This window comes from Equus caballus, chromosome 3 (genome assembly GCF_041296265.1).
Source record: "Equus caballus isolate H_3958 breed thoroughbred chromosome 3, TB-T2T, whole genome shotgun sequence".
NCBI classification, from domain to species: domain Eukaryota; kingdom Metazoa; phylum Chordata; class Mammalia; order Perissodactyla; family Equidae; genus Equus; species Equus caballus.
The window spans coordinates 45,633,185-45,705,273 of record NC_091686.1 but is presented as its reverse complement, the minus strand read 5'-3'; the positions used below and the strand labels follow the sequence as shown (position 1 = coordinate 45,705,273).

Here is a 72,089-nt window from a genome sequence, read left to right as displayed (position 1 = left end):
AGATTTCTTTCAAGGTTTCATGACTCCAGTGACGTGAACTCATTTATTCTGGACCATTTCTCTAACCAGGAAAAGAAGACATAATGGCCCATGTGGGGTAGGGTAGTTCTTAGCGCTATACTGACTTCTTAAACATTTCTCCAAAACAGGTTGATGTGGCTCTTTCCCAAAGAGGGGCCTGCAGGGAAGACTCTTTCTCATCCTGGCGACAGCAGGAAATAAGGTGGAGCGTGCGGAAGATATTGAAGGTCCAAGTAGCCATGTCTTTCTCACAAAACCACTGGGAAATGCTTAAGGAGTCAGTTTCTCTGTGAGTTCAGGGTACAGATCATCAAATAAAACACTCACCTTTTTCCAGCATGGTACAACTTGAAAGCTTTGTGGGGCTGGTCAAAAGGCAGCTGATGTGTTATTAATGGATCTATGTTAATTTTATTTTGCAGGTAATCAGTCACTAGTTGGGGAATACAGTCTCTGGTTTTATAACCTGCAAAACAAAAAGGCCATTGTAATGAGATTTGAGAAATACCAAATCAAAAAATAAATCAAATACGTCATGGAGATGCAGAAAGTATTCCTTTGAAAAATTGCCATTGAACGTGAAAGATAATTCATTCGTACATCAGAAGCCAACGACTGCTGTTGCTAAGTGTGGCTGCTACAGACAGTTCTGTTACCTGGAACTCCTTTGGAGAAAAATGGGGTCAATATTCACACATTACTGTGTTGCAACATGGCCCTTTAAACTAGGAGTCTCCCACCCATCTCCAGGGCTTACCATTGTAGAACTGTCTCTCTGTTCAAACACACAGAGATGGCCTGAGAAGTTACCATCAGAAGAGTGGGCAGAGATGGGAATGTTAATTTACTAAAGCTGTTGGTTGATATTTCTCAGACACAAGGGCTTCTCTGGGAAGACAAAAACCAGTGCTGACACACCAGGCTGGTGCATATCATCACCCAAAAGGTACTGCTGTTGAAATTGTACACTAAGCTTTGACCCACCAGTGCAGAACCGAAGCTGACTGAAATATTCCAAATGCTGGAACAAACCAAAAACTATTTTGCAGAAGGTAAAAATTTTATTTAAACTTAAAAAACCCATTTAATGAAATTAACTAATATTGCTTTATAAAATGTGCCCATTCGTCGGAGGAGCAGTCTTTGGAGGCTTCAACCATTGGAGCTGTTCCCCAAGGAGAGGAATACTGACCTGTATGTTTCCACAAATTGGCAAAAACTTTCACAAGAGAAGCCAACCGATCGCTTCTGTTCGCTGACCTACCTCCCAAACACACGCTCTTCAGTGTCTGCCCAGAGACAACCAGCAGTGCTCCAAGGGAAAGCTGTGAATTGGATGGAGCCAACCCAATGATCTGACAGACACCGTAGCTCAGGTGGCAGGATTCCAAGCAGCAATCTGAGAAGCAGAACATCAACCATGAGCACATTCACATGCATCCCAACAGCTCCCGCCACAGCTGGAGCGAGTCATGGAGCTCCTAGTTTCGAACCCCTCCCTGGGCTGAGGCTGCTTCAACCTCCGCTTCCACCCCACCAGTGACGGGATCTCATCAGAGAACCAGTAGAGTGTAGTGGTAGAGAGCACAGACTGTTAGCCATGTGACCTCAGGCAAGTTACTCAACTCCCTATGCCTCAGTTTCCTCATTCGTAAGAAGAGGAATGCTGCCTACTTCATAGAGTTGTTATGAGGATTAAGCGATTTATCATTCTTAAAACATTAGAAAACTATCTGGCACATGGCAAGTGCCACGTGTTTACTAAATAAAATTTCCTACTGTCTCGAAGGCCACACACTGTATTCTTCGCCTGACTCTCTCACTTTCCACGACTCTCTGTCCTGCTCATTTCTATTAAAACAAAACAAAACAAATATATATATGTGTGTGTGTGTCTTGCCCCTTGCCTCCATTGTGCCTTGTTTGTCTCTTTCCTGTTACCTGTCACTCCTTCTACTTTGTTCTTCAGCAGAGTCCATTAGGCACACCCTGAAATGTGGTGAATGCCTACCTTCTCTCTTCTAAACCGGAAAATCCACAAATACGGTGCCTATTTACTCATTCTTGCATCCCTAGAACTTAACACATTGGTGCATTGGAGCTCATTTCTCAAATGAATTGATGATTTTGATACAGGACACACGTACCTATCATATGTGAAGTAAACAATGTTCGTACTTAAATATAAAAGCACAGATGAAGAAAGAGCTAGGAATAAAGAAAAGGGAATACTGCTATTGTGGCCTTTAGCATGTTTAAACGTTGTTTACTATAATGACATATCTTTAAGTGTATACGGCGTTTCCTTTTAAAATGAATGCTGTCGAATGAATTTACATTCTCTTTTTAGATTTGGGGCCCTCAGTTCCAAAAGGTATATTCAGGAGAGTTTATACTTACCTACATGAGAATATTTAACGTGTGCCCACCCATTAAGCATCTACTCACCGCGCCCCAAGCCCACATACCATGGTCTCAACAAGTCTGATGGCCTCAAAAGCAAAGTTGACACCAAAGCCCGTCATTTCCACCACCACCTGCTGGACGGGCTCCTTGAGCTTCCGAGGGTTGAGACAGTCAGTGATGCCCAGCACTCTTGCCCGGGGAAATTTCCCCTCATTGATGTCAACCCCGATGATCCTAGAGGCACCAGAGGCTTTGCAGGCCATGACGATGGCCGAGCCGATTCCTCCAAGTTCAAAGACCACACAGGTGGAGCCGGGGTGACCTGCAAGTCCACAAGACATGTTTGTATTAGGAACCACACCTGGACAGGACACATGTGTAACTAGGAAAATAAACAAATCAACTGCACCATTGAGCCTTTTGAAACTATACACCGGTTGAAACATCTGGCCTGATCTGGCCTAGTTTGGATGTTTTGCAGGCAAATCTCTATGGCACACACCAACACACAGGCAGCTCTCTCACCTTGGCCGAGTGAACAGCAGCCCCATAGCCTGTAGGCATCCCACAGCTTAGGAGACAAACTTTATCCATAGGAGCAGCGTCATCGATTTTGGCCACTGCAATCTCAGGCACAACAGTGTATTCAGTGAACGTGCTTGTGCAGAAAGCTTGATAAATCTTTTGTCCTTTGCAGGTAAATCTGCTAGTCCCATCCAGCATCAATCCAGAAGAAGGTAGAATGCTATTCCGCGGTGACACAGACGCAGGCACAGGCAACGGCACAGATGCATGCAGTTGTAAAGAGAAAAGTGAGCACTCTTAGCTGCCGAGCGATGCTTGCCCGACATAAGCGATTTAATGAGAGTCAGGGGCAAATCTATTCACTCTTGCTTCTCACAGAAGTTTCCCTTGGGGGCCAAGCAGGAATTGCATTCTCTACACTGTGGAACAATGAGTGTGAGGACTTTGTCTCCTACATATGGAAAAAAATAATGTGCTCATTAGTTTAATATAACATTGGAACAGAAACACAATAGCATGTTTATGAAGAATTCATAGGACGGCTAGAAAACTTGCTGTGGACAGATTACGGCAGCCAGTATAATATTGCCCATGGTTGTTGTGAAGGAGAAGCCATATAACAAGGTTTCAGAAATTCCATTTTTCTTTGGGCGAAGGGTGAAAATGTGGCAAGATTCCCTGCTGGGTGGATCATTGGAGGTCTGCTTCCGCTGACTCTGAAAAGTGAATAATAAAACCAGGCATGAACCCTAGCGAGGTCTCTGGCTTGACCCTTTTGTTTGCCATTTGAAGGGTTTAAATTCCCACAGTGGCTGTCAGCCTCCTAAGGTGGCCCAGCTAGATAGCAGGATGGCTCTTTCACTGAGCTCCCACCCCGGGATGGCACGCTGACCCGCAGCAGGCCTCTGGCATGCTCTCTCCAGTGAGTCTAAGTTCTAAGACTGGCAGACTTCACAGAATAAAAGGAATCGCTCTCCCTGCAGAGTGAGGCTGCTTCTGGAACACCTACAACAGAGGGTGGGTTTAGGTGTCAGAGTTCTGGAGAGGATGTTGAGTATGTTTGTATCTGGTCATTAGCTGGCCCTCCTGGGCTCTAGGGTGAAGATAACTAATCGACACGGTCATCACAGACTTACAAAGACCTGGTGAGAGGCCTACAACGTTGTCTTTATCTCGATCCTTACAAATTTTTATAACACACAATCGACTTGCCTTTGGACTCTTGCAGGGCTTAGATGGCATTAGAAATCTCTCCTAAGTTTAGATAAGGCATATCCTAGCTCCAGTGGCCCTAAAAATTTCCAAAGGTACTGGATCTCAAGCTCAGGAGAAGTTCTGCTCTCTTGTCCTTTCCCTTCAAACGCTCAGCATTTTCCACAAAACGTCCACTGGGGTTTTTCTAGTCAAAGAGAGCGTAGAGGATCTGTCCTTCCTATTCGTATCACGTTCTCGGAGATGTGGAGACCGTGCCTTTTGACTTCGGTCCCTCCCACTATGCCTAATGTCCGCCGCACGGCAGGCGCTCCAGAGCCACTCACTGAATGAGCACCCTGCTGACGGCTTCGTGCATGTCCTGACCATGCACTTGCTTACAGCTCTTTGCGTGTGCCTGGCTCCAAACTGTGAGCTTCTGGGCTGTCTTGATCTGCGTGATTGCTCTTACCCACTCTGAGCATTTCAGACACGCTGACAACAGCTATGCCAAGATCCTTGTTGAAATGCCTGGGGAAGAGCATGTACTTGCTTCTTTGATTCTTTGAAATGTAGCTATCCTCCTGTCAATGAAAATTGAAGTCCTATGTTCTAGTTGATTAGAACCTGCATTCACTTGTCAAACATTCAGTGCCTTCTAACCGTGGGACAGGCACTGTGCTAAGCATGTGGGGGACACAAACATATATAAGCAGCAGTTCCTGCCCCTAAGGGGCTTTCAGTCTGTTAGAAGGACACTGGTCCTACCTCAGCTCTCCTTTGGCTATGGATAGACACTTGGCTCAGCCACTGCCCCTCTGGGTTGCTCCAGATGACAGCAGGGAAACTGTGCAACTCTTGGAATCCCTGGACACATTTAATACCATGATATGTGATGAGTTAGAAGAAGCTGGAGGCAAACCATTTTATTTCTCCTGTAAACATGTTCCTGCATTTTAAGTTCGTCCTCTGTGCAAGGGAAGCTCTTGGGCAGACTGTTTGGTTTTGTGGCCCCATTTCCTACCTGGTTTCACTGAGCTTACTCCTTCACCAATACTCTCCACAATTCCAGCTCCTTCATGGCCTGGGATTAAAGGAAAGTTCCCCGGGAGTGATCCTTTCAGTATGTGATTATCAGAACCACAGATCCCTGAAGATGTCATCTGCATAGGAATTAAGCGACCAAGGATCAATTGCTTTGGAAGTTTTCTTTGTCATTTATCTGATACTGAACATTAAAAATCTTTTTCTTTTTTTGCCTGAAGAAGATTCACCCTGAGCTAACATCTGTGCCAATCTTCCTCTATTTCACATGTGGGTCACCACCACAGCATGCCTACCAATGAGTCGTGTAGATCCGTGCCTGGGAACTGAACCCAGGCCTCTGATGCAGAGCACACTAAACTTAAACACCAGGCCGCAGGGCTGGCCCCTTAAAAAACTTTTTTTAACATGAATTATCTCACTGGATTCCTATTACAACACAGAGGAACACAGGGCAAATCTTATCACCCCCAACTTACAGATGACGAAAGGGAGAGTCCAAGATTAAGAATGACTTGCCCAAAGTCACAGGACGCACGCTCAGACCTGGAAATAAACTTAGCTCCTTTGACATCTACTCTGTGCAACCTATGTCACCAAGCAGTTTTGCAATGTGAGGGCCACTCATTTACAGCGAAGAACTTTTTGACCACATGTCAACAGACCACCATTGAGAAACACTGAATTTTAGGCCCAACATAGTGGAGCGTTTCTCCACTGCTCTAGGAAATAGATTTTTGAAATTTTAAACTTGCACATTGAAAACATTCCTTAAGTTAATAGTGGAATATGAGTTTAAATTAAGGAAACTATCCATTGCAAAGTTGAACTGATGTTGAGAAGCTTTAAAACTTCTTAGTTCATGGCTTCAGTTTTTGTGTCTGTGGATAGGCCCCACCGAATTCCACTGATCATAAAAAGGAAGCATTTCACGTCCCATAGGCCCTGCATCATTGCTCTGCCTGGAATATGGCCAGAAAAGCCTACGTTCGAACATACTGACCAGTTTCCCAGTATCTGCAGTGGGGGAGCCAGCATTTTACTGCTGGAACCCTGGGAAAACCCGTGGTGTGATTGTGGCAAGTGGGCGAGAAGATATGCTGGCGAGAAGTATGCTTTGCTTTTGGTTCCCACAGCCCTAAAAAGGCTTCAAGGCATTATTGAAGGCTGGAAAAGTTATTTTAGGTAGACAGCAGGCTAGAATCTCACTAGTTTTGTCCTACACACCAAACAAGAATGTGCAACTCTGTGAGAAGCCTCCATAGCGTAAGCTCGAGGGGGTCCGTCTGTCCTTGGGGGCAGACCCAGCCCTGAACCTCGATTGTCCAGGGCTCGGGGTGAGGTTGCTCAGGTCCTGGCTGCTGAGCTTCTCCCTTGGGGGCTGTTCTGCATTTGTTGTTTAGGGTGTAACCTTTATAGTTAAGAAACATATCAGAATCAGAACAGAGACTATTTTTTTGCTAATTAACTAGTAAGCATTTCATCAGATGGTGACCCCGTACACACAAGCACTAGTTAAATGCTGTTTGGATGGATGATAAATAGGAAAATACAGCTTCTGAATAGCACTCAGTTACTAGACTCCTTCCTTTGTGTACGATCTTGTCACTTTGCTCTTTCCCTTCTCTCCTTGGTGGAACAAAGTCCTTAGCGTGACACCAGACGTGGAGTTGATGTTTATCTAGTGTTAGTTCCCATATTCTCCTGCTTTGTCTTTCACTGGGCACCCATCTTTGTCTACTCCCCTCTTCCCCTCCATTGTCTTTTCCCTCTGGCATCTTTCCAACTGCGTTCATGCCTTTTCTCTGTTAATCTTCTAACCGTCTTCCTATGCCTGCTGCTTTGATTAGATACTTATAGACTAGAAGCATACAGCTTTCAGTATTCATTGCATTCACCAAATCAAGTGTTGAATGTCCTGGTCTTAAATTAGGAGATAGGGAAATTTAATGTTTAGTAAGATGCTAAGCAATATACTCTTAACCTTGCATATTTAGTGATTTTGTAAACTTCGAGAGACATTGATTGAGAGGTTGATTTGAAAATGGCAAGGGCCTTTGAGAGGTCAGTGTTTCCCCAGCGCTGGTCTGAGCTCTGTTTAAGAATTCATTGTTAACTCTTTCAAATCACCTTGAAGGCCATCCTGGATCCTAGTTGCTCACTCCTGGAAACCGAAATTTACCACATGGTCCACGTTTTCAAACAAATTCTGAGGTTATTTCAATGTACGAGCACAAAGTGATAGACACACATAATTAGTGTGTTGGTCACTGCGCATGCGTTTGTTAACACCAACTTTGTATCATTGAAGTATAGGGAAATGCTTCCCTTGTCCTCTTCCCCTCAAAAATGAAGAGACCTTAACACTTAAACCTCCTTTTAAGTCACATTGTGAAGTATATAGGCATATGATGTCATATAATTTGAGTAAAAATTTCAATAATTAAAAAATAATTATAGGGCTGGCCCCATGGCCTAGTGGTTAAGTGTGGTGGGCTCTGCTTCAGCGGCCCAGGTTCTGTTCCCGGGTGCCGACCTACACCACTCGTCAGTGGCCATGCTGGGGCGGTGACCCACAAACAAAATAGAGGAAGATTGGCACAGATGTTAGCTCAGGGCAAATCTTCCTCAGCAAAAGAAATAAAGATGATAGCAGGTAAGTGAACTATCAATATTTTACAATTGTTAAGACTATTGCAAACATTCATTAACTCTATTCATTTATCTCAGTTTTAAAAATTCTTCTTTTACTAAGAAAAGTAGATAGACCAAAAATGTAAATTATGTGTGTTTTATATACAAAGTGAAACAGGATTTCCTTTCATTTGCCTTCAATAGTAAAGGTGAAAAGAGTCCAATTTACCTTAATACGAACTTCCCCAGCCTTTGGTGGCTCAAGCTGCACTTCTTCAATGGAAAGAGGAGAATTTCTTTCCCAGGCAATGGCTGCCCGGCATGTGATTGTCTGTTGACACAGGGAAAATAAAATGCCATCATTTGGTGATAACGTTTAACTTTTATTCTGATCCTACAAATAATGCTTATTTGTTATAATTTGTAAAAACGCAACCATCATAAAGAAACAGAACAGGGATCATTGCACATTCAGACACAAGCTGCTTAAATTTTAGCATATTTTCTTCTAGTCTCTTAAAATTATTTTTGTATAATTAAGATCATGTCATATAAGCAATTTTGTATTAGCTTTTTTGCTAATAACTGCCACCATATGTTGAACATTTACCATTTACTTGCTCATAAGCACTTTCCCAGGACTTCAAAATGCTTTGTAATCATACTTTTATTCTATTTATTTATTTTTTTAAAGATTGGCACTTGAGCTAATATCACCCAAGAAATTTCTAGCCATTTATTTTCCCCGCAGTGGGACTCAGTGTCCATGAGTTTCCACAGGTGGGAAAACACTGGATATTGTCATCACATTCCATGAGAATCTGATTGGAGAAATGATGTCCTGACTTTCTTTCAATGTGCGCTTCTGGTGAAACTATTGAAGTCGATGTAGATATAATTTAAAGGCAGTACTTACTTTACCCAAAGTGTCCATGATGAATTTTCAGCTTCCCGTGGTGTCTTATAGGTATACCCAAGAGAACTTCACTTCGTCCACTCTGCTTCTGGGCAAACTAGATGGAATATTTATAGTTTTATACACCGAAAGTCATTAATAATTATTACACCATTGGAGATCAACATGCGGAAAACGTGCAGCTCTGAAACAGGGCCAAGGGTGCGGCTAGACAAACCTCTGCTGAAGAGGTCAGCCGTGTTTTTCACGGATCTAGTCAACTATCTGAGCAGAAGCCTGGAGTAGAAGTGAGGTTATCCAAGAAGGATCTGTGAAACTCCCTTCTATGTGACGTGTGGACCCTCTTGACAGACACAGAAAACGACGAGACTTTTGAGACTATTATCCCAGAGAAACACTGCCTATGTGGACCGAACGAGCCAGAGACAGGATGAAATGGAGAATGGCTGTCAGACTTCCAGGATTCCACTGCAAGACAAAGGGCGATAGAACTAGTCAGCTACAAACATGTGCTACCCTTCAAGACAAAGGAACAATGACTGAGGGTAGAGCTGTGGATGCAGAGGCCAGAGAGACAAGCCCAGAGGGTAGAGCCTCCCTGGAGCCAGAGGGCGAATCAAGCCCTAGAACATTATTCTCAGGCCTTGAAACCTAATGGACTTACCCTGCTGTGGTGAGACCTTTCTTTAGACCAGAGGTCCTTTATTCGTTCCATTTTCTCCCTTTCAGAATGGAAATGTCTATCCTATGCCCATCCTGCCATTGTGTCACTGACTAGTCACCCCAAGGAAGTCAAGGGTGGGTTTGGATATTTTGTCTTTCCAAATTGTTCCTTTTCCTTTTGTTATGTCAAGAGATGCAATCACCAACCACCCTGAACCAGACCAAGCCTCACAACGAGAGCTACGCCTATGGCCTTAGCCTTATTTTATTGCTAAGCTCTGTACAGGAGCTGAGGCCATATTACTGTAAGCTGCAGTCTATGTGGAAGCATGTCTTCCAGCTGAACCTGTGCAAGCGAATACCCACCTCTCCCTTTTGAATATTCATTCCCCATCCAAAATAAATGCCCCTGCTTCTCTTTGTTCAGGGAGCCAGGACTGTGGAAATGATTCCTCAGGGTCTCCTATTTGCCACAAATACACCTTACTTTGTGAGACAACGACTTCTGGTGGAGGGTCTGATTGAACTCACCAGGAGGGAACCCACTTTAGTTCAGTGACAATTGTACTTTGGAAGCCTGTAACCCATTGTCTGGTTTGACAGGTTCACAGATAGGGAGGAATTTTGCCCCAGGATGGATCATACCCAGAGTCTGGCCTATACCGAATTTACAGAGTAAGATTTGGAACTTTTGAGTTGAAGATATTTAGATGAGAGTTAGAATTTAGAGTTGATTCGAAAATAGGTTAAGACTTTGGGGGATACTGGAGTGAGGTAACTGAATTTTACACGTGGGATGGGGATTGATACAATTTTCGGGAGGCCAGAGGAAGGACTATACTGGGTTGAATAGTGTCCCTCCTAGATTCACGTCTTCCTGGAATTTCACAATGTGGCCTTATTTGGAAATAGAGCCGTTGCAGACATAATTAGTTACATTAGGATAAAATGAGGTCACACGGGATTAGCAAGGGCCCCAAATCCATTATACCTGTTGTTTGTATAAGAAGAGGAGAGGACACACAGAGACACACACAGGAGAGAAGGCCGTGTGATGAGTTCTATTTGTATAGGCAACATTTTGCACAGTGCCTGGAAAATACTCAGTGCTTCAGAGACGTGAACTGCGTAATTACTGCTTTATAGAAAGAGATTTTTTAAAGTGAAAAGCACTAATATATAAAAAGAGAGAAATTGAACTGAGCCATAATAAGATACTCAGATAAATTTGGATTTTGGGCTATTATAATTTACTTGTTTTCTTCCAAAGGTATTAATTCCTAGCATTTCCTAAGGCTGTTCCATAAGTGGTCATCTAGCCACAACTGTGGGTCAGTGCGTGAGGGTCTATCTCCCCAACGTTTGGCCAATAAAAAGATGTCGTGTGTGTTTGTGTAGTCCCTAAGGCCCCTTGTTCAATTTTTTGCTTCCGCCAGACCAGTCTGTTTGTCAGTCCGTGAATCTTCCCGTTTCCCTGCTTCTCTTTCTGTCTCCTGTCTGAGTGGGGGGCTTTCTCCTACACTCCTTGGATGTGGGCTCCACCCTTCTTTGTCTCTCTCTTCATGAAACTAATGAGGGGATTTTTGTTTGTATAGTTCATTTCGAACTTAGCATGCACACCCATTTTTGTCATCTGTTTTCTGTGTAGAGGCCGGTTTCTAGGTTGGATTTGAGTTAAGAAACACAGAAGTCAAAACTACAGAGTAAAACTTTGTCTTCTTCTTCCCCTTTTTCTCCTCTTCCACTTCGATATAGGAGAACTGGGGCTGAATCTCTACCCAGGGCTGTTTAATGATAGTTAATTGATTTTTTTATTTTTTAGTTATTTATTGTTTTGAGGAAGATTAGCCCTGAGGTAACATCTGCTGCCAATCCTCCTCTTTTTGCTGAGGAAGACTGGCCCTGAGCTAAGATCCGTGCCCATCTTCCTCTACCTTATATGTGGGAAGCCTGCCACAGGGTGGCTTCCCAAGCAGTGCCGTGTCCGAACCCAGGATCTGAAATGGCAAATCCTGGGTTGCCGAAACGGAATGTGTGAACGTAACACTTTGCCACCAGGCCGGCCCTAATGATAGTTAATTGAGGGATTACATTTGCCTAACTATTTTCAGTCCTGAACTTCAGTGTTGGGTTAAATTGACATTGATTCATATCAGTCCCTATTTTATTATGGTAGAGCTACTACCAGTCAAAACGTTTCAATAGAGAGATTGATATATGCTCCAGCACTCTCTGTTTCACAGCAGAGAAGTCAAACACCAGTCAGTCACAGCAAAGGTCCTCACTGTCCCTGGCATTTCTGCTCCATGAGATACAATACCAAGCAGCATTGACTGAGTGCCTCCCTGTTCCAGACGCTCAGCAGGGTAGAGTGAGGTGACAGTGATGGGTAAGAGACTGCCTCTATCCATTCCAAGAGGCAGTATGGGGCAATGATTATGACATGGCCTTGGGTTCAGGCAGACCCTATCCTTACTAGCTATGTGACCTTGGATTTATTATTTAACTGTCCTTGACCATAGTTTCCTTATCTATAAAATGAGGACAACTAATAGGACCACCTGAAAGGGTAGTTTGATGAACAAATGAGATAATCCTTCTAAACCATTTATCAGGGAACCTGACAGATAGGACAACCCTCAATAAATATGAGCTACATTGATTATCCATAAAAGCAAGCTCACAATCTATGGGGAAAAAAGACATACAGACAACCAAGTCTCGTACGTGTCAGCCTCTCTGGGAAGGGCCGTGTTATGGGTATAAATTAGTGCTTTTGGAACAGAGAAGGAGGCGCTGTTCTGAATGAAGGACTCAGAGGAAGCTTTGTAGAGGAGCAGGCATTTGAGGTAGACTGGAATAATCTTGAAGAATGTGGGTCATTTCTACTGTCCTTTGTTCAGTGTAACTAGTGTGAGCACGGTTTCCAGAGAATAGCAGTTTGAGTTGTCTTTTACCCATATTTGGAGGCCTCATAAAACCCATCGTACAGTCAGCTATTTAATTAGATGTAGTCTGTCAAGGTGGACAAATTAACATAAAGGACATATTTCTCTATGATTGTGAAAGGAACAATTTCATGACTAGTTCACTGAGCTTTAATTATATGGTCACTGAGAAACAACTGAGGCCTGAGAACAGTCAGCCACCAGAGAAGCAGGGTGGTCCCCTGATTTCAGATGGCTTCCAATTTGGAAAGGGCTGAAGAAAAGATGAAAGTCCCATGTCTCGTGTCTCTCATTCAAGGCCCTTCATAATTGGACGCTAACCTTCTCATCTACCTTACCCCTGCATATTCCCTAATACAGGGTCTAGGTTCTTTACAAGCTTGTGTCCACATTGTCCCCCGAGCAGAAATCCATTCCTCATTTAGCCCTCGATCATCGTGTCATCATGTTCCTTCTCCTCTTTTATGTCCTCTTGGTCCATTCAAATCCTAATGAAACCTTGAGACATAGGTCAAAGTGCCCCACTATGGAGATATGGAGCTCCATCTCATAGTCATTCTTTCAGCACTAGCATTCCTGACATTTGGGACCATTTGGGACTCTTCTGTTGCTCTTTATATTTAGTGCAGAGATCAATCTCTCAAATTTGACTGGAAATTTATGGTCCAAGGCCTTCTTAAATTTCTCTTATGTTCTCAACTGCATTTCCTACCATGTATGCAACAGGTGTTTAATAAATAGCTGTTGAGTTCTTGTGCTCCCTCACCTTAAGGAGGGCCTATGCTAACCATGAGGAATCCCATAATGAGCACCATCCAGTGCCTCCTCTTTGAGTGCTTGCAGATTAGCAGTGGGGTCGGGATTCACTAGGTCCTCAGGACAGAGAAGCCCCCATACCAGTTAGGAAGTGGTCAGTGCCAGGAGAGTTCCAACGTGGAATTCAGCAGAAGAAGACCCCACCCTGTGTTTTATTTGTGCATTCTCAGCAGTCACTCAATGCCAGGCAACATAGTGGGTGCTCAGATATTTGCTGACTAAATTGAAGGAGTGAATTATACTTTGAGAATCCAGGAAGCCTTGACAAACAATATTTTATTATGACTTATCTCAAAAGATGAATTGGAATTGAGAGATACAGATGGAATCAATAGCATGGACAACGAATCCTGAACTAATTATTTTCTCTTAATACCCTCTTTTATACATTTTCCTGTTATTCATCTCCCATACCTGGAGGCCTAGGGTTTGAAGGAATTATAGTCATTACCACCTTGCTTTTAAGGCCTGAATGATTTTGGAGCCCTGATGCCCAATCACGCCCTTCCATCACTCCACGAACACATGACTCCGTGACCTATGAAAACACATCAGGACAAACTCCACAGAGGCAGGCCATCTTTCTGATACCATCTGGCAAGTGCTCTGCTCTCATGTCTTGCCTTCAGGAATTTTAGATGGGCAGGAGGGACGAGCAAGGCACACACGATCGATGGTTGTCAGCATTCCAATATCAAGAAGGCTATAACAGTCCTGGAAGAACATCTGGAACGTCCTAAGGTAACCCTGTCAATCCCTAAAGGGTCACAGGGTATCACTCCCCTCTGCTTCTCTCTCTCCTTCATTCTCTTTCTCTCTATAACCCAGCCCACCTCTTTGGAACATTTCAACCCAAGCGCCATCTTCTAAGTTTAAATTCTCCAGTGAGAAGATATGATTGGTTCAGCGGGAGTCAGGGAGCCCCACTGTGGAAGGCAGAATAATGGCATCCAAAGCAGTCTACTCCTAATCCCTGGAACCTACGAATATGTTGCCTTACACGCCAAAGGGCTTCGCAGCTGTGATTAAATCAGAGATTTGGAGATGAGGAGATTATCCAGGATTATCCAGGTGGACCCAGTCTAATCACAGGGCTTCTTAAAATACAGGACCTTTGCAGGCTGTGGTCAGAGAGGGCGATGTGACCACCACAGTCCCCAGGTGGCCATGTTATAACAGGGTGTGTATTAGTTTTCTATTGCTGTTGTAACAAATTACCACAAACGCTCCCAGAAGATAGACAGGAAGGCCAGGACAGGCATCTCTGACAGCGGCACACAGCTAACAGTGAGCAGTGCTGGAATTTAATTCCAAAGCTGTGAGGGAAGAACCAGCATTTCTGCAAGAGACCCTGCTGTCTCCTTTTCCCTAGAGGCCTCGTAATTTATAAGCAATCAAGAAAGAATATTCCAACTGGAAGGAAACAACCCTCCGTTCAAATCCTTCATTTGGGCACTTAAATTACTTGGCAAAATAGTGAGATTAATATTACTGTAAAAATATCTAGAGAGAAAAAATGTAACATTTCACATATGTGCATCAATAGTCTGAAAACTTTAAAGCATGTTGAAAGGTGAGGTGCAAAACGAAGAGTCAGGGAGGGAATTTGGGAGCAGTTAATAGAACTCTGGATCAAGATTTTAAATTCCAAGAGCAATTTAGAAAAACACCCACATTCAAAACCATTACTGCTCACTTAGCACTCCACGTTGATTTGAACACTGAAGCCGAAGATGTCACGGAAGCTGAAATGTTAGCCAAGGCTGCCGTGGCCGTGGAGCCGGGGCCTGCCAGCAAGAGCAGCATGAGGGCCCTTTGTTTGTTTAGCTCTCAAGGGTCTTGAGAAATAATCTAAGAGAAGCCAAATCCAAAACCACAAAGGCACACACTCCAGACTTCTCTGTGAGAGCCAAACTACAAACAATCGGAACGTCCCACAAATGCTTTGGTGACTTATTTTATATCATTTTGATGGTGTGCTTGGCAGAAGCAAAATATAATTACTGAGATGATACAGAAACACCAAATGCTCATAATACTTTAAAATTATACAAAGTAACGCAAATGCCTTGGTTGTAGCAATATAAAAATATCTTAAAACTAAAAATCATTCTGCAGTGGAGAGTTTTCTCCTCAAAACTTAAAAATTTGGTTCTTTTCCGTGAGAAACACAAATTGTTACTATCAATCAATATCCAATATTCGTGGAGTGCGTAATTTGCTGGGTACTTGGCGTACAATGTCTCATCTAATTCAATCCTTAAAATTAACACACGAGGTAGGTATCATTGTCATGCACGTTTTACAGATGAGGCTTTTAAGGAGCTTATGAAAATGTCCTGAAGTAAAACACCCATGGCAGAGGTGGTGTTCCAGGAGGGCTAAGCAGAGTTTAATAAGCACCTAATAGCGGAGCAAAATGGCGGGGTGAGCTGACCCGGGACTCTCTCCCCTGCAAACTACAACAAAGGATTGGAAAAACTGAATTTCAGCCAATAATCCTAATGCAGACCTTCAGAGAACTACAGAAACAATACCACGGAGGATGGAGAGGCTGCAGCCGGCCTTGGAGGAGCTGGAACGGGGTAGGAGAGAACTTCGCTCCCTCCCCTAGAGGCTGGCATCACTGCTACGGGTGAGGGAAGGAGCGGGTGAGGGGCCACGAGCCTGGGGATCATCCAGGACTGCCAGTGCACTGGAAACCTGCTGATGGGGGAAAGTTTCCGTGTGTGGGGACCCCATTAAGCCAGGGCCCCAGGAGACCAGAGAACGAGAGCTGATCGGAATCCAGATTGGCGCATGAGAGAAAGTGCCCCTTCTCCCCAAACTGGGCTGGGCGCCACCATCTTGTCTGAAGGCAGAGAGCTCAGAATGCGTGGCTCTTGACCCCCATCTATTGGCAACAGGCTGTAACTGCAACCGAATACTACCATCTTGCACAAAAACTGCTCCTCTAACATCCAGCAATTTATAAAAGCTCCAGACGAGAAGGAAAACAATAAAAACACAGAATTAAGTCCTGTAACTTGGAAATAGGTAAACTAAGTGAAAATGAGTTCAGAGTAGCTATCATCAAAAAACTCAATGTGGTAGAGAGAAAGAGAGACAAACAAGTCAACGAGTTCTGGAGTTACTTCACAAAAGAGATTGAAACTATAAAGAAGAAGCAAACAGATATACTAGAGATGAAAAATACGACGGATCAGATAAAACAGAATACGGATTCACTGAATGCCTGAGTAGACACCATAGAGGAGCAAATTAGCATAATCAAAGATAGACAGGCTGAATGGCTCCAGACAGAGGAAGAAAGAGAACTAAGAATTAAAAAGAATGAGGAAAATATCAGAGAAATAGTGGATTCAAAGAGGAGAAAGAATTTAAGGATCATTGGAATACCTGAGAACGTGGAAAAGGACAATGGAGCAGAAAGTGTGCTTAAGGAAATTGTAGAAGAGAACTTCCCAAATCTAGGGATTGAGGGAGAAATGTGTGTAGAGGAAGCTTTCAGATCTCCTGGATTTGTCAATGTAAAAAGACCTACTGCAAGGCATATAGTAGTAAAAATGGCAAAAATGAAAGACAAAGAAAGAATACTCAGGGCAGCAAGACAGAAGAAAATAACCTACAAAGGGACTCCTATCAGACTTTCAGCAGATTTCTCTACAGAACCCTTACAAGCTAGGAGAGATTGGAGTGACATATTCAAAACTCTAAAAGATAAACATCTTCAGCCAAGAATACTCTATCCAGCAAAAATAGCCTTCAGATATGAGGGAGAAATTAAATCTTTTCCAGACAAACAAAAGTTTAGGGAATTTGTAACCAAAAGTCCTCCACTACAAGAAATCCTCAAGAAGGCTCTCATACCTGAAAAAGAAAAAAAGGGAGAAAGGGGTCACAAACCACACAGTATGGAGACAGGTAGATAGAACCAGAATAGGCGAGCAAATATTCAACTATAGCATTAGGATAAAGGTAAAGAAACCACCAAAGTAAAGATGATCTTATTACTCTCACTACAAACTCATAACACGAGTTGGAATAAGAGATGAAAATAATAATTTAGGAGGGGAAGAGCAAAGGGACTAAATCAGTCTAGGCCAAGTAAGTAAGAGACCACTGGAGAACAGACTATATTATACATGAGACTCTAAACACAAATTTCAGGGTAGCCACTAAACTAAAAAACAGAACAGAGCCACAAAACATAAATCAGGAAAAATCTAGGAAACCCAGCATAAGAAATTGCAGAAGTCAATGGGTAGGCCAAAACACACAGGACGAGAAACAAAGGTAACGCAGGAAAACCAGATAACGAGCAATAGAATCACAGCATTAAGCCCACATGTATCAATATACACCCTCAATGTAAATGGATTGAACTCTCCAATAAAAAGACACAGAGTGGCAAAATGGATTAAAGAACAAGATCCAACAATTTGTTGCCACTAGGAAACACACCTCAGCCCCAAGGACAAACACAGGCTCAGAGTGAAGGGGTGGAAGACAATACTTCAAGCTCATCGCAAGCAAAAGAAAGCAGGTGTTGCAGTACTTACATCAGACAAAACGGACTTCAAAATAAGGCAGATAAAGAGAGACACAGAGAGACAATATATAATGATCAAAGGGACACTGCATCAAGAAGAAATAATGCTTATAAATATCTATGCACCCAACACAGGAGCAACAATGTTCATAAACAACTATTAACAGACCTAAAGGAAGATGTTAAAAACAACACAATAATAGTAGGGGACCTCAACAACCAACTCACATCAATGGACAGATCATCCAGATAGAATATCAAGAAGGCAATAGTGGAGCTAAACAGAAAACTAAAACAATTGGACTTACTAGACATACATAGAACACTTCATCCAAAAGCAGCAGAATACACATTCTTCTCAAGTGCGCATGGAACATTCTCAAGGATAGACCATATGTTGGGAAACAAGGCAAGCCTCTATAAATTTTAAAAAATTGAAATAATAACAAGCATCTTCTCCGATCATAATGCTATAAGGCTAGAAATTAACTACAAGAAAAAAGCTGAGAAAGGCACAAGGATGTGGAGACTAAACAATATGCTACTGAACAAGTGATGGATCATTGAAGAAATTAAAGAAGAAATCAAAAATCACCTGGAGACAAATGAAAAGGATAACATGCCATACCAACTCATATGGGATACAGCAAAAGCTGTATTAAGAGGAAAATTCATTGCAATACAGATACATCCTAACAAACAAGAAAAATCCCAAATAAGCAATCTTAAACTACACCTAACCAAATTAGGGAAAGAAGAACAAACACAGCTCAAAGTCAGAAGAAGGAGAGAAATAATAAAAATCAGAGCAGAAATAAATGCTATTGAAACGAAAAAGGTGGTAGAAAGGATCAATGAAACAAAGAGCTCATTCTTTGAGAAGATAAATAAAATTGACAAACCCCTAGCCAGACTTACAAAGAAAAAAAGGGAGAAAGCTCAAATAAACAAAATCAGAAATGAAAGAGGAGAAATAACAACAGACTCCACAGAAATACAACGGATTATAAGAGAATACTACGAAAGATTATATGCCAACAAAATGGATAACCTAGAGGAAATGGATAAATTCTGGGACTCCTACAATCTCCCAAAGCTCACTCAAGAAGAAGCAAACAATTTGAACAGACCAATCACAAGGAAAGAGATTGAAACAGCAATCAAAATCATCCCAGAGAATAAAACTCCAGGACCAGATGGCTTTCCTGGGGAATTCTACCAAACTTTCAGAGAGGATTTAATACCTATCCTTTTCAAGCTATTCCAAAAATTTAGGGAGAATGGAACACTTCCGAACACATTCTACGAGGCCAACATCATGCTGATACCAAAGCCTGACAAGGACACCACGAAAAAAGAGAACTGCAGGCCAAAATTGCTGATGAACACCAATGCAAAAATTCTAAACAAACTTTTGGCAACCAGAATTCAGCAATTCATCAAAAGGATCATACATCATGATCAAGGGGGATTCATATCAGGGACACAGGGATGGTTCAACATCTGCAAATCAATCAACGTGATACACCAAATCAACAAACTGAGGAATAAAAACTACATGATCATCTCAATAGATGCAGAGAAAGTATTTGACAAGATTCAACAGTCATTTATGGTAAAAGCTCTGAACAAAATGGGCATAGAAAGGAACTACGTCAACATAATAAAGGTCATATATGACAAACCCACAGCCAACATTATACTCCATGGGCAAAAACTGAGCATCATCCCCCTGAAATCAGGAATGAGACAAGGATACCCTCTATCGCAACTCTTATTTAAGATAGTACTGGAGGTCCTGGCCAGAGCAATCAGGCAAGAAAAAGGAATAAGTGGAATCCAAATAGGGAGGTAAGAAGAGAAACTCTCGCTGTTTGCAGACGACATGATCTTATATATAGAAAACCCCAAAGAATCCATTGGAAAACTCTTAGAAGTAATCAATAACTGCAGCAAAGTTGCGGGGTATAAAATTAATTTGCATAAATCAGTAGCATTTCTATATTTTCATAATGAACTAACAGAAAAAGAACTCAAGAACACAATACCATTCACAATCACTACAAAAAGAATAAAATACCTAGGGGTGAATTTAACTAAGGAAGTGAAAGATCTATACAATGAAAATTACAAGGCCTTTCTGAGAGAATTGGAGGATGACATAAGGAGATGGAAAGACATTCCATGCACGTGGACTGGAAGAATAAACATAGTTAAAATGCCCATTCTACCTAAAGCAATTTACAGATTCAATGTTATCCCACTCAGAATCCCAATGCCATTCTTTACAGAATTAGAACAAAGAATCCTAAAATTCATATGGGGCAACAAAAGACCCCGAATTGCTAAAGCAATCCTGAGAAAAAAGAACAAAACGGGAGGCATCACAATCCCTGACTTCAAAACATACTACAAAGCTACAGTAATCAAAACAACATGGTACTGGTACAAAAACAGGTGCACAGATCAATGGAACAGAATTGAAAGCCCAGAAATAAAACCACACATCTATGGACAGCTTATCTTCGACAAAGGAGCTGAGGGCATACGATGGAGAAAAGAAAGTCTGTTCAAGAAACGGTGCTGGGAAAACTGGAAAGCCACATGTAAAAGAATGAAAATTGACCATTCTTTCTCACCATTCACCAAAATAAACTCAAAATGGATCACAGACCTATAGGTGAGACCTGAAACCATAAGGCTTTTAGAAGAAAACATAGGCAGTACACTCTTTGACATCAGCATTAAAAGGATCTTTTCTGACACCATGTCTTCTCAGAGAAGGGAAACAATAGAAAGAATAAACAAATGGGACTTCATCAGACTAAAGAGCTCCTTCAAGGCAAATGAAAACAGGATTGAAACAAAAAAACAACCCACTAACTGGGAAAAAATATTTGCAAGTCCTATATCTGACAAAGGCTTAATATCCAAAATATATAAAGAACTCACACAACTCAACAACAAAAAATCAAACAACCCAATCAAAAAATGGGCTGGAGACATGAACAGACATTTCTCCAAAGAAGATATATGGATGGCCAATAGGCACATGAAAAGATGTTCCTCATCGCTGATCATCAGGGAAATGCAAATCAAAACTACACTAAGATATCACCTTTTAGAATGACACCTTTTACAATATCACCCATTAGAATGACAAAAATATCTAAAACTAATAGTAACAAATGTTGGAGAGGTTGTGGAGAAAAAGGAACCCTCATACACTGCTGGTGGGAATGCAAACTGGTGCAGACACTATGGAAAACAGTATGTGGATTCCTCAAAAAATCAAAAATAGAACTACCATAAGACCCAGCTATCCCACTACTGGGTATCTACCCAAAGAGCTTGAAGTCAACAATTCCAAAAGTACCATGCACCCCAATGTTCATTTCAGCATTGTTTACAATAGCCAAGACATGGAAGCAACCAAAGTGCCCATCAACAGATGATTGGATAAAGAAGATGTGGTATACATATACAATGGAATACTACTCTGCCATAAAGCAGAACAAAATCGTCCCATTTGCAACAACATGGATGGACCTTGAGGGAACTATGTTAAGTGAAATAAGCCAGTTAGAGAAAGACAATCTCTGCATGACTCCACTCATATGAGGAATTTAAAAATGTAGACAAGAGAACAGATTAGTGGCTACCAGGGGAAAGGGGAGTGGGGGGTGGGCACAAAGGGAGAAGTGGTGCACCTACAACATGACTGACAAACAATAAGGTACTACTGAAATTTCACAAGATGGTAACCTATCATTAACTCAATAAAAAAATACTAATAATAAAAAAATAATCACCTAATGATAACAACAAGACTAACAGCTAATACCTTTGCTGCTTTCACTATGTTCCAGGTACTTCTAAACGCTTTGCATTTGTCAATCGTTGAAGTCTCAAAATACCTCTGTGGTAGGTTCACTATTATCCCCATTTTCAAGCTGCATACTTTTCATTAAAGACACTTTTTGGGTTTTGTAGTACAGTTTTCCAGAACACGTCAAATTTCCTTCCGTCACGTTACTTGAGAGAAGCGTGTTTTCCAGCCAGAGCTGAGGCAGTCCTGGACATCATACCCAGACGCACTTCCTCCTGGAGTCTTTGGCTTACTCCGTGTGGGCTGGCGCACTGCCCTCCAGGAGTTTCCCCACCCTTGCCCTGGGAATCCCTCAAGCTCTGCAGGGTGACAGCATCAGCTTCCTAGACCCTAAGTCTTCCTCTTGAATAATTTATCGCTTTGGGGGAACTTCATCAGGTAGCTTCCTGAGGAAAGGGAAACTTGGGGGGGTAAGTTTCTTGAGATCTTTTAAGTTTCTGTTGGATTTCCATTCCTGCTATGATAACTTAATTCTCAAGACCTCTTTTTTAATTACAAACTGTCCTTATTTCAGGCATACAATATCTTTTTCTCGCTTTTAGGATAATAACAACTTTTTTGAAGATGTTTAAATTTTTTGTTTGCATGGATCATTTCTTTCGATTTCTTCCCTCTCGGCTTGCTGTGTCCTTCCTTACTTTAGAAAGCTAGACTCACTTCCGATGCCTGGTGGTTCTGGGTTGTCTGCTTCTGTTGAGGAACGGGACTCGGCCATGCTGTGGGGAGCTCTGAACACATGGATGGTACTTTTGACTGTGGGATTTGCTGTGGAACTATCTGGTGGGTTTTATTCTTAGGGAATATGCTGTGTCAGTTTGTTGAGCTCTTTTCTCTTTGGGCTGGTCAGATTTTTCAGAGAAGGATTTTCTGATTTTCTGTGTGCAAGGTACATGCCCAGCAGCCACCATTCTGGAGTCCAAGAGGCAACTGAAGATCCAAATAGAAGCCCCTTGAGAGAGAAAGGGCAGAATCCAGGACCATGCAGGTACCTCCAGAAAGTTTGTTTACATTAATCTTGTATGACTAGAAGCCAAACATCTGTTAGACCTTATAATCTCATGTTTAATACCTCTAAATGGTTTCTTTTAAGGCCGGTGAAAATTTTCAAATATCTAATCTTATGTATCTGATAATCTCAGGTTCCTAAATGATCCAGTAAGAAAAACATGTCTATGACTCTATGAGTAATGTGCAAAACGGACAAAGAGTTTTGAAACCTTCTAAAGGTTTTAGAGACATCTCAGAATAATTCATAATATTTTGACAATTATTTGGCTAGAGCGTTTTTTCTTAAGTGAGAACAAAAATCACAGTAACCTCAAGTTATTTCAAAATTACACAGGACTGTGGGCAGCTGAAATCTTTATTTCATGTCTTTGCAGTTTCTTTGGGGGTCATACAGTCATAAACCTCATGTAACAAGTGAAACCAAATGGCGGCAGTGAGAAATTTGACCTAGTTCTCCAGCGACCTTCAGTCCCAGGTTTCTGAGGGAAACGGCCTGTTTTGGACATTTCCTCACCGTTCCCCAGGCTCATACCAACCTATACGCCAATAAATGCGAGTTGTTTTGCTTTGTTTGGTCTTTCACAAAAATGGGATCATACAACACACGTTACTCTGCTTTTTACATGTAAAGATATATCATATTCACCCCACTTCAAAGATATAATGTGTTCTTTTAAATATTCGCTTAACATTCAAAATAAAGATTTATCATTCTTTATTCTGTCTGTTCGATTGTTCAAAGATATTTTATTTATTTTTTCTTCTACAAGAAAGGCTGCACTAAATAACCTTTTCTTTATATCCGTGCTCCCAGACACTGTTATTTCCATGGCGTGGGTTTCCAAGTGTAGTACTCCTGGGGAGAGGACACTTATGTTTTAAAATTTTGATGAACAGTACCAATTGCTTTTCAGGAACCCACAGCAATTCACATTTTGTCAGTAGTGTAAACTAGTAGGTGAGTACGATGTCTTATTTGTTTAGTTTTCTCATTTGCTGACCATTATGAAGGTTCAGCACCATCTCATGTGCCTGTTGGCCATCTGTATTTCCTCTGCTATGAATTCCCATTATTGCCCACCTACCTATTGAGCTGTTTGTCTTCTTTTTAATATACTAACGCGCTTGGATAGTAGAGATATTAGTTCTTTGTCAATCATATGCATTGCAAATACTTTCCTTGTATATTATTGACTTTATTTCTTTATACCAAAATTTCAATTTTTCTCTATGCTCAGAATTTGATTTTCAACACTTTCATGAAATTATTGAAGTAGATCTCCCATTTTATTTGAATTTATATACCTCATGAGAAAGCAAAGATTCAAAGCAATATATTCTCACCTACCATGCACATTTCTCCTCCATCCTCTTTGCCCCATGCCTCTGTTACTCCTATAATCCTCTGTTTAATACGCATGACATCTGCCTACATTTGCTCCCTTTCTGTGGGAATACTCGATTATAGACCTAGCCAATAACTTTTGTGCTGGAATTCATATTTATATGTAAATATAATCTCTTGAACTATTTAATCAGTTAGCCCCATAGTAAAAACTGATTTATCCAATATTCTTGACAGTCTTGTAGAGAGGCATGGCAATCGAATTGCTGTCAATCACATTCTTTAAGAATTTTTAAGAACTTGATATTGAGGGTTTCTAGTTCTGAATTCTGTTGTGGTAGACAGAATTCTACGATGGCTCCCAAGAATCCTGGCCCCTAGCATGCACATTTTATATAATCCCCTACACTTAAGTGTAGATGGAAGCTTTGAGTACGATGAGCTAGCCACTTCCTTGGTTAGGTTATGACATATGGCAAACGGGGATGGGAATTTCACTCCAAAGATTATGTCACGTTACATAAGGCTGGAGGGGGATTGGAAATCAGGAGATTGGAAGCATGAAAGGACATACAGAAGGAGCCACACTAAGATTCTTCCAGGCCTACAGCCAGCAAGAGAGTGCAAGCCTTAGGGACTGAATTTGGCCAATAACCATGGAACTCAGAAGAGGACTCCCAGCTCTGGAAAGGAACGCAGCCCACCTGACACCTTGATTTCAACCTTGAGAGACCCTGAGAAGAGTAAACTGTCCCAGACTGATGACCTATAGAAATGGTGAGATAACAAAGGATGTTGGTGAAAGCCGCTAATTTTGTGCTAATTCAACACATAGCAATTTCATGTTTTCATGTTTCATGTGATTATGAATCACCTACAACTGTGTTTATTTTTTCAAGTACGTTTTCACAAATTTAGAGTACACTTTTATGTAGAATCAAGGGAGATCTTTAGAAAGGGAACACTTTCTGCTAACGAGGACAGGCTCAGGGAGGAGAGGCAATTCTTGGAACTTTTTGAATGATGTGAAGGAGGAAGGACACAGGGGAGCAGGGAAGGGAAAGTCACTGGGAAAGGTTGTGACCTGTGGGAAGGCATAGAAGAAACTAACAGTAGAATCCTACTTGCTAAAAAGTGGTTAAAAATGGGAACTTTAATTGAAAATAGAAAAGATTATGATACAAGAATAGAACCAAGGTCCAAGATAATTTAGAAAGTCCAATATACTGGCTAAATGTTAAAATTATTTATTTCTACTTCTGACATTTATATAAAGGCGTTTTAACTGGAGTATTTAAGCAACAATTTTTGGAAATGTAAAGAGACCCTAAGGACTCCATTAACAGTCAGGGCCAGAGGTCCCTCCCGCCAACGATTACTAATGGTTGGCCCTATAGCAACTGTTCCTCAATTCCCCCAGTGTATCTAGAAGACCAGGCAAGGGAAGGGGGAATGGTCAGAGGCACGAGTTTGGTCCCAGGGGAGGGTGCTGCCCTTTCCCCTCCCTTCCTCTTTCCCAGCCTGTGGAGGGAGCTGCGAGACACCTGCTCTCCCAGAGGGTTGCAGAGACTTCTTCTGCAAGCGGGGCACATCACATATTAGTGACCGCTAAGTATTGTAAAAGTGCTATAAATCCTCAGATGTTAGAAGTCTATTATACACATTTCCTCTCCCCCAAATATCAGAAATAATTGAATATATTAAGTGACTTCTTTCAGACTCAATGGTTGACTTCTCAGTTAATGTTTAATTTGGCACCAGCTGGAAGACTCTGTGTTTTGTGGGTCATTTTTCCTTGTGTCTCAATTTTCCAGTTGCCCAGGTGGTGGACTACTTCATACCAAAAAATAAAATCATTTTTTCTTCACTTAGCAAACTAGAAAGAAATGTAATTCCTTTTGATAACTGTTTTAGAGGAAATAAAAACTTTTGGTTACTTTGCAAAAATTCTCGTATCTTGAATGGTGTGTGGAGAACCACAGAATTGAGTGGAAATACACAACCTGGGCAGCAACAAGGCTCATTCCTGGGCTTAAACTTTAGTCTCAGTATAATGGGCTTAAACTTTAGTCTCAGTGGAATGGACATGATGAAATTTGACTACTCCACATTTATGTGATTTATTGCTGATTGCAGTGTCTACGTTGGCAAAAGATCATGATGCAAATCGACATTTACTGCTCCCCACTATGTGTATTGCAGTGTGGTAGGTACCGGGGGAATTAACAAAACAAGGTCTTGACACAATAAGACACAGCCCTTGAAAAGTTATCTAGTAGTAAGAGATTTAAGTAAAAATTAGACATAATTCAGCATAATATTAAACATAATAAACATTATATTAAACTTAAACATAATATTAAAGGTTCTACGTAAAGCACCATGTGAACACTTGACATATAAGCTGTGGAACTATCTGCTGAGGAGTCAGAGGAGGAGAAATGTCTTGCTGCCACATCTTGTGATGTCCATGTTCTCATTGTTGGGCAGCCCTTGTCACAATAAAGGGGCTCTGGTGTCTCTTACAGAAACATTTTAGTAGCTCAGTTTGTGTTCTCACTTTTCTGTTTCTCTCGTCGAACATTGTTGATGGTAATAATAACAGCAATGATTTAACAGTAGCTTCCTATGTGCAGGCAGTGTGCTGTGGCAGGGCCTTGGATGGCACTTCGTGTCTGGCAGGCTTACATGAGGGAGGAGGAGTAGGCTAGGTAGTGGAGCTCAAGCTCCAGTTTTGGTGTGAGGGTTAGGAAGTCTAACGCACCCCTAAGAAGTGTATTGGCTGGAAATGGATCAAAGGCCAATAACCAAAAACCTGGCTCAGTGTGGATTAACCATCTAGGGGTTATTTTCTTCTCAGTAATCAGAATTTGGAGGCAGGCATTGTCCTGAATGTGTTCAGCAGCACGATGACATCAAGGCCAGTGTTTCTGATATTACCGTAGCCTTTCCCCTGATTATTATCATTGGTTCCAAGATGGCTGCCTCAGCTCCAGTTTGACAACTACGTTTAAGGCAGGCAAAAGGGGGAAGGAGGAAAAAAGGGATAGTGCTAATCTCACTTGTTTCCTTCAGCCAAAAATGGCCAACTTCATCCCAGAAGACTCCATCAGAATCTTGCTGTGTCTCTATTGGCAAGAAGTATGTGATAGGGCCACTCCGAGCTGCAAGAAAGGCTGGGAAAGCGAGTATATAGCTCTCCTAAGCCCTCTGGAGGAGATGGCAAAGTGGAAGTGGTTTGAAAATGCGTGCTGGTTTAGCAATGGATATTATGCGTCATGGGACAAAGAACTGCTGGGGCGAGAACATGTGATTTCCATGAACCATCTCATTTAATCATAGCAACAATGCTGTAGATAGGGACTTTTACTATCCCCATTTTACAGATGAGAAAACGGAGGTTAGCTAATATGTACTAGCTATGTGCTAGTTTTTAAATTAGAGAGTTGCTGGAACCCAACCTACTTGTTGAGATTCAAACTTTTTCTGTTTTTTTACTGCAGAGTCCACACTCTTATTCATTTGCACTATTACTGAGAACTTTAAAACTCAGATGTCACAGACTCTTATCACAATGCTTAAAAAGAATTCCTAACATATTTTGAGCAATGGTAACATGACTGGCATAAATACATAATCTTCTAAAGATGATAAAAAAGCACCTTGTTTTTAATATGGTCACTTTTCGCACTTGGGAGAGAATCAATGCTGATCTGCAGCACGCTCAGGGCAGTGGCTACAGGGAGATCTGGCAGGATGGTGAGAACTGACCACTGGATCCTGCGGCCCCATAATCCTAGGAGAAAGCACTGCCTGAATCTTTCTATAAGGAAACCGGATGGATGGCACCCGTTGCCGATGGTCTCGAAAGGCTTGTAACATTCGTCGGATAGGAAAGAGTGTAGGGTGTCATGAAGTTGGGAACAATTCGCTTTTCAATTTTTTGGGTAAGGTAAACATACATAATCTGACTCCACTGCATTCCAGTAATTTGAGTTGTGACTGTTTTCCTTACTTGCCTTTGAATCATGGTCATTTCCTGATGGATTTAGTTTAAATGCCAACAGTATGGGAGAAAGAAGGCTATCTATGGTCCTTTTGAATTTACTTACTTTCTGATGGACCTCACAGAAAGAGCATCACCAAGATGGTAGGTCCAGTGGGCACACTGTTTAAGCCGTGTGTCTTTAAACCCCGAACTCTCATTGATTTAATGTATATACAAATCAGAATTAGAAAGAGTCGTTCCTTGGGAGTTGGTCTATTTCGTGTGAAATATCTCACTCCCTTTTTTATAAAAATTGGCAGTATTCAGGAATTCATAAAGATGGATGCTCAGCTGGCAAATAAAAATTGTGAGTCTTCTCCTAGGGTCTCCATGAGCCATTTGTTGGGCAACTAATCAGTGGGTTGCATTGAAATGTTATAACTGGGTTCCGCAAATGGATAGGTAAGCTCTTTTTCCCACATCCAAAATCTGCATCCAGACTCTCAGAATCCCCTTGTCCACTTGGTTGTCTATTCACGTACCATCCTGGACTCATGTTTGATATGTGTACCACCCTCAGGAAGGCTTACAACAAAGGTGCTGTGTCCAGGGCAGCAGAAAGTGATCCTCACTGACATCAAAAGGATCCACATCTAGTGCTCTTACCCTAGGATGTAGTATTGTTTGATGTATAACTGTAACATGTTGTTGCAGGTGCGGTAGGTTGGTGACTACTGTGATAAGCAATCATCTTAGTTATTACTTTTTAATTTAGGTGTGTTAATAGCTCACAGTCCAAAATTTCCACCTACACTTATTAAGATCCAGTGGCTCCATGAGGGGGCAGGATAAATTTAATAAGACAGCTGCTACAGGTAATGTCCAGTCCACACATCATATTTTGGAAGTTCCCTTCTAGGATGTTTGGAATTTGGAAAGCTTTTCTCCATATGTGTAAATTATGGGGAAGATTAATCCCATATAAGAGATTTGCTTCATTATCTCAAAAATCTCCTTGTTCACATTCCTGGCTTTTATGTCTCTTGTGTGCTATATCCATCTCCCGTGTCTTCTGGGGCAATGTAATCTGTTATTCTTCAAAGTCTTTCATTCATTTCTTCTCTACTGCACTGCCATGTTCATTTAGCCCTAAAAGGAACGTCCTCTCGGGCCTGTTGCTACTGCTGTTTTAGTCTGTTTGTCTCCCTTTTTCCCACACTTTTTCCCAACATTTCCCACACTTGCCTGTTTCTTCGGACAGCTCAACCCTTGCACTTCAGTGTTTACGCCGCTTGCTCCTCCTGGTCTCCTGTCTTCTCCAGAACTGCCACTTTCAGAGGTCAAAGGGAGGTCTTCCTCAGTTCTTGGCCCTCTGTAACCCAGGGTCTCCTGGTCATCTTCCTGTCTCCTCTGGCTGCTCCTTCTCTCTCCTCCCCCAGAACTTCCTTATTTCACTTCAAAGATGGGAATGTATCCCAACAGTGGTCCTCTGCTCTCATTTTTATTTTCATGATTTTTACTATGACCTTTACCTGGAAAAACTGCCTCATCTCTCGTGCCATTTGGGACCTCAAGTCTCACATCTCCTTACTGTACATCTTTAAAAGCCTCCTATCACCTCAAAAACTCATTTTTTTCTAATAGATGGCCCAATTTTTTAATCTATACCCCCATCTTTTTTGTTGCTCTCTATATGTCAAGATTATCCTTCTTCACCACCCCTCCCCTGATGTCTAGACTTATGGTCATCTTTGGTTTTTGTCTCTCCGAACAGACACCAGTCTCAACGATCCTTCCTTTACGGTGTTTCGCATCCATCTCTTGTGATTTCCCCCTCATCTACCACACTCAATGAAATTCTCTCCTAGTTGGTCTCCTTATCCAGCCTCAATCTCTTCTACTTACTACAGTTACCTTAATTTTCCAGCTTGGCTCATTTGCTAAACCTGACACTGAGGGTCTCTCCACAGTCTGTCTTCTCTCTTCAGGGCAGTCATATCTCTGAGTTCTCAATCAACTGATTTACTCATGGTGCCGCAGATATTAGTGCAAACACTTCTGGCCCTTGGCTGATACTTTCACCCTGACTGAAATGCTCCTTCCATTTCTCCTTCTATTTATTCCCCTAATGTCTTACACTCTTTCCCTGGGCAATATTATCTATGCCCATGGATTCAGCTAACACCCCATTCTTGTCAAAGTGTTCATTGTTATAGACAACAGAGTCCACTTAAGCTCGTTTACCCACAAGGGATTCTTGAAGGAGGTATGTAGCTCACAGAATCACTGAGATGGTAGAGCAAGCAGACTCTCGACTGAGCTTCCAAAAATGTTGTCAGAACCTGGCTTTCCAAGGAAGCTGTGCCCTTGTATTGATCAGGGAGCTGCCAGGACAGCTCCTGACTCCCTCTCCAGGACCTTTCCGCCCTTGCTGTAATCAGCACCAGCAGAATGGATGCTCCATACCCTGCCTCTGTTCACCAAATGCAGTTCTCCAGCATGGGCTCTGAAGAGTGTATTTGATCGGCAGAGCTTAAATCACACTTTTGCGTCTTGTAATTCTTTTGGGAGGGGGCTGTGGGAGAATTCAATGCTAGGGAAGGAGGACTTTTATGGCGAGGAATTATTAAAATGGGAATCAACCCCAAATCTGTACATGTATCTCAGAACTTGATTCTCAGCTGCAGACGTTGTATAGACAACTCCATCTGAAGACCTCAGAAGCGCTCCACATTTGTCAAATCCAATATTAAACTTAACGATCTTCACCACAGATACCTGATCAGTTCATTGATCCCAAACTGGTGAAGGGGTCAAAAGTCCCCACCCAGGTGTCATAACAGACACTTTGGAATCAGCCTCAATTCTGTCTCTTTCTCCCTTGCACCTGTAGGGGAGGAAGACAGTTGCTTTACCCACTCTGGGTCCTTCTGGCTGGGCTGCAAATTAAAGTGACATGAGACAGAAAAGCAGGAGGAAAATCCAACAAGTTTAATCACGTGATACATGGGAGAAACCCAGGAAGACTGAGCAACTCGGCAATGTGGCCGTCTTAATATTTAAGATGCCACCTTAAATATTATCTTCAGTTGAAGGCAAAGGAAGATGTTGGGGGTAGTGTTCTGGGATTTCAGAGGGGAGGAAGACAATTTACATGGAGACAGGAATGCAAAGGTTTCTTAAACGAGTTTTGCTGGGCCAAGAATGGGCCTGTTGGTGTCTTTCTCTCACACCTATTTTACATTATCCTACAACTATCTTAGGGTATTAGCTCCTTCCTGGAACACGCCTTCCAGGTTAAATTCTTTTAGGCAGTTTGGGGGAAGATAAAATGCTCTCCCTGAGTCTTCTGAGCCTTTGTTGTCCTCAGCTTGAAATAATCCACATACCAGAGTGGCACATGTTGGGGCGGCCTGCCCCAAACCCCATCACCCCCTGGACTCCCTCAGTCTTGGGACCAAGTCACCTATACTTCCTACGAATAGGTCATTTATATGAGCTGCTCCTTCCCCTTTGGCAGTGTCCTGAAACAGGCTCTGTTCTCTCTCTCTCTTTTTTTTTTTTTGAGGAAGATTAGCCCTGAGCTAACATCTGCTGGCAATCCTCCTCTTTTTGCTAAGGAAGACTAGTCCTGAGCTAACATGGTGCCCATCTTCCTCTACTTTATATGTGGGATGCTACCACAGCATGGCATGCCAAGCAGTGCCATGTCCGTACCTGGGATCTGAACCACCGAACGCCAGGCCGCTGAAGCGGAATGTGGACACTTAACTGCAATACTAAATGTTGATAATTCCCTAAACACATTCTGCTTTTTCATGCTGATCCCTTTGTCTGGGAAGCCGTACCCTAAATCTGCTTCTATCAAACTCCTCTTTATCCTTCATTAAGGCATAAATATTTAGCTCCAGGTAACAATCAACATAATCATAGAATGCAAGGTTCAGGTTAAGCTTTGACAACTTCTCCTTTAGGTATCACTTTCGGCTGTAAGTGCTATGGTCTCCCCTTTCTTCTTCACTCCCTTCTTTCTCCTCAGGACCACTGGAGAGAGGAAGAATGAATAGCTCAGAGAGCCTCAAATCTCTCTCACACTCAAAAGCCAAACAATATATTCTGCATTGTCTGTCTTTGAATGTCCCTGAAGGAGGGGAAGGATCCAAATGTAAAATAAATGGCCGCTGACAACTCTAAATCTTTTCTGCTGTTCATTATAGTTTGAAGAGTTTGGAAAGATAAAACCAAATGCCTTAGTATTTCCTTCCATTAGTGATGGAATTTACTTCACTCTAGCTTTTCTTTCACTTCTAATTTTCTAAGGCTTGAGTTAGGGTTCAAAATGAAATAGAGACTAAAAAGAAAATAGGAAAGATCAATGAAACCAACAGCTAGTTCTTTAAAAAGATAAACACAGTTGACAAGCCTTTAGCTAGACTCACCAAGAAAAAAAGAGAGGACTAAAATAAATAAAATCATAAATGAAAGAGGAGATGTTACAACTGATAGCACAGAAATTAAAAGGATCCTAAGAGACTACTCCAAACTATTATATGCCAAAAAATTGGACAATCTAGAAGAAATGGATAAATTCCTAGAAACATACGACCTTCCAAGACTGCATCAGGAAGAACTAGAAAATCTGAAAGACTATTACCAGTAAGGAGATTGAATTAGTAATTAAAAACCTTCCCACAAACAAAAGTCCAGGACCAGACGGTTTCTCTGATGAATTCTACAAAACACTCAAAGAAGAACTGATACCTATCCTTCTCCAACTTTTTCAAAAAATGTGACAAATTGAAATGGCAAGCAATAGGAGATATTGGAGTATATGAGGAAGCTATTTGGTGTAAATCTAATTCGGCCTGACTTTGTTTTTTCCAAAAGGGCCTGACATGGCCATCGAGCATGCATTGTATATCTGCTTAAAACATTTACTATGGCAAGAACAAATGGCCTTAAGATAAAGGTGCAACTTCCCCCCACATTGGCATTTCCTTAAGGATAAGCTTCGTTCCTTAGGCTAGGAACTAATTGCTGTGCTCACCTTTGACCACCCAGCTCATCACCAAGACATCAGATCTACCTGCTGTGTCCATCAATCACTGTGCTGACAGAGCACTCTCGTGACTATTGTAATAGGGACATTTCAATCCTATGTGAAATGTCCGCTTTGTGGGTATATAACCACTCTGTACACCCCACTTCTTTGGTGCCCTTTCTTCCTTCAGGAAGAAAGGCCCTGGGCCATGGTCCTCACATTTTAGCTCAGAATAAACTCTCCCAAATTTTCATTTATAGATTGGTTATGGATTATTTTCGTTGACAAATGGAAGAGGAGGGAACACTTCCAAACTCATGTTTTGAGGCCAACATTTCCCTGATACCAAAACCAGACAAGGACACTACAAGAAAAGAAAATTGCAGGCCAACATTCCTCATGAACATAGATGCAAAAATCTTTAACAAAATATTAGCAAACTGAATTCAACAATACGTTACAAGGATCACACAACCGGATCAAGTGAAATTTATTCCTGGATGCAAGGATGATTCAACATCTGCAAATCAATCAGTGTGATACACCACATTAACAACATAAAGAATAAAAAAAATCGCACGATCATCTCAATAAATGCAGAAAAAGCATTTGACAAAATTCAACATCTATTTATGATGAAAACTCTCAAGAAAATGGGTATAGAGGGAATGTACCTCAACATAATAAAGGCCATATATGACAAGCTCACAGCTACACTCAATGGTAAAAACCTGAAAGCTTTCCTGCTAAGATCAGGAATAAGACAAGGAGGCCCACTCTTACCACTTTCATTTGACGTAGTGTTGGAAGTCCTAGCCAGAGCAATTAGGCAAGAAAAAGAAATAAAAGGCATCCAAATTGGAAAGAAAGAAATAAAACTGTTACTATTTGCAGATGACAGGATAGTATATATAGAAAAACCAAAAGACTCCACCAAAAAACTGTTAGAACTAATAAATGAATTCAGTAAAGCTGCAGGATACAAAATCAATGTAAGAAATTTGTTGCATTTCTATGCAGTAATAATGAACTATCAGAAAGAGAAATTAAGAAAACAACTCCATTTACAATTGCATCAGAAAATATAAAATACCTAGGAATAAATTTAACCAAATAAGTGAAAGACCTAAACACTGAAAAGTATAAGTCATCAATGAAAGAAATTGAAGGCACAAATAAATGGTATGATATTCCACGTTCATAGATTGGAAGAATTAATATTGTTAAAATGTCCATACTACCCAAAGCAATCTAGAAATGCAATTTTTATCAAAGTTCCAATGAAATTTGTCACAGAAATAGAACAGCCAATTCTAAAATTTGTATGGAATCACAAAAGACCCCAAATAGCCAAAGAAATCTTGAGAAAGAAGAACGAAGTTGGAGGCCTCACACTCCCTGATTTCAAACTATATTAGAAAGCTACAGTAACTAAAACAGGATGGTATTAGTATAAAAACAGACGCAGACAACAACGGAACAGAATAGAGAGCCCAGAAATAAACCCATGCATATACAGTCAATTAATTTATGACAAAGAAGCCTAGAATATGCAATGCAGGAGGAACAGTCCCTTCAATAAATGGTGTTGGGAAAACTGGACAGGTACTTGCAAAAGAATGAAACTGGATCACTGTCTTCCCCAAACACAAAACCTAACTCCAAGTCCGCATTCCTGACCGTCAGTCGCATCGAAAGAGCGTGTGGTCCCCAGTATAGTGCTCCCATTCTGCTTTTATTCTGGCCCCACTGATTTTGACTGCTCTTCTTATGCAATGGCCCATTTCCTGAATATTGCTAGGTATTTGACAAATAGTGTTTAATGTACTTCAGTAAAATTGTTGCTTTAACATTTTCAGACAATACTTAACAGCAGTTATTTGTGCAATGATCATTTGCTAAGAGAATTAGGTAGTCAGTTTCTAAGAATGAAACTGTCAAATACAGGTTTGCGCTCACTCTACTTCAACTTCTGAGTCATTTCCTAATGATTCTGTCAAAATGGCTTTCTTCCTAATCCGAGGGCTGCTTGTGAGATCTGTAAAGCAGCAAAGGGTGAATTCAGAGTTCACTTACATCACTTCTTGTTGTTCGTGTCCTATTTCCGGAGGGGCTAAGCTGTTGTATCAAAGCTATCACTTAAACCACCAACGTGAAATTCCCTTCAAACTTTGAAAATGTTCCTTGTTTCGACTAAGCTTCTCAGAGCTGGCTAAAAGTGAGTGCGAGCTGCAAACATTCACAGCTACATTTTTTTAAGGACACCAGCAAATATGGAAATTCTTGTTCTAGAGTCAAAATTTTCATTGCTGCAGGCCAGCAGGACGCCCTGGCCACATGCGCCATTACAGGGCTAACAAAATACCAGCCACTCTGTGGTTCCGTTTTTCTTCTTTGATTTCAACCTGCCTCCTTCTCCGTCAGTGTCAATGTAAACAGAGAGCCAGTACTGGGTCAGAGGCATCCTCCCCACCTCCCCACACAGCCCTGGAGGACCGTGCCCCTCTGTGAGGGGACCGACAAGCCCACCTCCAACCTGCTGTCCGCCTACTCCCCACAACCTGAGAGGAAGGAGGGTTGGAACTGGATGCAGGCCTCTGCACAATCTGCAGGATTATATGCCCGCTAATGTGATGTGGGCATTTAGGATCATCTCTTTTTCCTCTGGATCTCATACCATCGGCACCAATATAAAAACATCGGAGCACCCAGCAAAGTGGGACCCAGAGAGTCCCATGATGTTATCTCAGGGGCATTCTGAAAGCTGCTTTGATCCTAAATATCTCCTTCAGCACTTTTGAAAAAACAATCAAACTATTCCCTACATTTACAGGGCACTTCACAGTTGACAGCGCCCTTTCAGTAGCATCATCTCATCTAATCTCTGTGAACCTGTAATGGGTTGGTAGAGCAATCTTTAAGACAAAGGATGGCGTCAGCTCAGAGAGGTTGAGTAACTTACTGAAGGTCACAAGGAAGTGGTAGCTCACTTGTTCTAAGTCTGCACTCCTTCCCACAGCATCCAACAAATCGTAGACATAGAAGGAACCCTTTTAGAGAGAGCTAAAACTTCCTAAAGCAGCAAGCTTTTCGTTACATATTTAGAGACAAAGCTCAAAATGCAAATCTTCCCCTGAGAATGGGAGAGCACTAACAAATGGGTGCCATAGGCTCTCACACACCAAGAAATAAACTAATTCCAGAGTTATCCACTTGATTTAAGGCACGGTAGCTCATAGAAAAGTTCTAGATTGAAGATAATTTTTGAAAAAGTGTACATCTTTAAATGCACATGCCTCTACTTGGAAAGTATATTGCTTTGGACATTTGTGCCATTTCTTGGTTACCCATTTTACAGGCTGTGACCATAGCTGCTTCATTCCCATCCCTACATTTAAGGCCACCACATTGCTTTTTAATTACCTTAAGACTCACTTTCAGTTAATTGTAATAATTAAGATTGTTTAACCAACAAAACACTTCCATGAATAAAAATTACGGAGTTTTTAATATGGCCCTTTTCAAATTTAATACGACGTCTCATGAAACTGCTTTTATTTAAAAGAACGATCATATATCCACTGCCAACAGTATAAAAGCGATAAAGACATTTCCCTCCACCTTATAAAGATGTATGACATTTTCCTAAGAAATTCCCTGCATTTAGAAGTTCTAGACCTTCTCCACTTATAAATCCGAGAGTATCTTTTCACAGACTGTATTTTACTGTGCGACCTTGTTACCTTCATCAAAAGGCAAATACAGACAGTGGAAATGCATGTAGAAGGAGAAGGCTTAGAGCACAATAGCCCATCACGTGTATGCTGAGGGGCAAGTATCATGAGGACCCCCCACCCCCGGCTTCAATACTAAGGGTGCCCAAGATACAAATCATGCAAGAAGTCAAAACACATGCCTTCCCTCAATGGGAAAGGTGACAGGATTCAACGTGAGGAGAATGATTAAGAAGGAAAGTTTAGTGGGCTCAGTTACCCAGCTGATGGTTCCTCTAGCTCTCACTTGGATTTTAAACGTTTGCTTGAAAAGTGACTTCACATCAATTTTTGTTTCTTTTAGAAAGCTCCCAGCGGTAACTATTAATAGCATCTTTGAGGAACAGAATTATTGATGTCGTTTGGCTGATGATCCAGAGGATAGAGGAGCCAGAAGACGGCTACAAGTGCAGACATTTGTATGGTCTCAAAACGTCAGGATGGTACGGATACTGAAACAGGAAATAAAAGATGTCAATGGCTTTAGCGTGTAGATCATTCAGTCTTCTGTGTGAGAGTCCGAGAGCACTTGACATGTCTCAGTGAAAAAGTGTCTGTTCCCGCCACTCCTTTCCCATGCCTTTGCACCCAAGTTGAGTCAAGTAAAAGGGCAGTTCATCTTGTCCTGGCTCTTGCTTGTGTTTTCCCCAACCCTAAGCTCAAGAAAAACATCGTGAATTTGACAGCCATTTAGGCTTCTTTATATAGTAGCATCCTCAAAAATCATTATTGAGCACCTACACGCCTGACATAATATTGAATACAAAACTACAATGGGTGATGGTATGGAAGCAGTTCTTGCTGTCTTTCACACACTCTGCAGCTGCTTACATGCGTTACGTCTTTTAAACCTCAAACAGCAATACTATGAGGCAGGTTCTAATATGATTTCCACTTTTAAGATTACAAATACTGAGACCTAGAGAGCTTTGTAACTCGCTGTAGGTCACACGTCTAGTGTGGGATGCTGGGGTTTAAACCAAACACAAAGTTGTACAAACTACAAGATGAGAGGTCATTTGCTTGAAGGAACCGATAACGTAACAGAGTTAAACTATGTTGAAGGTTTAATAGAGCTTTGACGAAGAAATGTTTCAGATTCTTAGAAGTAGATGATAAAGTTGATTTGTATTCAGAGAGGCTTCATTCTTGGGCAGATCAGACATGTAACATTTACACTAGAACCAATCTCCTTTCCAAAAACCATCTTCTGATGGAAAAATACTTTTATAAAATGAAGGTCTTTGTGTCTTTAAGAAATTATATGTCTGTATATACAGACATATGACAAGAGAAATATATGTAGATAACTTAGAAACTCCAGGACAGTGTAAAGAAGAAAGTAACAGTAACCTGTAATCCCAGAACATGGAGATAATCAGTGTTAATATTTTCTTGAATTTTGGTCAACTTTTTTCTAGACACATGTAAATTTTTAGTGCTATTGTTGAAAACTTCGTAGCATACTGTACATATGTTTATTTTCTCTATTCTATAACCTAAACTTACATGATGAGACTTTCCCACTTTTATGAAAGCATTTCTTTTTGATGACTTCATTGAGTCCTAGTACAAGGCTGGAACTTATTTAAGCATCTCCTTCATGTTACGCTTTCAGGATGTTTCCAATTTTTGATATTATAGATGATAGAGGAACATACTTAAATCACTGCGTGTTTGTATTTCTAACTACTTTGGTAGAATAGAGTCCCATAAATGGAACGCTGGGACAAAGGATCTAAGTTTTTTTAAGGTTTCTAATACAAATTACCAAATTGCTTTCCAGAAAGGATGGAATCTGGTGCTCTTTGGATCCTAGTTTCTTTCCTTCCTCAATCATATTCATCACACTAAGCGTCTAGTGTAATGTGTTATGTGTGTGGCTGCTTAAGAAATGCTGTTTAAAGTTGAAAATCTCACGAGAAGAAGTGTGAGGCAGCAGAAAAGCAGGGACTCTGAAACAAGAAGGTGGAGTTAGATAGAACTGCCTTTTGCTAGTTCTGCCTTGTATGTTAACACAGGTGACACAATCCTTCCTTTTAAGTGGCTGTAAAAGTTAAATGTCACAGGTAGGAATTGGAATCAGCTTAATTTCCGAAGCTTTGAAGAAAAGACTTAAACATTTAAAATAGCATTTTGTACCCTTCCTCTTTAGAGAAATATTTTTGGTTTTTTTTGGTGAGGAAGATTGTCCCTGAGCTTGCATCTGTGCCAATCTTCCTCTCTTTCGTATGTGGGACGCTGCCACAGAATGGATGATGACCAGTGTGTAGGTCCGTGCCCAGGATCCAAAGATGCGAACCACAGGCTACTGAAGTGGAGCGTACTACACTACACCACCGGGCCGGCACCCAATATAATAATTTTTATTTGCAAAAAATTCTCTGTAAATGGAAAGAAGAATTAACAACAGACTGTGATTTTTTCTGAAAAAACTTGTAATATCTGTATAAAAAGCAATCCCATTGTAGCTCCACTTACTCCCACAGTGAATTTTTGGGATGTCCTGAATAGAATTTGAATTTATAGCCATTAATGGTCAACCTTTCTGGTGGCCAGGCAGAGGCTGCCATCACTCCTGGTTATAATTATGACCATGAGTCTCTGATTCTTTTTCCTTGCCCAGGGTGAGTGTTTTCTTGTGAAGAAGGCTGAGTGGCTCTGATCGTTTAGATTTGCTGTAACCAACATAATTTGGCTTCAGCAGAACAGGAAATGCAAAGCAACTGTTCTTGGCTTCTCACCATGTAATCCTAAATGTTCTACATGCAAAGATTGAACTGGTAATGGAAAACCAAGGCACTCTGTTTTTCTCATCCTTCCATCTTTTTTTCTCTCTTGGCCAAAACACACCATAAAAAGAAACTTAAAACCTACCTCTCTCCAGAGCGAAGCAGGTCAAATCCTTCATTTATTTTTTCAAAAGGTAAAACATGGGTGATTAAAGGATCCAGTGCAAACTTTTTAGCCATAAAATCGGCCACAAGTTTGGGGACAGAATCTTTACTCTTAAAACCTGAAAATAAAGCGACATAGTTGTTGGCTTCAGCCAGGGGTAAGAGGAGAATTGGAGAGGAGACTTTCCAAAAAGAATGTAAATGAAAGTTTATGAAAAGTGCTGCATTCCACAAACCACTCTCCTGAGCGTCATAAGAGAGTGTGCGTCAATATCCTTTTGCAGTGGTCTGGCCTTTATTTAAATCGGGTCCTGGTTGTCAATTCTCTCAGAGAGAAATTATGGTACAGACAGGCACTCCCACAGTCAAGGAGCAAATTTAGCAGTTGTCTAAATGTGGGCGATGAATGCAGACATGAATTATTGCTATGGGTTCCTGGGTCTACTAGGTATTCCGGTGCCCTGTGCAGTCTCGAGTATAGAAAGACGTGCTCAAAGCGCCTACTTAGTTCATGGGGACACCAGAAAAGTCTATGTCGGGACCTTCTGTGTGCATTAGTTCCACATCTAGTTGATTTGGAGCCTAGAGATACAAAGGAATTTAAATTTACTTTTAACCATGATACTTTTTAAAAACTGGCCTTGTCACTTGTAAAAGGGAAGAAATCCTGAGGTTAATAAGAATTTGGCCCTCTAACTTAACAACGTACCGCCAAAAATAGCTCCTTTCCAGGTACGTCCACTCAGTAGCAACATAGGATTCATAGAGAGATTTTGGGAATCAGGAGGTACTCCCACAATGACGCTCACACCATATGCTTCTTGACAGCATGACAAGGCAGTCACCTGGAGTAAAATCAATCCATCACACCATCAAATTGGATTCTCTGGTAACCCCCATCATGATGCACAGTATCACGCAATATTGATTTCGCTAGATCATGAGTGTGTGGAGGGAAGAGATTGCATCTGTTGTTTTTTGATTTCTCATGATTTCTCAAAGCCACTAGCTCTGGCTTTAGAAAACGCACAGAGACTATTTCTTGAATAGGACAGTGGATGAATGAATTTGTGTTTCCTTAATTCTTTCTTATAAAGTAATAAAGAGGCAAATATCATTACAAACATACACATAAAATCTGATTCCTCAAATAAAGCTAACGTTTATCATCACATGACCCTCAAGCAATCTGAGTGGGTTAACTCACTTTTCATTTATTTATTAAGTAGATATTTTGGACTCAGTACTTTGAAGCAGGTTTTTTTGGGAGTAGGGGTGGAAGATTAGACCTGAGCTAACATCTGTTGACACTCTTCTCTTTTCGCTGAGGAAGATTGGCCCTGAACTAACATCCAGGCCCACCTTACCCTATTTTATGAGTGGGATGCCTGCCACTGCATGGCTTGATAAGTGTGTGTAGGTACGCACCCAGGATCCGAATCCAACAAACCTGGGCTGCCGAAGTGGAGTGTGAACTTATCTACTACACCACCGGGCAGGCCCCTGAAGCAGGTATTTTGATGGTGAACAACATATAAGGTCAATTACATCATCAAAATTTGTTTCTTGTCCATTTGATGGTCTCCTTTTTTAATGCATCCCCTTTCTACCATCCATTGCTAAAATGTACATTTTTTTCGGATTTACATATTTTTTTCCAACTTTATTGAGGTATGGTTGAGAAATAGCAATTGTATATATTCCGGTTGTACAATGTAATTGTTTTAGGTTGTACAACGTGACAATTTCATATACATATGGAGGGTGAAATGATTACCACAGTCACGTTAATTAACACACCATCACCTCACATAGTTACCATTTGTGCCTGTGTGTGTGGTGAAAACACAAGATCTCTTCTCTTAGCAAATTTCAAGTGTACAATACAGTATTAGTAACTGTACTCACCACGCTCTACGTTAGATACCCAGAACTTGCTCATCTTATAACTGAAAGTTTGTTCCTTTTGACCAACATCCACCCATTACCCCTGCTCCTCAGCCCCTGGCAACCACTATACTACACAATGGTTCTAAGAGTTTGACTGTTTTAGATTCCACATATAAGTGATGTCGCACAGTGCTTGTGTTTCTGCATTGGGATTATTTCGCTTCACATATGTCCTCCAGATTCACCCATGTTGTTGCAAATGGCAGGATTTTCTTCTTTTTTATGGCTGAATAAATTGTTTATCTATCTACCTATCTATCTATCTACACCACGATTCCTTATCCATTCATCTGCCAGTGCACATTTATTGACTCCATGTCTTGGCCCTTGTGAATAATGCGGCAATGAATGTGCGGTGCAGATATCACTCTGAGAAAGTGATTTTATGTTCATTGCTTATCTACCCAGAGGCGGGGTGGCTGGATCATCTGGTGGCTGCATTTTATATTTTTTGAGGAACTTCTATGCTGCTTTTCATAATCACTGTACTGATTTACATTCCCTTCAAGAGTGCACAAAAATTCCCTTTTCTCCACCGCCTCCCCAACACTTATTATCTCTTGCCTTTTTGAGAACAGCCATTCTAAAAGATGTAAGGTGGTGTCTTGTGATTTTGACTTTCATTTCCCTAACGACGAGCCATGTCGATCACCTTTTCCATATAGTTGTTGGCCTAAAATGGACAGGTTTTAAATGTGCTTTTACCTCCCCAAAATGTTCATTGGTTTTACTTTAAACCATACCTCTTACTCTGGAATGTTGAAAGAAAGCCCTCCTCCTCCAGTCAGGTTTTTACACCTGTCCATCGTAAGAAAATTGTTTAGGATGCCCCAGCAAGATATAGTGATCTGTCCTTTGATTTTGAAGTATGAGATGTGGAAGACCAGATCACCTCAGGACATGTGGCGTTGGACACTGGCGTCTTCAAATAAAGTAACAATCCAATTCCACGTCAGAAAATGGAGGGGAAACCACAGCAAAAGGGCATAAGGAGGAAAGATACAGCCTGGGAAAAGTTGGGTTCTCTTGGAACCTCAGCTGCCCACGGCATATCGTCCCAGCTCAAGACCGCAAAGAGCTTCACTCTTCCTGTTTCTCACCGACACAGCTGGGATTTGCTGGAGAACCGCAAAAGGGGGACTTGCTGGTCTCTGGGGACTTTGTTCAGTAGGATTCTAGAGACTTCTGATTAAGTGGAATACAGTTGGAAATGTGTTCCCTCTTGCAATTGATGATATTTGTAATTATTTGAAAGTAATATCATGTACATTCCAAAGCTGCTGTAAGCACTGCAAGACTGGGAACAGTGTTTCATATTGATAACACCCGCTGACATTTGTTAAGCGCTGACCACTTGACAGGTGGCACTGTGCTAAGAATGTTCCATGTATTATCCATGGAATTTGGAATCAATGCTAGGAGATAGCTATCTCAAAGATTTTCAGTGCAAAACCCTGCTGACTTTTTAAAGCATTCAGTCCAACACCCAGGTTTGGGTGCTCGCTAGGAACCACTGCGCAGTCTGCTGTGGTAAAATAACACATATTTTCTGTTCATAAAATGATTCAAAGCGTGAAATTGCTCACTATTTCCAGTGGCCAAAGTACGATATGTGGGAAAAATCAGAATTCATTAAAACAGAAAAATTGTTAAACAATTATTGTTCAGAAAATGGGGAAAAATCAAACGTGCCAACTTGAGAACAGAATTTATATTGTATATATTGGAGTTTGAATTTTTTGACTAAAGATTAACAAGGTAAATTTGTAACGGCTCAATAAACAAACCTCCTCCCTCTACTAAGGGAAAATATTAGTTATAACAGTTTTGCTTAACTGATGGAATGAAAGATTTCTCATGATGATAAATTAAGCAATCAGATAACAAACAGGAGCTGGAAAATCACCACTCATAGCTTTAAAAATGTTCCTTGTATAGAATGTTTCTCTTCTGCAGCCTGAAAGCATCCTCCAGAACACAGAAGCCGAACTCAGGGCATTCTGCAGTACATACCATAGTGTCGAGCCGACCAATGACTTCAAAGGAAAAATCCACACCTCCATTGCTCATTTCTGTCAGCACCTCCTGGATGGGTTTCTTGTAGTCCTGAGGGTTGACACACTCAGTGGCACCCACTTCTTTGGCCTTTGCAAACTTGTCTTTGTTGATGTCCACCCCAATGATCCTGGCCGCTCCGGCTGCTTTACAGCCCATGATAACAGACAGGCCCACTCCTCCAAGGCCAAACACGGCACAGGTGGAGCCCTGGGTGACCTGTGTTTTCAGAAAATGCAAAAATGGATCAAGTAATGATTGTTGGAGAGCTCCTAAGCTGTGGAAAGTGCTATGCCTTGTCCGTTTTCAGGAGCTGCTCAGACTATGTCCAACCTGCTGTCAAAGCCTCTTTTGGCTTCAATTGTTTCAGTGTTCAAGCTGAGGGGTTTGAACTAGATCTTTGCTGGACATTAGACATTAGACCCGGGGAACTTAAAAAAATCTCAATGGTCACAGCCCATAACCAATTAAATCAGAATCTGGGCAGGTGGGACCCAGCCCCCAGGTGACTCCAATGGGAAGCCCAGGCTGGGAGCTGGGAGCCTGGATGATCTTTGAGCTCTAAATGCTGGTGACTTCCCTCTTAAAGAGAGTCTAGAGGCTCAAATCTCTTGACAGCCAGCTTCAGCACATCACACATACATAAACACAATTTTTGGGAAATGAGATAATAAGTGTAAAATGTTATTCCAGGAGACTGAAAAAAATAGTCCAATTGAACCCTCAATAATTAACTCCTTGGTTGATTAACTTTCAGTAGTCATAACCAGTATAATGAGAGCAGAAATTAGCTCTGAAACATGGAAGAATTATCCTGAGGTTAACACAAAACCTAAGGCCAGGGGAAACTCACAGGTAACTTTAAGATAATACAGCTTGAGGCCAATGTGATCTTAGTGGGTCTTTCTCCCTGCTTTTTAACATACACTAAGGGATGATAATGCAGTGAAAAGTTGGTCTATGTTAATAACGGATGAAATCCATTATTATGAGTGCCCTTGGCTGCTGCTCAATTAGAACACCTGCTCAAACAGATAATGCCATTGCACAAGGGCCTTCATGCAAGCACAGAAATTTGGAAAACACGTGCTCTCAATTGATTAAGGTGGCTAGGGACAGTTTACTAACCCTCGTCTGCTGGAGTCAGCCTTCAGTGAGGGTAAAATTCTCCTCCCGTACCGCGTAATCATTCCCTGGGGTATGGCTCCACTCTTTGCCTTACTCAGGAAAATATGAGGCTTGTGGCCATGACTTAAAAGTGCTGGTAATTATGTGTTATGCTTTATGAATCAGCAGGAGTCTTGAGAGAGAGGTTCATTGCAGCTCTCCTACGAAGCAGCTGTGAGATTTTGGACAAACAGCTTTATGTCTCTGGGCCTCAGTTTCATAAAACGAAAAGATGCTGGATTTCCAACCGTTTGTGGAAAGGAGCCTTTAGAGAACCTCTCCTTAGAATCTACCACTTCAGCAGTGTGTGTGTGTGTGTGTGTGTGTGTGTGTTCATGGCAGAGGATGAGACATAGCAGTGGAATGAACGCATCACTGAAGCTTCCTCGCTTTCCTCATCGGGATCCACAGAGTGGGTGTGTTGATGGCCCTCGGTTTGGAGGGGTAGCAGGTAAGGCTTTGGAGTCTATTGTTAATCCTAATCCTGGGCGTGGAGGATCCCTGGACTAGATACTCCCCAAAGGCAACCCCTTCATTTCATTTACTTTTGCTGCCTCAGAACCCGGCAGACCCTACCGTGCCTGGTGCGTGTTGGTGCTGTCTCACTGTAGAATGAATGACTGAACGAGCGGCCAGCTCTAGAGTTTAGACATCCCAAAGAACAAATAAACAAGCATAATTATTGAAAACGACACCTTTACTGTTTCGTGACTAATTACCAACTACTTTTGCATCAGTGATAAACAGATCAACGTTCTAGGATATGCTCTCCATTCCTTCTGAGGGCACTTTCCTACTCATCCTCGATACCCTCAATTCTGTGGAGTACGTCAATGTTCTTATGGGAGCAGAGGGAAAGCTACTAGTAAATGTACGAAGAATGATCTCTGATTCCTGTGAGAATCTGCTTTCCTTTTGGTTCCTGACAGTCTGAGTGTAACCGGTTTTATCACCCGTTGTCATTCGTACCTTGGCAACCTTGACTGCAGACCCATAACCAGTAGAAAATCCACAGCCAATGAGACAGACTTTCTCCAGCGGTGAGGCCGCATCGATCTTGGCCACTGAGATCTCGTCCACCACGGTGTACTGGGAGAAGGTGCTGGTGCCAAGGAAGTGGTGGATGGGCTTCCCTCTGCAGGTGAACCTGCTGGTACCATCCTGCATGGTTCCCCGAGGCATGCTCAGACTAATCAGTGCAACACACAGACACACAAGGGCATGAGACGGGCATAACCTATGTGCAAATCTATGGCTGCATAAGGAGAGTAGCAGAAACTTACTCATTTTTCAAGCAGAAGTTGCCTTCAGGGTGCTTACAAACCCTGCATTTTCCACACTGGGGAGTAAAGAGTGGGATGACTTTATCACCTGGAGGAGGATAAAAGAAATTCTTCTTAAACTTCTATCCAGGAATTAATAGAGCAAGAAGTTAAAGCTTACGCGTGTGTATTAGAGACATGTCTTTCAAAAGTGTCCAAGAAATAGGATGCGGTCAGCAGCGTGCCATCGGCCATTGCCTGCTGGCATTGTTGATTTGGGTTTATATGTGCCGGAGGGTTGTCAAAAAGGAAGTGCAAATGTGGGAAAACCATGGATGTTTAAAAGCAGTTCCACTGTATTAGTTGTTATCCTTTATTGTGTGCCCTTTCTCCTGGTGGTGTTATACATATCATCTCATTTAATCTTCATTAAACCTTCAATATTGTCACTGTAAGTATAAACATAAATTTTAGTTGTGAGTAGGCTGCCATATTTCTGCCAGATGTTGGGGAATCTAGTATTTTGTGATAGTTTGGGGTACAGTAAAAGTGAGAATTTTGACAACCATTTCTTGGCTTTTCAAAGTGACTATGCTTATCTTTACTATGAAATGAGTGCTTAGCTTTGAAATTTTATTCATTTTTTAAGGAAACTAACAAAAATGGGACAAAGAAGAATTCGAGAAATTCCTTTGAAAGCCTCAGTCCTCAACAATGAGTTCGATGCTTTCTTTAGAGTAGGAACCGCCTGTCAAATGTTTATGGCTGATCATTTGTGAATCATCTATTTCTCCTGCTACTGTGGAGGGGGCAGGGGTGGAAAGTAAGGGCGTCATTCATTATTAATTGATTTCTAACTGAAGCAGATACTGAGAGCTAAAATGCAAGGCAGATAATTTATTTTATTCTTTTCTGTCCACATGTCCATTAAGTATTTGGTTAAGGGGGGAGGTCAAATATACTGGCTAAAGTCATTTTTTAGAATTAAACACAATTTTTATTGTTAATCATCTATGCTCTCTATCCACAAGACCCAGGAAAATGGTTGGCCATAACATTTAATAGGTTAACTTTACATGGAGAAGATGACACAGAAATTTTCTATTTATTCACCCTTTACCTCTAGAAATATTTGCCTATACTATTATACAATAAAATTAGGATAAAATAAATGTTAAAGATGAAATAGTACTTTGTAACCAGTCACATTGAACCCTGGTTAAAGGTAATAAAACTGCCAGGTCTGCTAGGTCCCTTTCCTTTCCTTCCAAGTGGTCTGTTTCATTCCTTCTGGGTTCAAGAAGGGAGGCCAGGGCCGGCCCAGATGGCCTAGTGCTTAAAGTTTGGGGAGCTCCACTTCCCCACCCGGCTTGGGTTCGGAGCAGGAACCCCACCACTCGTCTTTCAGTAGCCTCCCACAGAGGAACTGGAAGGACTTACAACTAGAATATACAGCTACTTACTGGGGCTTTGGGGAGGGAAAGATAAAGAGGAGATGGGCTACAGATGTTAGCTCAGGGTGAGTCTTTACCAGCAAAATAATATTAAAAACTTAAACAAACAAGAAGGGAGGCCATATTGGAAGAGGAAGCCAGTGGAGGGACTTCACTTCCAGCTCAGCAGAGATCGCACTATGATTCAGGCTTAGCCTCGTGGCCCCATTCTGTGAGCTGCTGGCGGCACAGAGCAGTTTCCACACACTGATCCAGAGGCTCAGGATGTGCACTGATGTCTTTCCCTGGTCTCGTTTGTGGTTCTCTTGGGCCATGACTGGCCGTGCTCAGCAACACTCAAATGGCAGTTGTTTGATTATGAACTTCGTTCTGGCAGGCACTGCGTGTCTTTTGGTCCTCACGCAGCCCAGGATCCAACCTGGCACCTGACATCTAGAAAGCACTCAGTAAACGCCTGCCAAGGAGAGACCACAGGAGAGTGTGCCCGCACTCGCGCTGGAGCAAGGCAGGCAGGGAGGGGGAGGGGAAGGGAGCGGGGAGGGGGAGGGGAGGGGGAGGGGAGGGGGAGGGGGATGGGAGGGGGTGGGGGAGGGGGACAGCCTCGGTTCAAGTCCCGGCTCCTCTGAGACCATCCACAGGGCCTTCTCCTCTCATGGCTTCAATTTCCTCCTTCAGCCTGGATGATCTTGGGGGCCTGAACCAAGGCACACCCCCAAGCATGAAATCTGTACCTGGTCTTACTGTAGTGACGCCTTCTCCAATGCTCTCCACAATGCCCGCTGCCTCATGGCCTGCGATCACAGGAAGAGGTGTGACAAGGGTTCCACTAACCACGTGGTCATCTGAGCGACAAATTCCTGTGGCCACCATCTACGGGGAAAGGGAGGAGGACTGGATTCAGTGAAACTGTGGCCCTCACGTGGACTTATATGCACTTTCCTGAAATTGGGCTTCTGAAGAGTTTTCATGGATTTTGCCGATAATCCCTTCTCTTCCCAGATACAAAACTTGTGGTTTATCCCCAAGATTATTTAGTCTAAAACCCTCCTCCACGATCCTTTCCTTTGTTAAACAATTTGGAATAATCTGTGAAATGATTGTTTCTGAAATATTTGTCTTATAAATATACAAGAGTGCATCCTTTTTATAGAAGTAAAAATAATTCAGATTAGCATCAAGAAAATAGTCACTTAAATTCCACCATCTAATACCAATTGATTTTGAAATCTTGATATAAATCCCTTTGTACTTTTCTTCTGTACAAATAAGTACATTAATTTTTTTATGTCATTAGGATTATACTGTATATATTCTTTTGTTTCTTTTTTAAAATGTAGCTATTTATATCTTTCCTTGACAATAAATGTAATTCCACTCTCTGGATGACCATATAAAAACTGCCTCTTGGGGCTGGCCCAGTGGCCTAGTGGTTAAGTTCAGGTTAAGTTCACATGCCCCGCTTCAGCAGCTGGTTCCGATCCTGGGTGTGGACCTATGCACTGCTCATCAAGCCATGCTGTGGTGGGTGTTCCACATAAAATAGAGGAAGATGGGCATGGATGTTAGCTCAGGGCCACTCTTCCTCAACAACAAGAGGAAGATTGGCAGCTGCTGTCAGCTCAGGGCTAATCTTCCTCACCAAAAAACCCGAATACTGCCCCTTAATGGATTTTGGTTCTTTCCAGTTTTCCTGTTTTATTAATTTTCTAAACCTAAAATTCAGTACAAGTGGAAAAATGTTTCACCTTTATACGGACTTCATGGGCCTTCGGGGGTGCAACCTCCACCTCCTCGATGGAAAATGGTTTCTTTTCCTCCCACAGCACAGCCGCTTTGCATTTTATTACCTGGAAATCGAACACAAAGATGACACCAGCTGTTCCCCACTCTTGAAGTCAAGGATTGAGTCTTTCATCTTTTTATGTGTGACATCTAGAGTCATGTCTGGAACCTAAGTGTTCCGTACAAATGAACAACCTCTGGTTTGCAAAGAGAGTAAAAATACCTTTATTTAAAAATGTGGAAAGCAAGAACATAGGAACAGAGAAACAGAATTAACTCTAATGACACATTGAAATAAAATGGAATATCTTCTTTTAGGCCACGCTTATGCTGTTTTTCTCTTCAGGTTGTTTATTGCTGATATTTCCTAAGGCGGTGCTGAAATTAGTTGCTTACCCACAACTGTTGGCTGGCACTTTAAGTTCTGAATCACCGTTATTTTGCTGACAGATTCTGTTCATGTGAAATCTATTGCCCTCTTGCTCAATTCTCTGCTTGAGCACAAGCCATCGGACACATGATTCCGGTTCTGTACTTGCCTGCCTGCCTAGCAGACTTCTTCTCAATTTGCCTGCTCCCCTCCTTTGATTTTCTCTCCTGCTACTCTGTGTGCTGCTTGTTTGCACCACTCATTTGAAAGTTCACTTTGGCAGCTCTGTTTCATTATCATCTTATGTGTAAGGATTCCTTCCAGATTAGATGTGAGCCAAAAATTTTGAAATTAAAGCCACACACACACACACACACACACACGTATTTTGAAATGAGAGAGCTGTGTGTTTGCCTTTCCAGCTAACATGGCTTACCCATAGACATTCTTAAAAATAAAAGTTGAACACATATTTTCAGTGCCTGGGAATGTAATATAAAACCTGTCTTGATTGCTGTAAATGTATGTAGTTGAGAATGTTTTTCTAGAGAGAATTGACATCACTGCAAATATGATAAAAAATTCAACTGAAATTTATCTAACAATTCATTTTCATTATTTATATGTCAAATCGCCCCACTTTGCAATGTGCTTGTCGTGGTCGATGCCACATGAATGTGAGCGTCCTTGGAAGTAATACACCAGTGGTAGAGAGGTGTGGCTTATCAGGCGCTGTGATGCAGCAGGCGCATTGTGGCCTGTGCTGGGTGAGTTACATGCTCCATCTGTAAACATCACCGGGCAGTATTTTTGAATTATTGGTCTTATTTTACAGATGAAAAGATCGAGGCTCAAATGATGCAGAAATTGACTGAGCAATTTTCCTAAAGTAACGAAGCTGGCTGTCTGGAGAATTGATATCAATCTACCTTTATCTTTTCACTACCTCATGCTGGTGAAAGATTAACAAAAGGTAACACAATAATAACAACAGTGATAGCGGTCACTAACATTTATTGAATTGTTTCTCTGTAACCCGCACTATTCTTACTGCTTGCCGGTATTAATTCATTACATTCTCACAACACCTCGTAAAGGAGTATTATTGCTGTTGCCATTGAGCATGTGAAGACGATGTAGCAAGGACAGGGAGACATCAAGGAAGCGTTGTGATGGAGCTGGAAGTTAGGATGTGGCAGCTGAGGGGAGGATTGAGTGCCTGTTACTTGTTGTTTTCATTACTACATTGGCTTTACCGTTTGGCTTTCTGAATTCATTGTTTCTCTTAAGCTGAGTTTTGGCAATTTTAATTTTTCTTCCCCCTAGTTAATCTTCATTTGCAATGTAAATGCCATTGTAAATGCTAATCAGTAACGAATGAAAATAAGACAGTTGGAACGAGAAAACTGGAAATTGGTTCCCCATGTGGTTTCCATCCAATCTTCCTGATACAGGCCTGTTGTGTCACACAGTGTGTGTAGAAATCTCAGAATGTTAAACTGAGTTATCAGAGCAAGATGTTATAATGTGTGATTCGCTCCTAACACAACAAATGTCCTGGGAAGAGTTGACAGGCTGCTGTAATTGAGCAGGCAGACGGGAGGAATTGACGACGCTGAATGACCGCCTGCCTCTCTGGGCCTGGAAGCACTGAACACACACGCTGACTCTGCAGAAGACCCAGGGCCCAGTCTCTGTGTTCCCAGCGCTCCTAAGTGATTCAAACTGCACTAGTATTAATGATTGTGTGAAATCACGTTGACTTTTGTACATAGAAGATAGTGTTCTGGAGGATTTCTCTGGGAGGGTGCTGAACTGTGCCGTAACAGGACTCTTAGGTCGGAATTTGCATGTTGAACTTGGCTGGCTTACCCAGGATCATTCTGATGCTTTAGATGGATCAAACTTCTGTCAGACTCAACTTTACGTATTCATAAAAGATACGATTATAAAGCATAACATTTAAATCATGGTTTCTTAATATAAAGATAACTTTCTTAACATACAGATGACTTCTTGACTAAAAACGTTTCCAACTTTTAGATTTGCGGATTACTCATGATCGGCTGTAACCACAGCACATTTATTTAACAGAGCACATAGAGACTTTGTAGGTACAAATGCTGCACATTCTGGCTGAAGATATTTAGGAATAGCCTTTTCCAATCGTAGTTCAATGTGTATTGTGTAATGAAGCATACACTCTATGCTGTATTTCAGTATATATTGCTTCTAATTTAGACATGTATTTTAAATTGTTCATTAAACATTATCTGTCTGTGTATTATATTAATGAGAATAAAATTCTAAAAGTAAAACATTTTTCACTTACTTTTCCTGCTGTGCTCATGATGCCGTTTTCCCTGCAGGCCAGGAGTCTGACGAATCCTTGCGGAATCCCCTTTTGAGGACGTAAGCAGATGGACTGCACGGATGTTTTGTTTGCTTCAGTAACGCCCAGTTCCACACATGTCATCTGGGGTCTTTAAGCCACGCCCATGAACGTTTTCTCATCCCAGGTGCGATCAGAATCAAAAGGTCACTGAACCAGCGCTCAAACATTGACTTTGTTTGCAATACGCTGATTTTAGATAACATTGTGATTTCATTAGGTTAAATATTTCCTTACACATCTCCCTTTTTCCTGGATTCCATATTTCTCCTCTCTCAACTGCACCCAGGGTGTTCAGAGTTTTGTTTTCTCTTCGTGTGAACTAAGCCCCAACATTTTTTTATTGAGGTATAAGTGACATATAACATTATATTAGTTTCAGGTGTTCAACATAATGATTCCATGTTTGGATACACTGTGAAATGATGACCACAGCTAATCTAGTCACCATCTGTCACCACACAAATTTACAAGAATTTTTTTTCTTGTGATAACAACTTTTAAGATTTAGTCTCTTAGCAACTTTCAAATGTGCAATACAATAAAGACTTGAATGTGAGACCTGAGGCCATAAAACCCCTAGAACGAAACATAGGCGGTGAGCTCCTTGACGTTGGTCTTGGCAATGATTTTTTGGATCTGAGTTTAAAAGCAAAGGCAACAAAAGAAAAAATAAACAAGGCAGCCTACATCAAACTAAAAAGCTTCTTCACAGCAAAGAAAACCATCAACTTACACAACTAGAAGGACATGCAACTAAAATATACAACTATATGCCAGGGGGATTTGGGGAGATAAAGCAGAAAAAAAAAAAGAAAGCCATCAACAAAATGAAAATGCAACCTACTGAGTGGGGGAAAATATTTGCAAATCATATATCTGATAGGAGATTAATATCCAACGCATGTAAAGAATTCATATAACTCAATGGCAAAAAGACAAACAATCCAACTTCTAACCCACATGATGAAGTTAGACCTGAGGAGGAGTGAAAAAGGAGCAAAAATGGACAAGATCAGAGAGAGCTACAAGCCAGAGGAATGTGTTTGCTCCAGCACTTTCCTCCTCTTCATAGCAGAGAAGTCAGACAGCAATCAGTCATAGGAAAGACGCTCACCATTCCTGGCATTTCTGCTCCACTCAGTACCGATCAGCACTGACTAAGCATCTCCCTGTTCCAGGCAGTCACCTGGGCAGGGTAGGGTAGCAATGATGGGTAAGAGATGGCCTCTTCCCCTTCCTAGAGGCAGTATGGGGCAGTGGTTATGCCATGGCCTTGGATTCAGGCAGACCCTATTCTTACTAGTTGTGTGAACTTGGATTTATTATTTAACTGTCTTTGGCCTTAGTTTCCTTATCTGTGAAGGGAGGGTGAGTAATAATACCTCCTGAAAGGGTTATTTGATGAGCAAATGAGATAATCCTTTTAAAGCATTTATCAGGGAGCCTGAAATAGGACAGCCTTCAATAAATATTAGCTGCAATGATTATCCATAAAAGTAAGCTCACAGTCTATGGTGGGGGGAGAGGGGGAGAGGCAGGTGACCCAGTCAGACCACCTGGGATTTCTCCATCACAGTGAGAGCATTCTGACTGAAGGACTCAGAGGAGGTTTTGTAGAGAGAAGGCATTTAAGGTAGAAAGTAAACAACAATCATTTTGGCAAATAGTGAAAAAAACCCACTTGTGCATTCCTGTTGTTCCTCGTTCAGTGCCATGAGTGTGAGGAAAAGTGTGAGTTTGATTTTCAATAAGTCTCCAGTCTTTTACCAACCTTTTACCACTCAACGACTTAAGTAGATATGGTCTGTCAACATGTGTATGTTAACATAAAGAGTAGGTTTCTCTAGAACAATCAATGGAACAAAACCGTTGTCTGTTTCCAACTTTACTAATGCAGGTGTAGAGAGCCATCCTGGGCCTCAGAACATCCACCCAGCAGAGAGGCAAGAAAGGTCTTCCATCTCCTCACGGTGGTCTTACGACCACCCAGTGGGCACCACTTCTTGACAAGGGCCACCGCCCTACTCTCCCCACCCACCCACCTTAACCTGTGGACAGCAGTGCAAAGAAAGGGAGTCTGGCACTTTTCAGAGACTGGTGGTATCAGGGGGCTCGTATGTCCCAGTCAATTTGAAGGACTCATTGGATTGGTGTGTTTATAGAGTGACGGAGGGATAGGGTACCAGGAATGACTTGAATTCTTAATAAATTGGTGGTTTATTTGGGAGACAGAAATTTACAGGAAGCTAATGGCTGTGATTTATTAAGCACATACTATGTTTCCAGAACTCTACTGGCGGTTTTTCATACATTATTACGTATCATCCTCAGAGCAATCCTACAAGGAAGGTACTATTATTATTCCCATTTTGCAGATGAGGTAAGAGAAGCTCAGCAATTATAGATCCCTAAATTCCTTTCCGAGTCAGAAGATTTGGCTTCAAGAACAGCAAGGTTTCAACAGATATGTGAAAAGACGTGGAGGAAACAGTCATCAAATAGTTCTTGACCACACTCCTAGTGTTTTCACTATTTGCCGTATGAATAGGCTGAGAATTCTTCAAATCTTTAAATTGTGCATTCAGCCGTCTCTCCTGTCTGGCATCTTACTATAAGCCATGAGGAGGAGCCAAGCTGCACTTTTACATTTTGCTTATCTGCTTTGCTTGGAAATTTCTTCAGCTGACTATCCAATTTCAGTGCTGGCAAATTCTACCTCCCACAAGACACTAGAGCACAAACACAATTCAGCCAAGAGCTTTGCCACTTCATAACAGCACTGCTTTTCTTCCAGCGTCCAAAACATGTTTCTCATGTCTGTGTGAGACCTCAATCAGACCTTCCTGTCCATGTCGACAAGCATTCCGCTCATGATTCCTCAGATATTCTTGAAGAAGATTGAGGCTTCCTTTTCAGCTCTCCTCTTTTCGTTCTGAGCTCTCATCAGAATTGCCTGTAAAGGTCTATTCATGGCAACCTAGGCTTTTTCTGGCATATACCTCAAAACTCTTCCAGCCTCTGCCTATTCCCCAGTTCTAACGCCACTTCCATACCTTTAGGCATTTGTTACAGCAGCATCCCTGCTTCTTGGTACCAATTTCTGTCATTGCTCCTTTGGGCTGCTACAACAAAAACAGCATAGTCTGGTTTAAACAACAAACATTTATTTCTTACATATGCGGGTAGCTTCGGTGCCTGGTGAGAGACGACTTCCTTGTTTATGGACAGCCATCTTCTTGCTGTGTTCTTACATAGTGGAAGGGGCAAGAGAGCTCTCTGGGCGCTCTTCTTAGAAGAGGATTAATCCAACTCATGAGGGCTCCACCCTCATGACCAAAACATCTCCCTAAGGCCCCACCTCCAAATACCATCACTTTGAGGATCAGGTTCAAACATATAGCGGGTGCCCAGCCTGGGTTAGGTGTCCAGCCATGAAACAATCTGTTAAAAACCGAAGGTTGAGGGACTGGCCCAGTGGCATTGCTATTAAGTTTGTACTCCACTTGGGTGGCCCAGGGTTTGCCGGTTTGGATCTGGGGCATGGACCTATGCACAGCTCTTCAAGCCATGCTGTGGTAGACATCCCACATATAAAGTAGAGGAAAATGGGCACAGATATTAGCTTAGGGCAAATCTTCCTCAGCAAAAAGAGGACGCTTGGTGGCGGATGTTAGCTCACGGCTAATCTTCCTCAAAAAAAACACAAAGGAACCCCCTAGATGCTTGAGGTTATGTAGCTGTAGAGAGCTACACCATCTTCAATGGTGTCATGAAGCTGGAAAGTGTCAGTGGCAGAATCCTAAGACACATCTGTCCACTTCAGAAGCTCATATTTTTTCCACTACTCTACAAAAGGGGAGGAGGGCAAACAGGATTTGAGTAAGACATTCAGCTATCTACCCACAAGGGTAGCCCCCGCATTTTATAAGACCTAAAGAAGAACACTGTAACCAGCAGGGAACTCAGAAATCATCCAGTCCAAATTCCTCATTTCATAAGCCAAATGACTTGGCAAAGCAATTAATATTTATTTATAAGATGTTTGGAAAGGAAAAAAGTGTACCTGTTCTCATGAGTGCATGAGTAATCCAGTGGTTTATAAATATTGTGGGTTTTGGAAGGGTAAGGAGGGAGGTTAGTAATAGCTAAACACTTAAGTTGCTAGGGTGATATGTTTAATCTGCCCAAATCCAACATCACAAATCAAGTATTGACTTACGTTTTACTTTGACATTGAAGCCAAAGTTAGTGAGGAAATTAAAGTTATCTCCTTTTCTCCAAAGTTAGAAAATATTTTGGCAGCCTTCTCCGCTGATCCGGACATAAAGGGCATGTGTAGTATGCTTGAAATGTCTGTTCATAGGTCTCCTGTGAAAGGCCTTGGGAAAGAGTGTCAGGGGAGCCCAAAGCGAAAGCCGTGCAGTATCCTTGGCAGTCTTCTCTGAGCACCAAATTCAAGTAATCTGAATGATAGCAAACACTGGATTAAATGTTACGGATCTGTACAATGAACTGCTATGCAAATCCCACAATTTCAATAATATAAAAAGATGTGCCAGGGAAGGGTGCAATCTATAAATTGAAAATAGTTCTTTAATGATGAAAAATCTATAGTGCTTCTCCATAGGATGGTGTTATTTTCATTCATCTTTGCATTATATCACTAAGAATAGTCAAATATTATTAAGTGATTACTTTATTAAGTGCTTGCTTATCTCATTTAACTTAATTCTGTTAGGAAGATATTATCGTAAGTCACTTTTTATAGATAAGAAACTGAGGATAAGAGGTAAAAAAACTGCCTGAAGTAAGATTCTAAGAGGTTTTATCCAGCATTAACGTTTTTAATAAGGACTGATAATGATAATAATAATGGTTAACAATTATGTGGATTAAGTATGTGCCAGGCACTGTTCAAAGTGCTTTACATTTACCAAAAAATTCTCAATTCAACCCTATGAGGTACAATTACATTCCTTTTTATAGAGGAGAAAATCAAGGCCCAGAACGAGGTCCCCCAGCCAGTATGTGGCAGAATCAGGATCAGAAATCAAACAGTCCAGAAACAAAGTCCTCACTCTTGTCTGTTTATGGCTCTTGTCCAAGGGCTTAATGAAAATAGCAAAAAAGAATGAAAAGAGAAAAATGAAAGTACATATGATAAATCAAAACCAACTTAATTTTGCAGCCTGGATGAGTGAGAGAAAAGTGGTTTTATTGACTAACAGGGAAGGTTGATTTCAACATGTTAAATTTTAGGTAACCTTGGAACATTGAGTGGAAAGTCCAGTTGGGAAACATGAGGATGTTACAGGCCAAATAAAATGACTCAATGTGTAGATTGGAGACTAGAAAAAGAGAGGTAAGAGAATTTCTCGGTTCTGGCAGGGAAGAATCTTGGAAGGTCCCACTCTATTCTAACAAGCAAAATCCTGAACAAACTGAGAAATCAACAACTCAGCTTAGATCTTGTCAACTTTAAAAGGTAAATTGGCCAGTTGTTTTACCTGCAAAATGAGTTTATTTGGGAACAATCAAAAGAATTGTAATTCAGGATATGCAGGCTATGGCAGACCATAGGCAAATCCAGAGAAACAAAGTAAAAGACTTGCTTTATAGAGAAAAATGGGGGGGGGGGGCTGGGGAGGAGCCATAATATGCAGAGTCCATTGGAGGAAACTGGGAGTCCAAAGTGTACAGGGTTTCCACTGGTTGCATTGCTACAGTCTCTCATTGGCTGGGCTGTTGCCAGGCAGGGAAATCTTCCTTCCCTCTGCTGCATAGTAATGTAACAAACACGTTCCTGTCGGAGATGCATGCAGACATCTCTTTCTGTTTGGAGTAATTGACCATGTATGACAGAGCATGAGACCTCCCCTTACAGGCCTTCCTGACTCCGACTTAGTTGAGGTTTGTTTTATTAATTTCACATTTCTCCCTTTGGATTAAGATCTTTCTCCAAGAGCATCACTGGTCAAGAGTCAGGTCTTTTGAGTTTGGTAGCCTTTGTCCCTCAGTGCCAGGAAGGATCTTTCCCAATTGTCGTGTCCCACATGGAAGAGAAAGTGCACAGTCTGAGGCCACATTTGAGTAACAAGGAAAGCTATCAGGGAGAATTCTCAGGCATTTCTTAGCCAGAGTCCATATTCTTCTGAGGTTGTAGGCATTGGAAATCATCTGGAGGTGCTGAGCTAGCATCACCTTATTAGGTATGTCATCTTTACAAAGGTTCAACAGGCAACAAGTACAGAAGTTTACAACAAACATACAAAGCAAAATCAACAGCAATACTATAAATCCAGTTTGCAGGATAGTTCCAAACCAAGCCCAGACCTGAAGGTAACCAGCTGAATACATCCAAAGACAGTGGATTTTCAGATGAAATTTATTGTAGCCAATGTGCCTGCTCTCTAATTTTATGTAATTGGGTCTCTACCTCCCCAGAGGCATTTATCCACGTGCAATAGGAGGTGTTTGCTATTGCACAGACACCTCCTTGCTCAGTAAGCGTATAATTAAAGTCTATACAATTCTTCAAAACTACCTTGCCCAATGAGTTAAGCAAGCGTTGCTGAGCTGAAAATGCCTTGGCTGCAAAGTCGGCCAACTCTGCTAGTGTCAGGGTAAGATTCTTGATCATTTGTTGACTGGCAGTCACTTCAATACATGGAAAGAAAGTTTTCTACACAGAGGCAAACCCAGAATCATCATGCCTCCTGGAAGTTCTTATTTAAGGCGATTATAGAGGTCTAAGGTGATGGAGCAATGAGAGGCTTCACGTAGAGAGAATAGAACAGTGAATACAGCAAAGGCACACTCTCCTTATATTCTTCAGCTGTCAAAACGATGAGTCAGCCAAACATAATGGCCATTCCCCAAACTTTCACACAGGAAGTTGTAACCATAAGGCTCCCACATAAGTGATGGTATCTATGGACTCATTCATTGGCATAAAGGCATTAGCATAATTTAACCAAAGCTCAGGCGTTATGTTATTACATACTGAGAGGTTACCTAAATATAAGGGTCTGTCAAGAAGTTTACAAATGGCCTGATTTACATTGGTGGTCCCAGAAATTTTCTTATATGGCTATTCGAGAGGTCTCATTTTCCCATCCTAGGAGTGGGTTAAACTGAAACAAGAAACAAAGTGAAGTGGGCTTAGTACCCTAACTTCATAAAGTAGGCCTGTGGAACAATTGAACCATATAGTAGCACTTGGGATTCCAGTAAAAATACTCATGTGGGAACTAAGAGGTCATTTCTGTCCTAGATAGATTAAGATTTCTGATGACAAATCCAACAATGGGAGAGCTTTCTACCTTTCACCAGATATTTGGCAAATGCAGATAAGAGCGTTGTCTTTGCAAGAAAGAGAGAGAGAAAATCTGGTAAGAAGCAACATCAAGTAAACAGTGTACAGGCCTGGTCCAGTCATTTTGGGAAAGCTGTCTGCCTCAGATGTTAGCTGCTTCTCCTCCAATCCATTGTATGAATGTCTCCGGTGTTGGTACAGGACCAGATGTCAGGTGGAGCCTTCTTTATCTGTGAGGTGTGTACCCAAGGCATGAGTCCCCAAAATTTTGTTTCCACCCGGTATAGTCCCTCCGCAAGAGCTTTGAAGGGCAGTGAAAACTGGAAACGGTAGTTTGGAAAGTTGTAGCCAGACATTTAAGGAAATCAGAAGAATTTAGGATCCAGTCCAGCTTACAAGTGTATCACAAAACCTTAAAGACAATTAATAGGACTAGAACTTAATATCTATGAAGGGACAAACATAATTTCTCTCTCCAGAATTACTCCCATTTTTTCTTAAAGATAATGATAGTAAAACTAATTTGTTTGTATTAAACTTGGCCTGGTTATTTATATAAATGCAGCAAGAACAGAGATTGACCATAGAAATTCTTTTTAAGGTCGCTTTGTTAGAACCTTGTAGGCAAAGTACTAGGCCTGTTTTTTCAAGCAGTTTCTAAAAGCTGTCTGGTCATTTCTGAATCTATGTACGTCTTTCTTGACTATGACAATCTTTCAAGGCCTTGGTAATATAGCCATTATTTCCATTGTGTCCTGTTTAAGGAGAACAGGTTCTCACTGAATTTATGGAAATACATATATTGTCATGAAAAGAATACTTAAGAGATTCTGAGATCTGGAGAGATCCGGTAGAGAGAAAAAGATAAATTCTTCAGCCCTTGTTGTGGAGATACAATTTGCCAAACTTCTGTAAGTTATAGATAGCTTAAAAGAGAGGAGAAAAAGGGGTCCTTTACATCTGAAAGCAAAACATTAAAGCAATCTGTTTTCCATTCAAGTGTTAGAAATTCTGACCCAGTTCAGTGCTATGATCTCAAAATTAGCACAAATCTTTATTCTGGAGTACTTGTCAACATCTTTTCCCTGAATCTCTTTGAAGATGAAACATACTTGTAAAAGCATCAGAATAAAACAATAACTGTCTGTAACTGAAAAAAGACTTCTGAAAAAGGCAATTGTTAAGGATTCGATGAGAGTTCATTATAAATCAACTGACAAGGAAATTTGAGCATGTTTATGACATACATTTTTAGGTAGTAACTAGAATTACAGGTGATAACATTATATCTATTTCACCAAAGTAACAATAAAAGATTTCAAAGCCAAATACAAAACGTAACATAGTTGTAAACAAAATTTAACTCCTTTAACATTAAGAAGACTAAGTTTTCCTAATTAAGGACCTGATAAAAACAAAACTGAAAATCTTTTGAGAAAACACAAATCTCTGTCTTCTAGGCATATTATTTAAAAGGTAAAGAATCTTTCACAGTGTGTTATCAAAAGCAGGCCAGTAGTCCAAGCAAACCTTATTTTTGTAGCAGAAAAGAAAGCCAAATTTTAATTTTTGCATCAGCTTACGTTTGATATTAAAACTCATTCATTCCAATCTTACCTTGTCCTGCCCACACATAAAATTCCTTTCCCAAAATACCTTTCTATAAACCTCCCTCAACTTCATTTTTACACTCAGATTTTGTCCTAGTTTTTTCCCTTCCTATTCCAAAATAACCAGTGTCTCTTTAGGAGAAAATTGCTTTCTTTCCACTCAAAAAAATGCATTTCCATTCCTTATACCTTCATTTACTGAAACACACATCCTATTTTCCTTCCATATAGAGATGTTTCCCTTATTTCTAGAGCTTTAAACAATTGTAAATGGTCTGCTACTGGAAAATTTATGCATACATTTTATAATTCCTACAAGAATATTTCCCTTATAGAAAATTTTCCAATATAGCACAAAACAATTGCCAAAAAACCCAAATATCTTTATTTTCTTTGTAAAGGAAGCCAAAAGTGGATGACTATGTCCAGTAATTAATGTTTTAGTATCTTATCTTGTTTATAAAATGATCCAGATATTAAATGAAATTTCATCATTAAATTTAACTTAGAAAAACTCTAAAGTGTCAAGTTACCAAAAAGATTTTAGAAGCTATTTTTCAAGCACACATACTATAGAACATAATTATTCCACTCAAAAACTCTTATCCCATTTTCATCTGTCTAAATCATTTATTCTCGACAATTATGTTTAGCTTACTCATAAAATCTTCATGTGGCATTAAAGCAATTAGCCATCACTTTAAGTTATCATTATTTTTCTGACAAGTTTTATAACAGAGATAACATGAACTTAATAAATTCAAGTAGAATGAAAGTTGTATGTCTGCATTATATTCAGTGTTGATAACTCTGAGGACATGCCTGTTTTAATTACATTAACAACCTTAAAATAACTTCTATTTACATATGTTAATCCTACATCACATAAACTTGAAAATGATTTTGGGTTAGTTTCTATTATATTTCCGAGATTAGAGAATACTTAGTTTATAAGCACTTCATCTCAAGCCAATTAAATAGAGTGCTCTTACAAATTAATTTTGGTAGTACCAAGATAATCTGGTAATCTGGAAATTAAAAAAAAAATCACATATATATACATCATATATCCATAGACACATACACAGATATAAACAGAGATGTTATAACTTTTATGCTAAAAATTTTAACCATGTCTCAGGTACAAAACAAAAGAATAGTGAGATTCAAATTATGTTTCTGGAAGATGGACTAAATTAAGATTACTTGCTGAAATGGCTAAAGAGCTTTGTGGGGTTTTTTTGTTATTTACTGAAGATTTTTATTTGCACACTGTCAAATTCTAGAATCATTTCCTCATTTTTGGAGAAAGAAACAGCAGGTTATAATTTTTCTAGGAACTCTCAGCCTAGCAAATGAATAGAAGTGGAACTGCAAAAGAGAAGGAGGAAGATGGCATAAGGGGTGGAGCCTGAAGCAAATACATTGAGAAAGACAAACAAGGTGGCATCTGAGACAAAAATTGGGGCGAGGGGGGCTCAAGGAACACAAGACTTCCAAAGCAATGTTGTTCTCCTTCAGTTTCTTAGTTAATTGGGCTAATTCAGATATGGTGCCTTGTAGTGAGGAAATTTTAGAGTTTTGTGCACATTTGGAAGCCTCCAGATACCAATTAAAATACACATACCATTTATTTTGTTTAATTTTAGAGACTTGAATTTGGTTTTAAGAAAAATGAATTTGGGCAGATCAAAAGTTCCCCGTGATGGCCATTGTAATTGCAAACTAATCTTGATCTGTTTCACCCACCTCGTTAAAAATCCACAAATAGGGGCCATAATTCTTAAACATAAACCCGGCCAGGAGGGCTACCCTCAGGGCATTTAGATGCCTGGGATCCCATTTCTTAAATTCTTCTGAAAACCCAAGACAGTTGCTGGAGTCCTAGCCATGACTATGGAAGGAATCCAAAAACAAAGGAAAGCACCTGGATTCCAGCTAGCCCAATCCCCAAAAGGAGCCTTGCTACTACACACTTCAGAAAAGAACTGAGTACTACCCAGGGATGAAGCCTCAAACCCAAGGATAAAACCTTGAACCAGAAAGGATAAAGCCTCTCCCAATCCCAAATGACATCAGAGAGCTCAAAATGCAAAGCGAGTACAGCTCAGAATCCAAGAAGAGAGTCAAGGAACTGAAAGTAGGCAGCAACTCATGGAAGCAGACTGCAAGGGGCTTGGTATGGGTACTTTGCTTGATTCTGGGGGTCACTCTCCTGGGGGGGTCTCCTCCTTCGGATTCCACTTCTGACACCAAATATGTCAACTTAAAATGTAAATTGACCACTTGCTTTACCCACAAAATGAGTTTATTCAGGAACAAACAAAAGAATTGCCTTTCGAGTTAGGCAGTCTACTTGAACTATAAGCAAGTGCAGAGAAACAGAGGAACGTGCAAACCCCATCCTGTTTGGAGCAACTGACAGTGTACAACAGGCCATGAGAGCTCTCCTACAGGCATTCCCGACTCCAACTTAGTTGAGGTCTCTTCTATTAATTGCACAATCCGTAAGAGAAATGAAGTCTCAGGGCAAACTGCTGCCCCCATGAGTGGAGAGACCAAGAGGTGAGTATAGAGAATCACAACTTATTGGAGCAGCAACCACCATAGGAACCAGTGCTGTGTAGGAAAACCTGAACTGCAATTGATGAATCGCTGGAGGCTCAGTGTAGCCAACTCTGAAAGTTAAACTCCAAGGGGACCCGGTCATAACAGAGCCCCAGCACTTCTGTGAGTTTTAATTCCTGGATCTCAACCAGGCTCTCAGACTTATCTGCTTTATCTGTTCTTTCGTTTTGGAGCTCCGATACTCACATTTTGAGTGTCTTAATTTGGTACTCTCCTTTGCTCTCCTTCTGCCCTTTCTACGTTTTTCCATCTCTTTGTATTTTTGCTGCCTCCAGCTTCAAATTCCTTCTTAAAATGAAGGCACAGGTGGCATAGTCAGTATTTGCACAACCCGGCACAATCCTCCTAGGGTTGAGGGTACCTAAAAGGCCAGCGCTGGCACTTCATCTTTAGTTCCGGTGGTGGGAAGGGAGATGGGTTGCAATCAAAGCCTGTAGCAATGCCGTGCAATAGTGCACCAGGTCAGAGTGCCCTACGGGATCCCAGCAATGAAAAACTTGATTGCTAGGACCAAGGACTTCTGCTTTTGCCAGTCTCCCCCATTGATCACCTTGTGAATTTATGCATCTTATCTTCATGGAAATAGGGGCCCGATGTTTTGCTCACCATGCCTATTAGCTTCCTGAGAGATTATGAGTGATATTCACATGATGATTGGTATGTTCGTGGTCCACTTAAAAACTATGCTACACCTCGGATAATAACACATCTCGGTTTGCCAGAGGCAATGAGTGCTGTCCCGGAGTAATTATTAACAGCTCATGCTTCGCTTTCGAAAGTGTTCTAGTTCAGATGATTAATTATGTGATGAGCCTCCTTACACCTGCGTGTGAACTAGAACTGGGCCACTTGGACACCCTGGATGGAACCTAGATTTAGTTAGCTGCAGAAGGCTTCCTGGGAATAGAGACAACCTGAAAGTTTCAGGAAATAGAACTTCATGTTACTAGTTTAACCAACAGTTCTGGTGGTGGTGACCTATTTCAGCAATATTGTAACAATTGAAAGAGTTATACAGAATACCACTTAACTAACCTTTACTACTTTATGAATCATACAAGCTAGTCTAGGGTTAGGAAGAGCAAAGGCTAATGTAACTTAACAAATTTGATAGACTCATAAGAAAATTACTCTCAGAAGCTGAATTAGAATGAATCAAAGTCTATATTCAATAACTACATAGTATTTAAATACTCGATTTCATTAGGAAATGATCATTACAAAACCTCAATGAAGTGTTCGCTGAAAGGTTTGAAAATGGTGATTGTACTGAAGTCCATCAAGTTTGATCTGTATGCAGCTGGCAATAACCTGAAAATGGGCCATCGCATAAGAACGGTTAAAATTATTGTGATAAGAGTGAGTGAAAAGTACAATAGTGATACTACAGCTTTAATCAAATCGGTGTTTGAAGAGATTGATGGCCATTTATGTGGCCTTGGTTTCTTTTTTCTTGGATTTATAACCCAGAAGACATTCTCTGTGTTGCTAGCATGAACATCAACCAAACCAGACCTTGGTTATTTTCCAAAACTGCAAGCTAGGTGGAAATAAAAAAAGTCCTGATTTGCACAGCTGTCTGAAAGTTTGTCCAGGCAAGCTACTTAAAGTGCCTACCATGTCAATAAATGTTAAGAAATTTTCTTTTCAAGAACGCAAATCAGAAAAAGGGCAGGATGAATCTCATTCTTATGTGTTATGTTTCTTGTCCACCTGTCACTCAGAAATTGAGGAGTTGCAGTAACCTTGCTGGTATGTAGTTGCCTTGCAGTAGATCACTGTAGTCTCCTAAGGGAATTGATGTTCGCTTACTCTAATGTCAAAAGTAAAAATCTTCCTAGGATGCCTTGTCTGGGACCTGAGTTGCAAGGAAGGGAGCGAAAGATGCTGAAAAAATAACTTCAGGAATCAGTATTTCTCCTGAGTCTAAATTCAGGCCTTGGGCAAGTAGAAGGTAAAGGAAAAGCTGGAGTGTGGTATATACCTTTATCTATAAAGTGAATTCAAAAGCATTCCTCCCCACCACCCACTCAAAGCTCCAAGAACAGTAAATAGCAGAAAAGATTTGCAAGCGTCAGGAACTATTTCTGTGACACACAGTTCTTTCCTCTCCTACAGGGAAATCCCAAGGCATGCAACACTCAAGCTGTAGACCATTTCCAAGTCTGAGGAGCTCTGGGGCTTTTCAAGCAGTTTTTATCTATTTTAAAATTAACTTTATTGCTGTCAACCTTACACACATAAAATGCATCCATTTGAAGTGCACACATCAATGTCTTGACCAATGAATGTATCTCCAAGTCTACCACCACGAACCAGATCTGGAGGATTTCCATCTTCCCAAAAGTTGCTCGTGCCCCTTTGTGGTCAATCTACCTGCACACCCAGCCCCAGGCAACCGCTGATCTGCTTGCCTTAGTGAATGTTGCTTTGCCTGTTCTATCATTTCATGTAACAAAATCAAGCTAGTACAGACTATTGTGTGTTTACCCTCCCTCTTTAGCATGATGTTTTCGAGATGAAAAATGTTGTGTGTATCAGTATTTTGTTCCCTTTTATTGTTAGATGGCAGTCTGTTGTATGGATCTACCATAATTTGTTTAGCCATTCACCAGGAGACAGGATTTCAGTTGTTACAAAGTTGGCTAGTATGAAAACAGCCTTTGTAAACACCTGCAGACAAGTGTTTTTGTGGACACGTGTTTTCATTTCTTTTGGATAAATGTCTAGAAGTGGAATTGCTGGGTCACATTGTAGGTTGCTGTTGAACTTTATGAAACTCAGCCACACTGTTTTCCAAAGTATTGTACCATTTTCCACCCCCCACAAGCAGTGTATGTGAATTCCAGCTGTTCCACATCCTCACCAACACCTGATATTGAAAGTCTTTTAAATTTTAGCCATTCTAGTGGGTGTAATGTTCTTTCCATGTAGTTTAAATTTTCAATTACTTCAAGGCTTATGTTGAGCATTTTTTTCATGAGCTTATTGGCCATTTGTATATTTTCTTTTGTGAAGTGTTTAAATCTTTGACCTATTTTTATTGTTCTGTGTTCTTACTATTGAGTTATAAGAGTTCTTCATACTTTCTGGATACAAGTACTTGTTAGATATACGTGTGAGAATATTTTCTCCTATTCTGTGGTTTGCATTTTCATTTCTGTAACGATGTTATCAGAAGAGCATAAATTTATAATTTTGATAGTCTTATTTATCAATTTGCTCTTTTATGATTAGTACTTTTTATGTCTTGTCTAAGAAATCTTTGCATAACCCAATAAGCAGAGATTTTTCCTATGTACTCTTCTAGAAATTATATAGTTTCAACTTTCACATTTAGGTCTATGATCTAATTTAAGTCAATTTTTGGTGATGGTGGCATGTAGGTGTTGAGATTCATTTGTTTTCATATGACAGCACTGATTCCAGCACCATTTGTTGAAAAGCTCTCCTTTCCCCCATCATATTACTTTGGCATCTTTGTTTAAAAATACACACACGCACACACTCATATGTGTGGGTCTCTTATTTCTGAATTCTGGAATCCCTATCATGTTCTATTGCTATTTATGTATCTAGATTTCATTGTATGATTCTTGTTCATATTTTGTTCATTTCATCCCTAAATACTTCATGTAGTGAGTGATATTGTAAATAATAATCATTTTCCAATTTTACATTGCTACTATATTAAAATACAATTGATTTCTGTATGTTGACCTAGTATTCACTAACCTTGCTAAATTTGCTTCTTAATCCTAGAAGCTTTTTGATATATTCCATAGGATGTCCTATGTATACAATCATGCTATCTGGTAATAAAGGTGGTTTTAATCCTTCCTTTCTAATAACTAGGCCTTCCATTTGTTTTTATGGCCTTAATGTACTAGTTTGGACTTCCAGTACATTGTTGAATTGGTGAGAGTGGAATTCCTTGCCTTGGTCCCAAACATGGCCATACGGTCTTAACGTCAAGGATGCTGCTAGCTTTAGGTTTTCTTAGTTAGCAAAGAGATCTTTAACCATGCATGAATGTTGGATTTTGTCCAAGGTTTTCACCTATTGAGATGCTCATATGACTTTTCTCCTTTTGGAATTACACTTACTCTGTGCTGAATTACATTAGTATTTGAGTGTTAAACCAACTTTGCATCCTTGGGGTACATCTCACTTGATCGTAATCTATTATCAATTTTATAGATTGTTGACTTTGATCTACTAATGTTTTGTTAAGGATTTTTGTGCCTATGTTCAGAAACTCTGTAGTTTTCTTTTACAATATTTGTTCAGCTTAGATATCAAGGTAATGCTGACTCGATAAAATGAGTTGGGAAGTCTCCCTTCTTCTATTTTCCAATGTTACTTGAGTAAAATTGTTATTATTTCCTCCTGAAGCATTTTGGGGAATTTACCAGTGGAGCCACTCAGAAATGGAGTTACTTTGTGGGAAGATTTTTCACTGAGAATCTCAGTTAAAAAACAGACAGGAGGGAGGCACAGGATGAAGCAATGTGCCTGAGCCCTTGAATCAGAGTTGACTGGTTTCTTCCTACTCACAATCACATGATCAGACTAATTAGTTAACTAATGAAGTTTAATAGCAGGGTGTGTTTTGGCACCTCATCTAGAATAATATTCCCAGGAGTCTGAAAAAAAAGAGGTTCAGTAAAATCAACCATGAGGCCAGGTTATAAAACTCTTCTAAAAGCAATAGATAATTGAAAAGAATATGTGTGTAAGCTTATTGCATAGAGCATGAAAATAATGCTAGGAAGTAGAATTAATCAAAAGAATATAATGTTTTCTCTTTCTACCATAAAAGTCTGACACCTGCTTCCCCATGTTTATTTTATAATCTCAGAATTGCATAATTAGTTATTCTGATTTTAATGTCTACATTAGATGACATTCCATTAAGAATATTATGAATTCGGGGGGCAGGACCAAGATGGAGGAGTGAGAGATCTTCTTTGTCTCTCCCCCATTGAATCTACAACTAATTGGACTTTCACCAATTAACAAAGGATATCAGATAGCATCTCAAGATGCCTAAAAGTCTCATGCTACTACACATCAGGAGGCGGACGGACTTCCCCCCAGGAGGAGGTGGAAATAGGTGAAAACTCTCCGACCCCTGACCTCTGACCCCCAGACAGCCTAGTTCCTGCAGGAGGCTCTCTTCCACTGGACTCCCCCATAGCATCGCCACACACCAAGGGCAGGAGTGTGCACTCACCAGCAGAGCGACGGTGGAAACAGGTGACAACACTCCTACCCAAGCCCCCAGCGGTCTCACCTAAGACCAGGGGGAATTCCCCAGTGTCCCGCAACCACTGTCCTGCTCGCCATTAGCAGGGAGGCCCCACCCAGAAGACAGAACAAAGAGAAGCTTTTGGTGGGCCTGGCAGGGCACCAGACCGCAAGCTGCCACTGAGCTCACGGTCTCCGGTGCATGGCTCAGTGCAGGGGGTGCCCAGACTTCCCGTAGACGTGCTTGAGGACACTGTTGGAGCTCCAGCACCTAGCTCTATGGTGCGGGGGAAGGCTTTGGGGTCCCACACCTCCCCGGCAGGGAAAGCCTCTGCTCACCATTAGCAGGGAGGCCACGCCCAGAATCCAGGACAAAGGGAAGCTCCCGGTGGGCGGATCCCCCGGAGCAGCTCCAGACCGCAAGCTGCCGCTGGGCTAACTTTCTCTGGCACACGGCTTGGTGCAGGGGGCGCCTGGACTTCCCGTAGAGATGCTTGGGGACACGGCTGGAGCTCCAGCGCCTGGCTCTGCAGCACGGGGGAAGGCTTCAGGGTCCCGCATCTCCCTAGCAGGGAAAGCCTCTGCTCGCCATTAGCAGGGAGGCCACGCCCAGAATCCAGGACAAAGGGAAGCTCCCTAGAGCAGAATTCCCCACAAGGCAGCAGCTTACAAGCCACCGCCAGGCCCATGGACTCTGGCCGTGTCCCAGACAAGGCAAGGGGTTCTCAGAGATCTCGTGAGAGTTAAGTGGGGCAGAGTAGAGCTCTGGTGAAATGGCTACGTAGCCCATGGGGGAACTCCAGTTTCTTACAGCAGCCTCAGTGAAAGCCTCTGCACAGCACTAGTGGAGAGGTCCCGACTGGCAATCGCAAGGCAGGAAGGCCCTGGGGCAAAAGCAGCACAGCTAGGTGAGCTAACAACAGACTGCAGAAGATACCCATAGCTCTGCTGGGACCTATAGTGGACAAGTGTGATCTGGTGGGCTCTGTTAGGGACAAATCAGAGATTATAGGTGATCCTGCTCCTGGCTGAGGGGAAAGCCAACAACACCGCTGCAGACCACAAGGAGGGTGCACGTCTAGGTGGGCTGCAGCAATAGGCACCAGCAGCCTGAGGCCTTCTTGCGATTGCCCCCACAACTGATGAAGGACCCCACAGGACCACTGTGACTACAAGGAGGGGTCCAGGCCCAGTCAGTAACAGCTGACAGGGTTCCTGGTTGGGGCAGTCTAAACAGCTGCCCCCCCCCCCCCGACACCAGTCGCAACAAGTGGAAGCAGTTACTAAACTCTATCTCTATGCGGAGGCACAAATCCATGCCATCAAGCAGTATGAAAAAATATATTAAATCTCCAGAACAGAAGGAAAATGATAAGCACCCAGAAAACAATCCTGAAGACGATGAAATCTATAACCTAAATGACGATGATTTCAAAACTGCCATTATGAAAAAACTCAACAACTTAAAAGAGAATTCAGATAGAAAACTCAATGAGTTCAGGAGCTGTGTCACAAAAGAGTTTGACACTATAAAGAAGAACCAATTAGAAATATTGGAGATGAAGAACACAATGGAGGAGATTAAGAAAAATCTGGACTCTCTGAATAGTAGGGTTGATAATATGGAGGACAGAATTAGCAATTTGGAGGATATGAATATAGAAATGCTGCAGGCAGAGGAGGAGAGAGAATTAAGACTAAAAAGAAATGAAGAAACTCTCCGAGAATTATCCGACTCAATTAGGAGATGCAACATAAGGATTATAGGTATACCAGAGGAAGAAAAGAAGGAGAAGGGGGCAGAAGGCCTGTTCAAAGAAATAATAGCTGAGAACTTTCCAAACTTGGGAAGAGAGATGGAACTTCACGTGACAGAAGCCAATAGATCTCCAAACTTTATAAATGCAAGAAGACCAACCCCAAGACATATAGTAGTGAAACTAGCAAAAGTCAATGACAAAGAGAAAAGACTAAGGGCAGCCAGGCAGAAGAAAATAACTTACAAAGGAAACCCCATAAGGCTATCAGCAGATTTCTCAGGAGAGACCTTACAGGCTAGAAGAGATTGGAATGAAATATTCAAAACTCTGAAGGACAAAAACCTGCAGCCAAGAAGAATACTCTACCCAGCAAAAATATACTTCAAATATGATGGAGAAATAAAAAGTTTTCCAGACAAACAAAAGTTAAGGGAGTTCATCACCACAAAACCTCCTCTTCAAGAATTGCTCAGGAAGAAACTCCTTCCCAAAAAATCAAAAAAAGGAAAGGGGTTACAAAATCCAGAACAAAGGAGATAAGCAGAAGGACAATAACACACAGTAACAGCTCTCCATCAGGACAAAATGCAAAAGAACCGGAAAACAAGTGATAAAATCGCAACAGTAGGCCCCCACGTTTCAACAACCACACTAAACGTGAGTGGATTGAACTCTCCAGTCAAAAGGCACAGAGTGGCAGGATGGATCAAAGAACAAGATCCAACAATATCCTGCCTCCAGGAAACACGCCTCAGCCCCAAAGACAAACACAGACTCAGAGTGAAGGGATGGAAGACAATACTCCAAGCCAATAATGAACAAAAGAAAGCAGGTGTTGCCATACTTATATCAGACAAAGTAGACATCAAAGCAAAACAGATAAAGAAAGACAAAGAGGGGCAGCATATAATGATAAAAGGGACACTCCACCAAGATGACATAACAGTTATAAATATATACGCACCTAACACAAGAGCACCAAAATTCATAAAGAAACTATTAACAAAACTAAAAGGAGACATCAACAGCAATACAATAATAGTAGGGGACCTCAACACCCCATTAACACTAAGGGACAGATCATCCAGACAGAAAATCAACAAGGAAATTATACAATTAAATGAAAAATTAGATCAGATGGACCTAATAGATATATATAGGACACTTCATCCAAAACCAGGAGGTTACACATTCTTCTCAAGCACGCATGGAACATTCTCAAGGATAGACCATATCTTGGGAAGAAAGCAAGCATGAATAAGTTCAAGAGGGTTGAAATAATATCAAGTATCTTTTCTGATCACAATGCTATGAAACTAGAAATCAACTACAAGAATAAAGCTGGGAAAGGGCCAAAAATGTGGAGACTAAACAACATGCTACTGAACAAACAATGGATTATTGAAGAAATTAAAGAAGAAATCAAATATTAAC

At 41.2% G+C, this 72,089-nt stretch overlaps 1 protein-coding gene and 1 long non-coding RNA gene across 2 annotated transcripts in view; both read right to left on the bottom strand.

Moving 5' to 3' along the window:
- Positions 1-3,808, bottom strand: part of LOC138923435 (uncharacterized) — a 4,869-nt gene extending 1,061 nt beyond the window's left edge. The window contains exons 1-3 of the long non-coding RNA XR_011437035.1: positions 2,953-3,808; positions 1,286-2,749; positions 349-487 (exon numbers count right to left, since the gene is read on the bottom strand). This is a non-coding gene — a long non-coding RNA (uncharacterized lncRNA). The remainder of the gene's footprint in view (positions 1-348; positions 488-1,285; positions 2,750-2,952) is intronic.
- A 32,758-nt stretch (positions 3,809-36,566) lies between these two features.
- LOC100034242 (alcohol dehydrogenase-E-isoenzyme) lies at positions 36,567-52,059 on the bottom strand. The gene is made up of 9 exons (NM_001082528.1): positions 52,030-52,059; positions 49,291-49,392; positions 48,277-48,415; positions 46,113-46,200; positions 45,799-46,018; positions 43,621-43,881; positions 40,367-40,502; positions 39,638-39,776; positions 36,567-37,212 (listed from the first exon to the last, which is right to left on the bottom strand). The coding sequence occupies exons 1-9, from the start codon at positions 52,045-52,047 to the stop codon at positions 37,188-37,190; spliced, it is 1,128 nt and encodes a 375-aa protein (NP_001075997.1). The 5' UTR covers positions 52,048-52,059; the 3' UTR covers positions 36,567-37,187.
- Positions 52,060-72,089: the final 20,030 nt, after the last annotated feature.

What these genes read in the sequence shown, in the direction of transcription:
- LOC100034242 (NM_001082528.1), bottom strand. An exon ending in CGTCACTACAGTAAGACCAG is followed by an intron (nt 46,201 to 48,276) that starts GTACAGATTTCA and finishes ATCCTCCTCCAG; the next exon opens with GTGATAAAGTCATCCCACTC. An exon ending in AACTTCTGCTTGAAAAATGA is followed by an intron (nt 46,019 to 46,112) that starts GTAAGTTTCTGC and finishes TGCACTGATTAG; the next exon opens with TCTGAGCATGCCTCGGGGAA.